The sequence below is a fragment of the Gastrolobium bilobum genome, unplaced genomic scaffold (genome assembly GCF_033153095.1).
Source record: "Gastrolobium bilobum isolate Gb01-03AN ecotype WA unplaced genomic scaffold, APGP_CSIRO_Gbil_v1 utg3593, whole genome shotgun sequence".
Classification (NCBI taxonomy): domain Eukaryota; kingdom Viridiplantae; phylum Streptophyta; class Magnoliopsida; order Fabales; family Fabaceae; genus Gastrolobium; species Gastrolobium bilobum.
In genome coordinates this window covers 192157-264245 of record NW_026897162.1, presented here as the reverse complement: position 1 = coordinate 264245, position 72089 = coordinate 192157, and the positions used below count along the sequence as shown (strand labels likewise).

Sequence of the window (72089 nt, the reverse complement as noted above, 5' to 3'; positions counted from 1 at the left end):
AAGAACAATTGTTCAATACTAGTACCAAAATCATTTTTCCATTACTCATTTTGATTTTCCACTAGAGTTGCTATAAGAAATGGTTATGTTATGACTCTTGTTCAGAAAATCTTCATTTGATGGCATCTTTTAACAACAAAATTTAGTAAAGGTTGTAAAATTAAATTTTTACTTATATTAAAATTTTGTTTACATTTTCACTTCTATATTTGTGTTCAAATATTAATTTTATTAAAAGGATTAAATTATGAAAATTTTATAATTTGTATAAAATATTTTATGAAAGTGTTATTATTTGATAAAATAATTTTTAATATATGGAATATTATAATTTTTTTTTTTAAATTATAATTTTGGTTGGCCTATGGCTGACTATAACATATAGAGTTTTTTTTCCGTATGAATCTTTATTATTGAGGGCTATTTGACCCTAAGGACTTTTTAGTGCTAACATGCACAAACTAGGATCTAATGGGAAAGGCTCGCCCATTTTAATAGCTTAAGTCCATTTTGATCGGGATCTTTGCCCCAAATAATTCTTTCTTCGTGAATCCATAGTTCATCTATTTCCCTCGAATATCAGCAAATTTCTCAAGCTCCAAATCACCAATGGGCCATTCTGTCTATTCTTTCATTTGGATAAGTGTAGTTTATTTGTTTCTTTGGGCCTTGGTCCTCTGCTAAAATAAACTATAATTCATGAAGCGGGCTTTTATTTTCTTTTATGGACTTTTCTTTTTCTTATTTAAAAAAATGAGTAATTTTAATTCTCAATTTTATCCTCATAAATCCTTTTTAAGACTTTAATGGGAACCGTATGAATCACTTAAAATAAGTTATGGTGGCATGAGTATGTTATACGGTAAACTACATGGAAATTTGTATAAAAAAAAAATTGAAAGAAAATTGATAAATTTTGTATAAGAATAATTTTCCGCTGAAAATAACTTTCCATTTCTGAAATGGAAAGAATTCAAATTTCTATACTTGAGGTTCTCCAGCTCTTTCCATGTCGTTTTTCTTTTGGAGATCAGCACCCAAATAAATATTTATAAGGTACTTATAATTCAATTAATCTTTTATTGGTCAATGGGAAGATTACACAATGAATTATATATATATATATATATATATATATATATATATATATATATATATGAGGAGAGATATTCTCACTACCAAATTTTTTACTTTACTACCTATCTAATCACCATTAGATTAACATTTTCTCTTTCTTCAAAAACTTTTTAACATTCTCTCTCTTTGATCCAATGGTGATGTGATGGGTAGTAAGTTAGTAGTAAAAAATTTTGGTAGTTAGAATATCCTCACTCTATATATATATATGAGGCAGGATCCTTTGACACCGGTGTCAAAAAAAAAGTTTGACACCTCGTCTTAGAGCCGTTAGATTAAAAAAAAATCAACGATTCTGATTTGTAAGCATGTGACACCATTGATTTTTTTTAATCTAACGGCTCTAAGATAAGGTGTCAAACTTTTTTTTTGACACCGGTGTCAAATGATCCTGCCTCTATATATATATATATATATAAACCTCAGCCTAATCATTCTTATTGAAAAAATTTAAGCCTAAAGAAATATTCAGAAAAAAAAGTACTCAGCTTTTGATTATTAATTTTTTTTTTCTTTCCTTGGGGGCACATCATAATATAATAAGACCTTTTAGGCCTTCACATAAGTCATTCCAGAAAAAAACAATTTCAAACATATGGTTTTCAAATGAACCTCACATGAATGGTGGGTCCTATTATGATTAAGATGTTGCTAATGATTTTCTTTCTTTCTATTATTTAAGTATTTAACTAAGCAAAATTTGAGTCAATTTTATTACTAACTATATAATCAAATTTCTGATTTGCTAAAACAGAAAGATTGATTATTCTAACCAGCCCTTGTCAAATTGAGAAGAAAAATTATAATGGATTTGCTGATGCAATGCAAATAAAAATAATAAAAATTGAATGACATATAAGCTATTCTTGTACACGTCAATGAGAAAGTAAGATCTTCTAATTAGTGGTGCAGATTCCGCCATGGATCAAATGACAAACTTTTTTTCGCCACTCATAAAATTAAAATGGTTAGCTCACAAGTTCAGGGTCTTTGGGGGCCAACTCTTCAGGGTTTGGAACCGTCAACCGTCCAAAATGATAATTAATTAATATTCTTTTCTACAGGTCTAATAATGACGATTATGAATTAGTTATATAAACTATATATTTATCTTAACCATATGATTAATTTGAAGTATTTGTTTTTTTATAATTATTTATTATTATCAACTTTGGTTTCCAAAAGGAAGGGGACAAAGTGGCTTCTCAAACAGCATAATTCTGCATTGACCTCCCTTATCATGCTCGTCACCCTCGTGTCATGTAACTTTCTCATTTATTCCCCACTTTCTAGGGTGGCAACAGCATGCGCCTACATATCATATATATTTTTCGTTTGGCTTCATCAATTGTTATGTCCTATCGTATCTCACCCCACCAAATATATACTATTAATAATCTCATTTTCTCTCTATAAACAATTTTATGTTCTGTAACGTTTTAAGACTGGTTAGTATTGTAGCAACCTATTATATCTGCATTGGGTTTTCGTTATATCTTGAAAAATGAGATAATGGCTTGAGTATATTATTTATTTATTTTTTTGGAATATTTCTCCTGGTTCATCAATTACCTGACCAATCTTGCTCGAGCATTGTCAGACCCCATTCTAGGAGACGACTCTTTGATTAAGAGAAACAAGCTCCTTACCATTTAAATCAATGACTGTTGGTTATATTAAAAAGTTTATGTAAAAAAGTTTAGGCTAAAATTTGTTTGAAAAGCTGGGATGAGATTATCACTTTATGAAATATTCAATTTTCAGATATGGAAAAAAACAATTCTGTAATTCATCTCACACTCAAGCCTATGAAAGATAAGTCTTTCGTGTTGAAGCATCCAATAACAAATAACTCAGTCTTGAACTATATTTTTATATAAAAACACCACGCATACATATGTTTGAACTTTGAACAATATGATATCTGTTCAATCTTCATATTTACAACTTGCCTTGTATATGTACTCCATTTAACAAACTTCTTAGAAAGAACAATTCTTAGAGGAGCACGTGCCTATTAGGTACAATTATAAAAAACTCAAGATAGTATTAAAATAACTTCAACAAAGCCTTTATTACATTTTTTTAATTATTATTTAATATATATTAAAGTTTTGGTTGGTTTTACCTGGTAGACACTGTGCTCATGCAAATTTAATTCTCATAGAAAGACCATATATAGTCGAAATTTCAGTCAAGCTATACCCCTTACATGTTATAAATATAAAAGGTTTAGGCTTTAGTACATCACGTTATTGGATAGATATTATTACTACCAATTAGAATTATTACCAACGTTACTATCATTTTATTTTACCATTAAATTGATTATATTGATCTAACGGTTATATTTATTTTCACCTTTATATGATTATGAATTATGATTCCCCATATTTAAGGAGAAAATATTAAATATGTGAAATCATAACCATACAAATGTGAAAATAAATATAAAGTATTAAATATATATGGAGAATCATAACCATATAGATGTGGAAATAAATATAATCATTGAATCAACATAATCAATCTAACGGTGAAATAAATTGATAATGACATTGATTTTTTTTTTGGAAAACCTGATAATGATATTGATAGTAATACTAATTTATAGTAACAATAATTATCTTCACGCTATTTACTAAATATAATTTGTAAGGAAAAAAAACCTTGCACAAATTAAAGATCATTTCACATTGGGTAAAGTATTAATTACAGTGTGCCATTCTGTGTGAGACGACTTTTCATACAAAATACTTGTCGTTTGTAAAAAAAATAAAGGGTTCACTTTTTTTAGTCAATGTAGATAAATTATCTATATTGAGCTCAAAATGATGTTATTTTGGAGCAAAAATCATATTATTTTTATAATTATAATTTATTTCATGATTATAATAGTCTTTCTTATTATAATTTTTTAATCTTTCAACCCAAAATGATATTATTTTGGGAGTGAATATAAATAATTTATCTACATTGATTGTTGAAATGTTAAAGCCAAAAAAAAAAAAAATTAAATCAAGTTGAGACCTTTGTAGTTGCTAGTTCACACGAGTGTGCAAGATAGCTTTTAGATAGCATAATAGCATATTATTGGATTAGAAATTAGATGTGGCGCAATAAAAGCATCATTCATTGCTGATAGACATTTAAACCCGAGCCCCCTATTCTGCTTTGGTAAAGTAATAGTCCCCCAATTAATAAGGTGATGCTTCCTTCTCCCTTCTTTATCCCCCTAAATGAAATTCCTCTAAATCCTCTCTATATCATTATACACAGACAAAGGCAAAGTAAGGAATAGAAGCCAAAACTGACTGAGCCAAAGTAATCCTTCCTGCCTGCGAAAGAGATTGTTGCTGCCAAGTATTTAATTTCTCTTTTAGTTTATCAACTATCCCTGCATAGAGATCCTTGGATGCTCTACCATGTTGCATCATGGAACCTAAATATCTACCCACCTTCTTAACATGCTTGAATCCACTTTTCTGAATAACTCTTGAAATAACATCTTCACTTGTATTTTTAGAGAAGTACACACTAGTTTTGTCTACACTAAGTTTCTGTCTTGAGGCTTCTTCAAACAGCTGGAGACACTTCAAAAGAAGATCAATTTGATCCTCCTTAGCTTCCATGAAGATCATCAAGTCATCCGCAAATGCAATATGAGATATCGAGGGACCATTTTTTCTAACCCGAATTGGTCTCCAAAGGCCACCACTCACAGCAGTGTTAATGATATGAGTTAATTTTTTCAAAGCAATAACAAAAAGATAAGGAGAAAGAGGATCACCTTGTCTAATACCTCTTGAAGGGTTAAACTCCTCAGTTTTTCCACCATTCCACATGACATTAGTCCTAGATGTTTTCACACACTGCATAATCAAATTAATGAAATGCATAGGCAGCTGAATTTCCTCCAAAGTATTTTGCAGAAAACTCCAAGAAATCCTATCATATGCCTTAACTACATCAATCTTCACAGCCATAAAAGCTCTTCTACCTCTCATTTTGTGCATTGAATGGATCAGCTCTTGGACAATCACAATATTATCTTGGATTTGTCTATGAGGAACAAAACTAACCTGACATGGAGATATAATCTTATCCATAACTGGTTTTAGTCTTTGAACAATCACCTTAGACAATAACTTATATAAAACTGAACAAAAGGAGATTGGCCTAAATTGAGAGATACATTTAGGACTTTTTGTTTTAGGAATCAGAACCAGAAGAGTGGTATTAATATCTTTGACCAGATTCGGATTGGTCCAAATGTTAAGAATAGCCTTAAACACTTGGCTCTTCACATTGCTCCACTATTTCTGGAAGAAAATGGCAGGGAATCCATCCACACTCGGTGCCTTAAAAGCACCCATACTCTGCAATAAATTTGTAATCTCATCCATATTAGGAGCTTTAATCATATCATTCTTGATCTCCTGCGACAGAGACATCCAGTTATTAGGAGAAGATAACCATCTGCGATCATAAACCTCCTCTTTGAACAAATTCTTGTAAAAATTACAGACAAGCTCCTTAAGATCAGCTGGATTATCTATCCATTGATTGGTATCATTTTTCAGCCTACTAATTTTATTGTTACTTCTTCTGATAACTGTCTTCAGATGGTAGAATATGGTATTTTTATCCCCATCAACAATCTAATTATGCCTTGACTTCTGAAACCATAACATTTCCTCCTCTTCCAGCACTAGATCTAAATTATTTTGCAAATTTATATCCAGCTCTTGAAGATAAGAGCAATCAGCAATGGATCTCTGCACCTGAACTTTGGCAATATCTCTGATTAAACTTTCCTTCCTTTTTTCTATACTTCCATACACCTCCTTATTCCATCTTTTTAAATGAGGGACAAAATCATTCAACATGTGGCTAACTTTAGCATCTTTATCCATCCTTTTAAGCATTAAATCATTAAAATTCGAGTGATCCAACCAAGAGGCAATGAACCTAAAAAGCCTGTCATGCCACTACTTTACATGAGTTGATAGATTCACAAGCAGAGGGTTATGATCTGAGTGATGTCTAGGCAACACTCTAACTTCAGTATCTTCAAAACAGATTCTCCAATTCAAATTTACAACAACTCTATCTAGCTTCTTATACACCCTTTGCAAATGATTCCATTTCGGACCTTGCCAGGTAAAATGGGAACCAAAACAACGAAGATCATCAACATGACAATCATTAAGGAACTCCAAAAACCTATCACATTTGGACCTATCCGGTTGAGATCCTTTAGTTTTCTCCCCAACACTCAACACTTTTAATATCAATAAAATCACCAGCTAGCAGCCATGGCTCATTAATATTAAGGCTAATTTGGTGCACTTCCTGCCACATACCATGCCTCTCATCTTCACGAGGACTACCATACACAGCCGTACATAAAAAACTATGACCCTCACCTATTTTCACACTCATATGGATGAACTGTTTTGACTTTAAAATCGATTGCACCTTCTCCCTTTTAGCATTAAACACAACCCAGACACCACCAAAAAAACCAACAGCTTCCTCAAAAATAGCATCATCAAACTTGAGCTTCTTCATTAGTCGACAACTATTCTCACTCCCAGTACGGGTTTCCATAAGGATTACCATACAAATATCCTGCTTATCCACAAACATCATAAGGGATCGACCAAGAGAAGGCTTGGCCGCACCTCTGCAATTCTGAAAAAGCAAAGACATTAAGAAACTCTATTGGATGTTACAGGATGAGATTGCACCTGTGACAAACGTCCAACCAAATTTCTTCCTACTCCACGATTAGTAGCATTAGTTTTAGGCTTACTAGGAATATCCCTAGTTAACCTATTCCTTGGATCAGGGGGTTTCACCAGTTGCACACTCCCTATGGCTTCCAGAGAACTTTTTTCACCCTGCTCCTTCATAACAGACGCACTTTCCTAGAAAAGACCTTTCTATTTGAATCCAACTGCCCTTGAATGGCATCATCCTTATTCTGAACAAAAGTTGGATTTTGTCTGACTTCAACTGCATTATGAATCCTTCTTATCAATCAAACCTAAATCTTCCTCCTTATCAATATTCATGATATCATCCTAAACTAGACTGAAAGCATTTTTTGTTTCCACTCAATGAATCCCATCATATGATCCTCTCCTCTTTCTTACACTTAACACCAGATTCTTTTCCCCCTCCCTCAAGCTATTTGAAACCTCCTTGACCGCAGTCTCCTTCAAACTACTTTCCTTTCTCTCTTCAACATTAGGCCTTGAAACATTCTCTTGGGTTGAAACTCTCTTATTGTCACCTCCTTTAATTTCTTTTCCTTTTCCACCATCTCTTCTCCCAACAAAATTCCTACCTTTTTTTGTCTCGTAACTACCATCCAAGGTCCGTAGCCTTCGAGATTTTCCTCCTCCATTGAAGACTCGCCCTTCTCATTACTTGCACCCTCATCAATAATCATTCCTCCTTCAACATTAACCAATTCATTTGACGAATTAATGTTATTACACATTTCAGACCTGTGACCATATTTGCCGCAAGAATAACAAATAAGATGAAGACCTTCATATTCCACTTTTTTATATCTTCCTTCAATCAGATATTCAGCTTTTAAAGGCTTACCAAGATCAACCTCCACACAAATCCTTGCAAATTTTCCTCTAGCAAGGTTGGTAGTAGCAGCATATAAACAGATAAACTTACCAATCCAATTACCAACACTTTTGATCAATGAAGTATTCATATACTCAATAGGAAAACCAGGAAGCCTCACCCAAGCAGTAATCTTATTAATGGAGGATTGATACGCATTAAAATTTGGTTCCCAAGATTTTATAGCCAGATAATGATCAAAAATAGTCCAAGGTCCACTAGCTAACACATGTTCCATATCAGACTTTTTTCAAACCGAACGAGGTAAAAGTCATTTTCGATATCTGTTACGAAAATGTTCCCATCTCTAGCCCACATATTTTCCAATCTCTTTCTCAAGAAGTTGATCGAAAGTTTTTTTCCAAGGAGTTTAACAATAATAGATTGTTTCCACGACTTCCATGCCTTCTCCTTGATCTGAGCCGATAATTTGAAATTTGTTTTGCCATCTTCTCTAGTCTCCAAAGTAGCTTCCTCTCGTATTTCAGTGTCTTCTTGCTTTCCTGGCTCCTTACCATCTAAGTGCATCTCATTCGCCTTGTTAGTGTTTAGATCTTCATCGTCATCGACATCCCATTCTCCATTATGTCTCATTAGGATTTCCTTGAAAATCGATTGTCCGTCCATCCATGCTTCCTCCCTCTTCGCAGGAGTTTGATCATTAGAGAATTGCCCCTAACCCTTGTATTTCTTTTTACTCCTCTGAATATTGTCGATCTCTTCAGTAGCTAAAGCACGCACGTTGGGTGAATGCATGGCGGGATTCCCTAGGAAACCCTAGCTGAAACCTAGCAAATAATATTTTTTTATAAATATTTTTTTAACTGATTATTTTTTTAACTAGTTAAAAGGGGTGTTCATAGTTTAGTTTTGTTTGGTTTTCTTTATCGAACTAAGCTAAACTGAAAAAATCACTTCAGTTCAGTGAACTAAACTAATTTTTTTTAACCAGTTTAGAATTGGTTATGAACTAATTTTGAATGTGTTTTAAAAATCAGTTCTAAACCCAAATGGAAATATAAAAACATTGCGAAAAAATATAAAAAAAATCAAAAATATAAATAATTCTAGAAATTAAAAAAAATAAACAATTAAAATAAATATAAAATAAAGTAAAGTAAAAATAAAGATAAAAAAGAAAAAATTTATAGGAAAAAGAAAATAAAAGTAAAAATAAAAAACTGAATAAATAAAGTAATAAAAATAAAGAAATAAAAATAAAGAATAAAAGAAGACTGAATAAAAAAATAAATGAGAGAGGAAAAAAGAGAAAGAACTGAAAAGAAGAAAAAAAGAAAAAAAAAACAATTCAATTCATGAATTGGTTGATTTTTCAAAAAATCAATTGAGTTCATGAACTGAATTTTGAAAGTTGCGTGTAGTTTAGATATTTTGATTCTTTTGCACACATTCAAAATCAGTTCTGAACTCAAATGAAATGTATTAAAAATTGATGAAAAAAATAAAAAATACTCATTTTTTTTAAAAAAATCAGTAATTAATTAAAAAGAAAAATACATAAAAAAATAAAGAAAACATAAATAAAAATAAAAAATTAAAGAAATAAATAAAAAATAAGGAAATAAATAAATAAAAAGAGAAAAATAAAAAATAAAAGAAACGAAGAGAAGAATAGAGAAAGAAAAAACTAATCCGGTTCGTAACTGATTTTTTAAACCAATTAGGTTGGTGAACTGATATTTTTAAAATCAATTCGTTCGGAAAAAATCAATTCAATTTATGAATTGATTTTTAAAAATCAATTCATTTATATTCTATTCAATTCACATTTCACTTTAGTACTATTTTTTTATTTTTTTTTTGGTTACACACTTTAGTACTATTTTGGACCCACATCTATGAATAGTCAATTTAAACAGTTTGATAGACTGACAGTCTTAACCAACCGGTCATATGAGAGATTAATGGGCAAACCTGACCCGTAGTACTGTGCAATAAAGTAGGGGTGTTTATGGTCTGGATTGGATTGATTTTAAAAGCAAAAATCATTTGATTCAATCCCTTTAGTTTGATCATGTAATCATCCATTCGGTTTGAATATTTTTTCAAATCCGATCCGATCCGATCCAATCTAATTTTTTTCGGATTGAATTAGATCCGTTTTCGGTTTTTTGAAAATCCTAAATTTTTTTTCATGATTATTGTGCAAATAACATTTTTTGTATATATTGACTTTGTAAAAAAAAATTAAAAATAAAAGCATCAGTAAACGATAATATAGTTTGTTTTTTTTTTTTGCAATAAGATATGAAGCTCTACACAGATGAAATTTTGTTGGTGAGATGTGACTAGACTTTTTCTTGGATTTAGTTGATGGGTTAATGGATCTTGGGTTTAGAAATTTAATTTTGGGCTATAATTGAGCAAGGGCCTAAGTTGGTAAAAGGAAATTAATATATTGGATCGGTTTGGATTGGATCGATTTTCATCAATCAATTCGAAAACTGATCCAATTCAATTAAAATTTGCGGTTTTTTTTCGATTTTTCGATTTTCGGTTTATACGGTTATCGGTTTTTCGATTTTCAGTTTATTCGGTTATCGATTTTTCGGTTCGATTACCACAGTTTGAATCGTTTGGATCGATTGATGAACACCCCTACAACAAAAGTCATTAAGTAATGGACAAATAGTTTCTTAATTAAATGTTATAACTCATTTAAAAAAAAAAGTTTTAGCTTGTCTGGGATATTTGCAACTGTTTCAAGGCCCATATGTTGGGCGTGTAATGTGGAGATGTATAATAGACATCAATCAATATATGTAACAAGACTATCTCTATCGATCTATCAGGTTTCCTAGTTTTTTTGTTTACTTGCGGATTGCAACATATGTCCCCATCACCCGTGTTTCAACCATAACTATCATATCCCTTCATGATTTTAATCTAACGGTCAACATGAAATCATAGAAATAAAAAAACTCGAATGACGACCTAGCTAGCAAATATTAATTAACTTGCGATCAAAACCAGCTCACCTATGAGGCTATGAGATCTTATCATTCCCAATCCCCTTAATTAATGTTTATTCCCCCCGTTGAACAATATATATATATTGCTACCCGAATTAAATGTAAAAGTATTAAAAACGAAAATCGAGGTAGCTAAGAAACTTATCTTTTTTTTTAACTATTCTTCCTCGTATTAAAAGTATAAGTGACACGAATTCAATCAAAATAATGAAAAAAATGCATGTCTACAAAGGGTACTTTTGATGAAATAACTAGATAATACTAATAGACTATAAGCTAACTGCCATGTGACCATAACGAGGTGAAAAACGAAAAAAATTCTACATTGATTCAAAATTTAAATATTTTGTTAAAATAATATTGTGAGACATATATGGGATGTGTGCATTTAGATCGCATGTAGAAAAGTACACAAGTGATGTGCATTATAAGTCATGCGTAATTTTGCACAAATTACATATCTTCAATATATGGGACTTGAACATGCACATACATCTCATTGCATTATTTTCACAAAATAATTAAATTTTGAATGAATAGGAAAAAATATTTCCCACAAAAGGCCATAAGGTAACTGGACCCACAGAGATAGGGGTGAGATGCAATCAAGTCAATAAATTAAGTCTCTATCTGGTGAATGAAACAGTGTAAAAACAACAGATGATGGTTGTTGTAAGTAGTGCAGGACCACCTCAAAAACAATTTCTGAATTAGCCCACCATATACAAAACAAAAGTCCTACAAATGATGATCATCTGAAGCACAAGCCTCCACACCCACCCTTTTATATTCTTCCCCTCTCCCAACACTATCATCACCTTGTCGGCACCTTTCGTCTCTCTCTCTCTCTCTCTCTCCTTGTTGGAAACTTGAATCACAATCTTTCTCTCCACACTCTCTCTTACAACTCCACCCTCATATCCCTCTCTTTCTCTCTTTTGTAGCTTCATTCTCATTTCCCAACACAGCATGAAACAACAAGAACAAAACCTCATCCTCCAAAGAAGTGCAAGCGCAAGCACAAGCACAAGAAGCAACAGAAGAATCATCCCTTCAAACCATCATGCGCTTTTATCCGATGATGTGTCGGAAAAACTCCTTTTAAGGCGAGGTTTGTCGCCATCTATCTCTTCCTTTCATCAACAAAACACGAAATCATTACAAGCAAATAAGATATCATCAATCATACGATCATTCCTCAACATCTTCACCTTTCCAACGATCATCCCAACATGCAAGTGGCTCACTATCCCTTCACACCTCTCCATAACCCCTTCCATCGGCCGCAAAGTCACCGGAACCCTCTTCGGCAACCGCCGCGGCCATATCTCCTTCGCCGTTCAGCTCGACCCTCGCACCGATCCCCTTATCCTCCTCGAGCTCGCCATATCCACCTCTTCCCTCGTTAAGGAGATGTCCTCCGGTCTTGTCCGCATCGCGCTTGAGTGCCAAAAGATTCCGGCCGCCGTGCACGGTGGAGGAAGGCAGAGGAGACTCTTCCAAGAGCCTGCTTGGACCATGTACTGCAATGGGAGGAAGTGTGGCTACGCCGTGTCCCGCACGTGCGGGGAGCAAGACTGGCACGTGCTGAATACTGTGCAGAGCGTGTCAGTCGGCGCTGGGGTGATCCCCGTGTTGGAGGACGGCGGAGATGGGAGGAAAGGAGGTGGCGGGTCAGAGGGCGAGTTGATGTACATGAGAGCAAGGTTTGAACGAGTCGTTGGGAGCCGTGACTCGGAAGCGTTTTATATGTTGAACCCTGATGGTAATGGAGGACCTGAACTTAGTATTTTTCTATTGAGAATATGATTAGATTGAAAATTGTAAGAAAAAAGAAAAAAGAAAAAAGAGAGTCATAAGTGATTACCATAGTTGTTTGAAATAGTTTTAAGAAAAAAAATAGGGCATTCTATAAGATTGATGTAATGTTTAGGGATGATCACTTGTTTGTTGTTTTTTTTATTTTATAATTTTGTCCATATATATATAAAGATGATAACATATATGTAATTTATTTTCAGATTGGTATATATACTTTTCTACTAATGTTTAAGGATGTTTTATGTTTATTATTTTTACTTGTATGGTAGTTAACTAAAATTATAAAGGAGGAGGATAAAATAGAAGTATTAACTTACCAGAAACATATTCCGCTTACTTTTAACTATACATGATAGAAAATATATTTATCATGTTGCATCAGACACAGTATATTTCATGCAATACACAAATAAGCAAGTGAGATCCATTAATCAAAAAGAAAAAATGAAAAAAGTGAATTATACTCATTTTTTTTTATATTGCATGAAACAATTTTGAATTGTCTCATGAAATTAAACAATTTGAATTGTCTCATGAAACATAATAAACATATTTTCCATTCATGATTTGGATCACTAAGCTTAGGTAATTGTGAGTGGCGTGTTTGACTGCGCTTGTGCTCGTGCAGCCAACACTTGCAGGCAAGTTATTTTGTGAATTAACTATTATATTATTTTGTTTGGCAATTCATTATATGAAATGGGTTCATTGGATCCTAATTTAATCAAGCTTACGCATGTGAGCATCGTGGACCGCAACTAACGGATTGAAATTTTCTTGGTAATACTAGTATTATTATTATTATCCAATACCTTGTCTTTGTTATCGAGATTGTTTATTTACCTGTTTTCACGTGGGACACTGTATGGCTTCAATTACAAAAGTAGCGTCTATTATAAATAACGCTTTTTGTAAAACACAAAATCTCAAATGAATCACGGCAAACCTATAAAGAGATTTTTCATTTATATTTAAAATTATTTTTAAAGTGCTCACCCAAAAAAAATATTAAAAGTAAATACACAAAAATTGCAACCTAAGTGATATTAGATGTCTTAAAAAATTGTCTACTTCGAAAGTCAAATCTTACTCAAACCACTTCTCTTGTTAAAAACAAAAGCAAAAAATTAGACGATTGTTTCAATTCCTAAGTTAAGTAGCACGTGCAATTTTTAAAAGTTTATAAACTAATACTTATAATTAGAAACAATAAATACTAATAAGATTCAAATTGAAGGTGGAACTATTGGAAGATTTTAGTTTTAAAGATATAGGATTTTGGTTGCTGAGTTATAATTTATTATGTTATCCATTATTAAATTTCTTTATTACTGAAGTCAAACTTAAATTAGTTATATTCAATTTTTTTTTTTTTGTATTTATACACTTATAATATTCACATTCTCAAACCTTTTATAAACTTGATATTTAGTTTGATGGGGAAGGAACATATAATATGTGAACAAAAATTGTTGTAGGTTCAAATTCTAATTAGTTATTTGAGTTAAGCCACGGATATTCCCTTATCATCTCCTAAGTTTTATTGTAGATATGTTATTTTTAACTAAATCGAGAGTAGCGGATTAGTTAAAACGCATCGCAAAATATCACCTTACAGGAAAAAAAAAAAAAAAAAAAACTGTTAATTGCAATCACATGAAGTCTGACTAATAAAACAACTGCACGGATAGTAAACAATGAAACGCAACTATGATGGAGATGCCAAGAAATCTTTGCAGAGAAAATATCAATTTCATTAACTCGCTGCTGTCCTCAATAGACAAGTTGACCATTACTCCCACTCATTCACTGCATCACTCAAAGTGCAAGTTGTTCAAAGTGCGAGCATATTGTGATTATGGAAAGATAAAATTTTCCAGCATATGTGGAAGAGTGTCACCTTTGTGGCACACAATGTATCAGATTTTGATAAGATTCCAAATATATATGTTACACTATATATGGAATACGATGTTATTGGAGGCAGCGCAAATATTTGTGTTGTGGGTTATGGTATAACACATAGAAAACACAAACGCATATAACAAAATCCAATCACAGGAAACTAAAATGCAATATGCATAGCAAAAAAATTGCAGAAAATTAAACTCAAGCCCAATATTGTGTATTGTGTCCTTAAGTTAATCTTACCCCTTTAACGATGCCTAAGGTTCAAGCAGGGGAGGACCTACATGGGGGGCTAGGGTGGGCCCATGTCCTCCTCTAAAATATGAAAATATGTTCTACTATATGATATGCAACATGGTCTAAAAAAGCAAAATTTTGAAAGTGCTTTTAAAAAGTGAAAGACAAGCAATGTTATTTATAAGAAAAGTGTTCCACTCATTCATTGCACCCAACTAGAGATAACTATTATTTACCAGATTCAACCTGCTAGTATATATGGTAGGTTTTGTTCTTGGTCTGCTACCCTCCCCAATCAATGTGGAAAGTTGGCTTTTCTGTTGTATACAAAGAATAGTTCAGTTAGTAATGCATATTCACTTTACCTGTCAAATTTGTCTAGAATTTGATTTTATATTGATTGATTATCTATTTTTTTTTTATAATCATTAAAAATTTATACATATTGTCATGTCAGAATTTAGGAGAAAAGTATTTAAGTTTTGACTTTGTTGGCAAAGAAAAAAGGTCAGTAATAGTTATCAATTATTAGTTGGGACCAAATGCTAAAAATAAATAACACATTAATTAATTTACTGTGTCTTCTGCTAAATAACAACTAAGGCATGAAGGTAAAAAATAAAAAATTGATCTTACAAACAAAATATAGGATCTTAAGACTAGTTCCTCATTGAAATAGGGGATACATTGGACCACTGTCACCGAAAACAAGAAATTAACATTCCAACCAAAAAATTGACAAAAAATTCTGTAATTTTATTAGGTTCTTCTTAATAGGTATTTTTATATTCTTAGCGTGATTATCCAACCAAAAATGGCATTACCTCTTCATAATAGTAATATAAATTTTTGCCCCCCGTCATATAATTTTCTGGGTCCGCCACTGGGTTCAAGGGCAAATGTCATCTAGGATACGAGTTTTCTCTGTTTCGACGATAACACAATCAAAAGAAACAACACTAGCGGACTCAACGCATGCTTGATCAATCACTAATCATCAGTATATATAGGAGATGAACGGTGTAACACCTCGTGTGCACCCGGTGTATTAAACATATAAATGATAATAAGTGCAACTCAATAAATACAGAAGCTAAAATTTCCAATTATGAACCTTATCATATTAACTCAGTGAATCTTTTTCAAAAATCGTCTGTATGTAAATTGCAATAAATAACTAAATTGAATAACCTCATAACATAAATAAGGTATCAAGTCATGGAACTACAACAGATATACCAAACATATCCTGATATAATAATACAACTCTAGTTTGAAATAAACACAACTTATTCAAATGTGGCATGGACAACCTCATACTCACCAAATATAGCAACATAATCAAATCTTGTCTCAAATACAAAGGCAGAAATCATAATAAAATGGCAAAGTGCATGCATCATCTAAACTCAACTCCGGCCTCCTGCCACTAAAGTTCTCAACCTCATAAGTACCTGTACTTGAAAATTTGCCCCACACAGGTGAGATCTCTAACAAGAAATCTCAGCAAGGCAATGGGTCCTCAAGGATCTCTCCACATCAAGTTCACTTACATGTGCAATATAAGTTCAAAAATGATAACAATAGTATAATGACAAGTATCTGTGTAATGCAGCATATGTCCATGTCATGTGTGTATGCATCTTACTGGCCAGAGAATAAAAGGTAGGGATTACGTACGTCTACAACCCACAGTACAAGGAGTCCACCATGTACTTCACACACGGGTTTACCATCTTGGATGTGGCCTGACATGCTCAGGGATTACTGTCTCTTGTGAATACCCCATATACATATAAATATGGCAAATGCACTAAAAACATAATCCAGCTCAACAACATATCCAATACTCATAACATAAAAAGATATTTTCCAGAAAAACACATCATGAGGTATGGTAGAACCATCAATGGGTAAAATCGAGGACACGAAAGCTTACCTGTCAAGGTAGCAATATCAAGCTAGAAGTCCACACAAAATTCCCGGGTCACCAAACAGCAAGGTCACAGTCTGTTTATACCAAAAATATCATTAATATTCATAGTCTAGAATTTCATTGCATAAGGACAACATTTCCTTTTTCGTTTAATGACTGCAGGCTTCTTCCAAAGACTTAATCATGGGTTATTTCACTTTTGTCACTTGAACACTTATGGGGCAAGCCCACACTGATTCATTAAGGTTCTACATATTATTTAAGACCTCCCAACTTGTTATAACTGATTTTAGGCTCAAACTGCAAAGAGTATTCGAATATTGCTCAAGAGTATTCGAATACTACTTGTTCCCAGAAAAGTATCACAATACTCCACAATAAGTATCTCAATACTTCACCAAAGTATTCGAATACCACACCAAGTATCCCAATACTCCTCGATAAGTATTCGAATACTTCACTAAAGTATTTGAATACTTCCATTCCCAGAAAGTATCCTAATACTTCACTAAAGTATTCGAATACCACACAAAGTATCTCAATACTCCTCGATAAGTATTAGAATACTTCCCTAAAGTATTCGAATACTTCCATTCACAGAAAGTATCCTAATACTTCACTAAGGTATTCGAATACCACACAAAGTATCCCAATACTTCACAATAAGTATTTGAATACTTTGCAGACAGAATGCAGAAACTCGAGTGGTTTCTGCATAAACTCAGTTTTATGGGTTCTCCAATTGTTCTAAGTCCAATTTCTCCACCAAGAGAAGTTTATGACCACTTATTATGCATAGATTAACAACCCTTAACTTTAATAATCAAAGTTCTTTTTTTCAAGGACTCAAACAAGCTATGTGTAACACCTCGTGTATACCCGGTTTGTTAACATGTCATCGTATTAAGCCATGCTTAATTAAAATTGCGGAATATCTTTTTCTTTTCAATTATGACGACATTATCCTTACCAAGTTGAATTACTTAATTCATTTCAAAACATTGCCTGTATGTAAATTGCAAATAGACAGCTAACTGAAATACCTCAATATATAAATAACATAAGTATGTCTCTAGTCATGGAACTACAACACGTAGACCGGACAAACCTAATAGTTTATACAACTCAAGCTAAAAGTACTAACATCAAAGCGGCATGGACGAACCTCATGCTCACCAAATAAGGCAACAAGCCCAACAAGAGTCTCAACTCAAATATCATAATAATGACAGAAAACATAAACATCATCCAATATCCAGTCATGTTAGCATACAGCCTAAAATAATCAAATAAGCTCCAGCCTCCTGCCGCCAGAGGCATCAGCCCCCAAGTTACCTGAACCTGAAATAAGTGTCCCCAAACGTGGGGTGAGATCTCTAAACAAGAAATCTCAGTAAGACAAGGGGTCTTCAAGGATCTTCCACCCCAAGCTCACTTACATGTGCAATATAAGTTCAAAAGTAGTTTAACAATATCATTTTCTAATCAGTGCAATACAGCAGATAATCATGTCATGTGTGTCAATACTATTCTACTGGCCAGAGAAGTGCAGGAATACGTCTATTACCCACATAGTACGCGCCCATGCCGTACCTACCCACAGGATTGCATCCCGTCTAGGTGAACACCACATACATATCATAAGCCATTGCACATATCAACTCAAAAGCATTTCAAATATAAAAGCATGTAAACACAGCATGCAGATAAACCATTCCTCCATGGGGTATGGTAGAACCACACAATGGCTAAACCGAGGACACAAAAGCTTACCTCCTAAGCAATCAATCTAAGCCAAGTCCACACAAGCTCATATGTCCAAACACAGCAGAATCACAATCTGTTTCGGACCAATAACAATATCAATATTCAAACTCAACAAGCATACGGTATAAAGACAATGTCTTTCCTTTGCGTTCCAAGTCTTAAGGCTTCTCACAAAGCCACAAGCCTTTAAATCCCTTGATTCTGACTTAGTTCAATTATTACAGAGGTTCAACTTAACTAATCCAAGGTCCACAAACCCCAAACATCATTCTGTATGAACAGTGCAGCTACTGTTCTTCGAAAACTCAGAATATTCAGATATTAGTCGGGGGCATATTCGGATATCAATATCCGGATATCTGACTGGCAATATCCGGATATCAATATCCGGATATCCATATCCGGGTCTCAATATCCGGATAGTTCTAACCCAATATCCGGATATTTCGCGGCAGAACTCAGATTTTGCATTTCGCGAGATATCAACCCAAAGGTTCCATTTTTACCGATTACATAAGCTTAAACATGCATTTCTAGGTGTGTTTAACCTTACCCAACCTTAAGTTATGATCTTTAGCTTGTTACATGCATCAAGGTTCCATTTTTTACTAAGAAAACTCAAGAACAAGAGTGGTGATCATACCACAAGCTCAAAACAGAGGTGGATGATGCTCTTGGAGCTCTTACAACAGCTCCACAGGTCAGACCTCCAATGAACACGAAAATGGTGATCAAGGTTGGTCCTTTCACCACCAAGATGGCTCCTTCAAGCCCAAAATGCTAAGACCAAAGCTCCCTCCAAGAGAACCAAGAACTCAGCCAACATAACCCCTCAAACTCAGAACTTAAACCCAGAAATGGAGTCTCGTAGTCACTCCCAAGGCAAGTCCTCACCCACTCAAGGTGTTTAGGAGAAGGGAAAGGTAGAAGAATGGCACCTTAGGCTCATAAAATGAAGAAGAATGCAATGAAACAGTGCACAAAGGCTGGTCAGCTCCCCCAAGGTTACGTAGCAAAAGGAAATGCCTAGGGTTTTGTGCAAAAGTTGTATTTATAGCCGGTTTAAGCTTAATCGCGTTGTATTAGCGCTAATTGCTACGCTTAGCATTTTAATCCCAAACTTAGGATTCTGAACCTACTCATTTTTCTAAGATTTATCATATTTTTATTTTATTTTTCGCAGCACCTTTCTGGTACGCGCTTTTCCATAGCCAGTATCAGTTCTGGCACCAGTTCTCATTATTTTAACTTGAAACTTGTTTTACAAGTTCTACATATTATTCTAGGAATATTTAGGCACTTATTATAATTTTTCGGGTTACTTCATCGGTACGCATTTATACCGAGTAGCAGAACCGGTATTTGCACTTTTCGTCAGAAAAGCGACTTTCAGCATTATTACTCACTTACTATATTTATTAAAGCCCCATAATAATTATTAGGGTCAATTATGAAATTATTTTCTAATTTCTCTTAATTAATTAATCAACTTCCTTAATTAACGGTGCGGGTTCTTACACTATGTTCATGAAATTTCAAAGGAAATGGTGATAGGTTACCTTAGGGCTTGTGAAAATAGAAAAATGAGGTGTCTTGAATCTTTCCTCACCACCCTAAAACTCTATCTCAACAAGACCACGAATTTGGTCTACAAACAAGGTTCTTTCATCCACAAAATGGCTTCTTGAAACATCAAAGTGAAAATAACTTTCACACCCCCAAACCAAGAAGTCAGCCACTTCATACCCCCAAATAGAACTCATAACCTCTCAAGAAGTTGTTTTTCTCCCTCACTAGGTTTGCTCTCAAGTATTTACAAGATTAGAGAGGAAAAATCAATAGGAAAAGTGGTGTCTTGGGTGGTTTCTTGGGGAAGAGAGCATGGTGTCAAGTAGAGAGTAATATGGCAGCCATGAAGGTCACGTAGGAGGTCTGAAAAATTGACCTAGGTTTATGTGCATTTTCTATTTATAGGTGCACTCACTTAAATTAACAATATTAGTTTAATTAGTTTCGCTCTTCGTTTAACTCTGAAATTTCATATTCTTAACCTAGACATTTTTTCAAGGAATTATCATATTTTTACATTAATTTTTTGAGACACTTTGTTGATATGCACTTTCTACTGTGAAATAGTCGGTATTAATTCTGACATCACTTCTTTTTATTATAATTTTTTGAAATACTTCACTAGTACGCATTTATACCGCGAAGCAAAACCAATATATGCACTTTTCATCAAAAAAGAGACTTAAGCATTATTCGACCTTCTAGATAATTATTTTACCATAATTATGCCTAACTGTATAGTGCATAATTAAGATAATATTATTGTTGTAGGTTCATAATTTATATAAGTCAATAAGCAAAAAAATATTCAAATATGACCATTATAATTTTTTTTTTAAAAAGAAAATTGAATTTTTTTTTTGGGACCGGGCCGGGTCACCGGTTAACCGACCGGGTCACCGATTTTCATGAAAACCGGTCAGGTCAGACCGGGTCGCACTGGTTCTGATGCATGACCGGTCCGTTTCTTCAACCGGACCGGTTATATGACCGGTCTACCGGTTCCCGGGTCGACCCGGTCGGGGTCGGTCCAGGTTTCTTAACACTGATGGGAATAACCTTGCTCCTTAGCTTTTTCTCACCACGATCAAGTATCTTGAGTGGTTTAACGGGAGTCTTTAAGTCCTCCAGGATTTCCACATCATCAGGTTGCATAATGTGCGAAGGATCAGCTATGTATCTCCGGAGCTGAAACGTGGAACATATCATGGATGTTGGCCAGGTTCGGGGGTAAGGCAAGCCGGTAGGCAACAGGCCACACTCTACCAAGTATCTGGTATGGCCTTATGAATCTCGGGCTAAGCTTCCTCACTCCAAGGGCACGACCAACACCGGTGATAGGTGAAAGTCTAACAAATATGTGTTCACCCTCATTGACCTCCAATGGTCTATGCTTGTTGTCATAGTAACTCTTCTGACGACTCAGTGCTTGCTTTAGCTTCTCTCTGATCATCTGGATCTGTTGGGTAGTTTCTTGGACAAAGTCCAAGCCAAATAACTCTCAAGCTCCAACCTCAGACCAACAGATAGGAGTCCTACACCTCCTACCATACATCGCCTCGTAGGGTGTCATGCCTAGGCTAGCATGAAAACTGTTGTTGTACAAAAACTCAATCAAAGGTAGATATCGATCCCATGCTGAGCCTTGCTCCAAGTGCAAGCCCTCAACATGTCCTCCAATGTCTGGATGGTCCGCTCAGTTTGTACATCAGTCTGAGAGTGATAGGTTGTACTCAATCTCAACTGAGTACCAAAAGCTCCCTTAAGCGCCTCCCAGAACTGATATGTGAACTTTGGGTCCCTATCACTAATGATGGTCTCGGGCACTCCATGAAGCCTCACAATCTCGCGAACATATAGCTTGGCTAACTGCTCTGTAGAGAAACTCATCTTCACTGGAAGGAAATAGGCAAACTTGCTTAATCTGTCCACAATGACCCAAATAGAGTCATAATCAGCCTGAGTCTTAGGCAAACCCACAACGAAGTCTATTGAAAAACTTTTCCACTTCTATTGTGGATTGTGGATATTCAATCTGAGATTCGCGATTGTGATTATGAAAAGAGATTAATCATCAGATCTGATGATTAGATTGATTAACCCCATGACCTTAAGTCAACCAGGCTAATACTCTGCAATTGTACGAGTAGAAGCACCGCATTTGACCAAACGCTAGGAGATCGCTTAGAGAGGATTCTTAATTGAATACAAGGATTCTGATTCAATTGAGGTCAATCACGATTTTGGTATCTTTTTATCGGTGGAAAGACGTCCTAGGAATCCTAGTCTTAGGTTGGTTATTTTAATTACAAATTTCAATTTCAATTTTTACATTCTATTTAATTTTAATTAAAGCGAACAAAAATCTCCCCTTTTTATTTTCTGTTTTTAATTTACGATTTAAACCCTTGAAATTTCCTTGAGAGACGACTCAGGTTTGCACTATATTACAAAAATTTTATAAACCTGATTTATTTTAATTTGCGCGAGTTCGACATCTCGTGTCAAATTTGGCGCCATTGCCGGGGAAATTGCATCGGTTTTTATCGTTTTTCTTAATTTTTCATTCTGAATATAAATTCCTTTTATTCTGACCATATTTTTCTTGAATTTTTACCCTTTTTTTGTTCTTTTTATTAATTTAGTTTATTAATAATTTTTACTTTAATTAGTTATTTTGCGATTTTGGGAGTTTTTGTGGTTGGGAAGATGACTGTCTTATCCAATTCGATCTCAAGAGTTCAATTCTCAAAGAAATTTGACCTTTTGATCATTTGTCACTCCCTAAAAGTCACTCCTTAATTTCACGAAATTCTACCGTTTACTAACTTTTACTAACTTTTTTTTGCTATTTCTTAGTCTTTTCAGGACGTATCAGATATTTCTGCATTTGTTCGACTTGCTCTAATCGCTCTAAAAATTGGTCAGCTAAAGGAGACGATCATCCTTATCAAAAATCGTGAGGTTATGCTTCACGTGTCAGGCCTTGGTTTAGCGAAATTCCTTAGTTTACTATTTTATTTTATTTTATGAATTTTTTTTTATTTCTGAGTTCCTAGGTAGGATTAGAATTTTCGTATGGTGGTTTCATTATTTTTAAAAATCGTTTGCTATTTTTTCTATATTTATTTTCATTATTTTTCATAAGTTTCGTGTGTTTTCGTATGTTCGGTAGTATTTTTGCTTTTTGTCTGCGCCTATGATGCATGACTAGGAGTAATACCAATGTTCATGATCTATTTTCATTTGATCATAAAATAGAAAGAACATTGCATGCTGCTTGAAGAGCTCGTTGGTTAACTTATAGCAGAATTGCTGAACTTGATCCTATTTCGGAGCATACTGAGCATACAGATTTTAATTATTCTAGTTCTTTTGATAGAGTAGATTTCACTTCTTCTAGTAATTCTGTAGTTAATTCTAAAATCATGGATAACAGAAGATTGAAACAATTGGCTGAACCTGATGTTGAAAACTATCAGCCATTATGTATTCGTTATCCTGATTTAGATGTTGCATTTGAATTAAAATTTCGTTTGATTCATTTGCTGCCAAAGTTCCATGGTCTTGCAGGTGAGGATCCTCATAACCATCTGAAGGAGTTCCATGTGGTGTGTAGTACAATGAGGTCAAAAGGAGTCAATGAGGAGCAAATAAAGCTAAGCTTTTCCTTTCTCTCTGGATGGTGGAGCTAAGGACTGGTTGTATTACTTACATCCATAATCTATTGGAAGCCGGAATGACATGGCCAAACTCTTTCTAGAGAAGTTCTTCCCTTCCTCAAGAGCCACTTCAATCAAAAAGGAGATAAGTGGCTTAAGGTAGACAAATGAGGAGAATTTGCATGAGTACTAGGAGCGATTCAAGAGGTTGTGTGCAAGCTGCCCGCACCATCAAATCCCAGATCAACGCTAATTGTGTACTTCTATGAAGGGTTGCTTCCTATAGACAAAAATCTTTTAGATGTAGCTAGTAGTGGAGTCCCGGTCAATAAAACACTTGTTACTACAAAAGAATTGATTGCAGAGATGACAGCCAATGCTCAGCAATTTGGCACTAGAGCGAATAGTTGTGTAGTGTTCCAAGTGCAAGCATCCCCAGTCCAATCTTCAGCAACTCTCGCAGTAGCATCAAGCATGGACAATCAAAGAATTGAAAATAGGCTTGATGAGTTAACTTCGCTGGTGAGACAATTGTCAGTAATACAGATAGTGCAACCTTCCACTCCACAGATGAGCAACCAGTTTGGCATCCCATGGATGCCTGCCCCTCGTTACATGATAACATCCCTCCAGTTGACTAGACAGTAGCTGCAACAAGAGTTTTTCCTGGAAAATCGCAGTATCAGCAGCAACAATGCAATCCTTTCACCAATACTTACAATCCTGGCTGGAATAATCGTCCCAACTTGAAGTGGAATCAGAACCTGAACCAGCAAAGCCTTCCTCCTTATCAGCAGAGGCAAAATTTTCAACAGGCTGCACCTCCACAACAATTACAACAGCAGCCACCAGCCCAACAATAAAACAATAGCGGTCTTTCACTAGAAGATTTGGTGAAACAGATGGCGACGAGTAACTTGCAATTCCAGCAACGGACCAAATCTACAATTCAGAACCTGCAAACACAAACTGGGCAGTTGGCAACATCAATGAGTCAGGTTCAACCTCAGAGTTCCAGCAGTTCTCTTCCTTCGCAAATAGTCCCAAATCCAAAAGGGAATGCAAATGTCAGAGCTATATCTCTGAGGTCAGGCAAGCAACTGAATAAGCCCTAGCAAGCTGTAGCTGAGGATGAACTAACACCGAAAAAAATAAGGCAGCGCAAGAGAAACATAAAGTTAACAATGAGCCTGAGATCTCCATTCCCCTTCCCTTCCCTCAAAAAGCCATCAATCCCAAGAAATTGGCAGAAATAGCACAAGAGAAGAAGATGCTAGACACATTCAGGAAGGTTGAAGTTAACATTCCTCTCTTAGATGATATCAAGCAGATTCTAAAATATGCCAAATTCCTAAAAGAATTATGCATCAATAAGAGGTGACTGAAGAAGGATGAGCTAGTTAGCGTAAGCCGCAATGTATCATCCTCCATCCAACTCATGCCTGAGAAATGCAAAGATCCAGGTACATTTACTATTCCTTACATTATTGGAAGTTCTATATTTGATGATTGTATGCTAGACTTAGGTGTTTCCATTAATGTCATGCCTGAGTCTATTTATAAGTCCCTTTATCTTGGTCCTTTGCGTGCTACTGGTGTTGTTATCCATTTAGCCAATAGGAGCAATGCCCACCCTTCTTGTTTAATTGAAAATGTTTTTGTCAGATTGAATAACCTGATATTCTCTGCTGACTTTTACATTTTAGATATGGAGGGTGAGTCCCCTAGTAGTAGGCCCCCGATCATACTTGGGAGGCTCTTTTTGAAAATTGCAAGTACCAAAATAGATGTGCATGTTGGGACTCTTTTCATAGGATTTAGTGACAGCATTGTACATTTTAGTATATTTGATTCCATGAAGCATTATAAGGTTCAGGTTGAGCATTCAGTTTCATGCATAAATGTGATTCATGATGTGGCTGATAAGATTGATTCTGAATTGATTAGTGCATTACCTCTGGATTCTGACTTTCCTATTAATGTTAATTCTGAATTTCTACTAAATGTGAAGTTAGGCAAGACTCCCCATTCTGATAATGGTTTTGATCCTAACCCTCATGGACCAAGACGAAATGGGTACCAAAAAGTCCTTCCTCTATTTTTAGTATGCAGAAAAGTATGCATAAGTTTGGAAGAATGGATCAAGAGAAAAATAAATACACACAAAAAAGAAAGCCCCCAAAGTTGTGTGATAAGCAAACGGGGAAGATAGCGACTGGCCATCACCACAAAGTTGTTCATGAGGGATCCCAGAAGCAACCTGTGGAGACAGAGGCTCTGCTCACTGATGTTGTTTATCCTCTTTAAGGAGGACAGAGAGTTCTTTTTCTCTATTTTCTTTACTTTCATTTTATTTGAATTCTTAATTTTAATTTTTAGGGTCAATAAGTAGATTATTATGTTCTTTCAGATACTTGTTGAATTATACATAGTTTGAATTGGACTTGATATTTGTGATGGATCACTCTAGTTAGGCCGAGTTCTTAACTCTTGGATTACTTGACTTGGTAATTGATTTTGTGATGCTGATATGCGATTGGTATATCCTTTGGTAAGATTTTGGGGCTATATGAATGGATCTTATCATCTGCCATTCTTTCTTTCTTGTATGCTTATGCTCTTGATTGTTGTTCTCTAGAACTTGCTCTGGTTCTTTTTGAAATTACATTTTTCATTTTCATGCATAGATATGATTGAGGCCTTCTTTATTTTATTTTTTTCCCTTTAGCTAGATAGTCATCCCTTGCATTATATTCCCTTTGGTTAGCCCCTTTGTGCCTTTATATCCCCTTTTTCTTAGCCATATCACTATCCGAAGTGAAAAACCAATTAATTCCACACCTTGGAAATTTACTGAACATTGGTTTCACTGTAGTTTTATGTTTAAATGTGGGGGTTTGCCCTAAACGTGCAACACTATAAGTGTGGGGTAGGAGCATTCATTTAATATGTTATTTTTACAAAAAGAGAAAAAGGAAAAGAAAAAGAAAATAAGCAAAGCAAAAAAAACATGAAAGAAACATGAAAAAGTGAAAAAGAAAAAAAAATATAGTTCTCATCTTTGTGTTGTGTTTTTCTTACTTTATTTTTCTGTTTTTATTTCAGTTATATTTCATTAGTGTAGTTTTTATTCAGCTAATGCTCTTTTAAATTTATGGGGGTTTAGCCTCTATTTTCTATACTCATACATACTTTCACTTCAGCCCCATTTTAACTTTTAATAAGGTCCTCTTGATTTATGCATGCATTTGTTTTTAGTAGTGGAGAAATATAACTTCAGCAAGTCTATGGTAGGACAATTTTCTTAAGTAGAATTAGAGTGATACACTTATTTAACCCACACACTTGAGAGATTGATTGAGAGCATCTAAGAGACCATTTTGCATTATCCGCTATATCATTTGAGATTACCAGGTTCTGTAATTTGAGATGAAAGAATTTATGTTTTGACTGGTTGATTTGTTGAAGTTATGTGATCTATTATCAAGTTCTGTAAAGGATAAGTTAATCTTTTAGTCATTGTTTTTGTTTGTTTTGAGTTTTGATTTTGCTCAGGAGTGCAAAAAAGATAAGTGTGTGGGAATTTGATAATGTATATTTTATTGCACTTATTTATCACTCTTGATTAGCATTTTAGAAGTATTTGGAATGAAAATAATGGTCTTTTTGGTTAAATTAAATTTTTAATTGTTTATTGGTTTTAATTTATTTTCGTCATTAATTTCCAACTTTACATTACTTTAGTATTTTGACCATATCTCACTCCAAATGTGTCTGATTGACTCTGTTCTTATTGCGTTTTAAAGATAACTCAAAGGTCTACAAATTCTATGCAAACAAGAAAGCCCAATTCGAACAGAAAAATGGCCTAAATTAGAGTCCAAGTCAGACATTAATTGGTGGAGATTTATTGATTTAAGTTTGTAATTAGAACCCAATGTGTGTAGGCCCAAGACCATTTGTTTTGTTTTAATTCTGTTTTTATTTTTATTATTATGGGCTGACATTAGTTGAACCCTAACCCGATTTGGATGTGTTTAAAAGGGTTCGTTTAGGAAATTTGTCGGCAGTCTTCGTTGGAGAGTTTGTACGATCGACAAATTTTCTCTAGAGATTAATCTACATTTTTCTCTTCTTCTTCTTAATTTTAAATTATGTTTATCTTAGTCATGCTAGGCTAAGCACCCTTCAATCAACCTAAGGGTAATGGATTCTATGGATTAGTCTAGAGGATATGCTTTTTCCTTTAATCGGATTTGTTTCTCTTCCAAACTCAGATTGATATCATGCGATTGTGGATATTCAATCTGAGATTCGCGATTGCGATTATGGAAAGAGATTAATCAGCAGATTTGATGATTAGATTGATTAACTCTATGACCTTAAGTCAACCGGGCTAATACTCTGCGATTGTATGAGTAGAAGCACCGTATTTGACCAAACTCTAGGCGATCGCTTAGAGAAGGTTCTTAATTGAATACAAGGATTTTGATTCAATTGAGGTCAATCCTGATTTTGGTATCTTTTTATCCGAGGAAAGATGTCCTAGGAATCCTAGCCTTATGTTGGTTATTTTAATTACAAATTTCAATTTCAATTTTTATATTCTGTTTAATTTTAATTAACGCGGACAAACCCCCCCCCTTTATTTTTTGTTTTTAAATTGCGATTTAAGCCCTTGAAATTTCCTTGAGAGATAACTCAAGTTTGCACTATATTACAAAAAATTTATAAACCTGATTTATTTTAATTTGCTCGAGTTCGACAGCTCGTGTTACTCCGGCATCGATAATGTTATTTAATTAATTATTTAGCAGTGCGGGTTCTTATAAACAGTCTCCGAAGACACATCAATTTTCAGGCGAACCTACGCTGGCGAAGATACACGACTGTTAGGAAACGAAGAGGCGCACTGGAACGTTGAAGGATTTCTACCGTTGAAGAAAAGTTTCCATTAATGGAATTTGCAACAACAACAAAAAAACAATGGCAATCAAGTGTGTGAAACCCTAGGCTTTATAAACCCTTAAGCTTCCTTATACTTGTCCAATATGGGACTACTTCCCATATACCCCTTCATATTTTATCTATTCCTTCAACTTATAACTTCTTATTCATAACCACTTATATAACGTACGACCCTATCCTTGTGAACATATATTAAACCAACACCTTTTATGCTTTTGTGTATGGTTAGTGAACTATTTGAGGGGAGAGGGAGTAGATGTTTCCCTGAAGGATGAAATGGATCAATGTAACAGTGACTCGAGAGACAGTAGCATTAACTACAAATAAGGAGGGTCACTGTTGAAAACTCATGCAAGCTAAGATAAAAGGGAAGGTGATTGAACTCAGTTATGGCTAGTGAATGGTAACTTCTATAGAGTTTCAGTATGCAGAGAAATAGTGAAGAATGTGCACTGCTAGAAAATGGGAAAATAGCGACGGAAAAAAGCAATTGCAACTAGCGATGGATATTGTGTCGATAAAGTTGCGCGATGGTATTGGGCCCATTTTCTTGTTGCGAAAAATCGTCACAGTGTCGTCGCAAAATTGCCGCAAATTGCGATGTCTTGTATTTTTGTTGCAAATATGAAAAATTCGCGATGAGTATTTGCGATGGATTGTTTTACGACGAGCGAATTTATCGCAAAACTGGGGACCGCATTTTACGGTGGTAATTCAATTTTATCCGCCGTAATTTGCGGTGGTATATGCAGTTATGCTTTGCGAGGGACTTTGTGAGGGTATATTGTTGCAAATTGCAACGGAAAATATTTGTTGTTGCAAATTTGAAATATAATTACATGTCTTTTATAGCAACCCTCACTATCAAATTAGGTCAAACAATGAAATCAAGCAAGTGTTCAATAGATCAAGTATGTGTTCAAGGAAATTATGACAAGTTAAGGCAAGTAATGATCAAATTATCATGAAATTAACATGATAAGAGAAAAAAGGATACAATTCATGCCTAACAAGTCAATTAAGACCTAAATAGAAGTATAAGTTATATTGAGAGACATAGATGTAAATTTGGTAAAACATAGACATTTGGTAATTTGACAAAATAGGTCTGAACTGAATTCTGCCAGTCTAGTTAAATTGTCTGGTGAATTTTATGAGATACAAGTATGCTTAATTTAGCTAGATAGTGTGTAGAAAGATTAAAAGAATTAAGTCAAATGTTAAGAAATTAACTAAGTGTTATTAAGTCAAAATAAGCTAAAACTTGATAAAACTATGTCTAAACTTGAATTGGATGGCATAATTAAATTGTGTAGTAAATTTTATGGGTTCAAAGTGGTCTTATATTAGTCTATTATGATTAGGTTAATTATTAAAATTAGGTCAAAATTGTAGTAAAAACAACCAATAAGAAGCCTTATAGGTCAAAGTGATAAAATGAGGACTAGGTAACAAAGTAAGCTTAATGGTTAAGTTACTTAGATATTTTCATGAAGTAAATCAGTTTTTCCTCTTCATTGCTACCAAATTCAAAATAACTAAATATGAACAAAAGTATGAACAATCACATCATTGCTATTACATCAACTAACTAAATAGAACTATTACATCATCATTGCTACCAAATTCAAAATATTACAATCCATAATCAAATGGCTTAGATACAAAAGTATGAACAACCCTAGACATGGTAAATGCAACATCATGCAAGATCAATGTTCATACCCTAAGTCAATGATACAAAATGAATACTACTATATGCATCAATCAAATATCTCCCAAAATGCCAATACATGTCATGCACTCAAAACATCCCATCCAATGGTCTAGGTGGGCCCCTTGCCAAGTGCTCCTCCTGCACGATCGGTAGTACCTGAAATGTGGATTCCCAAAATGCAGGGTGAATTTAACAATATCAGTAAACCAATGGTTCTGAAGGATCACTCCACCAACGCCTCACTCAAATGTGCATACAATGGTAATATTCATACAGTATACTATACAATCAAACAATCCAACTGGGCTCAAATCTGAGAACAACCACTCAGTGACCCCATTATATAACTCTTGAGACATTCCTAGAATGCTCCCAACAGATAATAACTCTAAGGCACAATGCCAACTAGAACTCCCTCAAGAGACATATCTAGTGGCAGTCCCCCCAATACAATTCTACTGGCCAGATAATACATAGAATAATTATCACACAACATGTTCAAATGCATGAGCATACTCTAGTAGAATTATCACAGTTCATAAATTTCAACCACTATCCTAATAGACATGGTGGATCACACAAGGAGATTAATCCTAGGATAAGAAGTTTACCTCAATATGGGTTCATCCAAGCCTAGCTTACAAAGCCAACAACCTTTACCCTTTCACAGAATGCCTACTCAAAAAGTAGCCATTCCAACATTTACAATTTGAATCACAATAACTCAAACAACTATCAATCATATACACATAATAAAGTAAGCTATTACTTACCAAAGTTCTTTAGGTCAAGGACCAAAAGCTATCCAATGAAGCTTCCAAAGCTCAATCCTCCAATATTGGGTCCTACCTACATGATCATATACACACATGATCAATGCCAAGCTTGGTAAAACAAGCAAAATAACAAAGCACCCTATTCCATGCCACAACAAGGCCATCGGCCATAAGGCCTTAAATTACCCACATTTGCTTCTAAATTGCAACTAACCATCCTTGTAACTTTATTAGTATTCCACAACACCATGACACACTACAAATATCCATCATTATAATTTGTCACCATTTTATCAAATTTTTTGCTACATAAGCCGTGGGGTATGAATCCATGGTATCAAGGGATGGTTTCATGATTTATTCACTCTAATAATTGTTTAATCTTACCAATTATACTACAAACACACCACCTCATCAATTCATCAAGCCACAACAAAATTCAACACTATTTTCTTCAAAAAAAAAAGAGTTATATTGGGATTCATTTCTCACCCCGTCGTGGGGCTGTAATTTAAATTACAGGTGCGTTAGCAGCAGGAGAACCCTCAAAGGGCAAAGGACCAGTTCAGTGAAGATAGAGGACTCAAAAGGAGTGGGCACTTAGCTATTTTGAATGTCCGTGTAGACATGTTTTGTTAGTGCATGAAGTATATCATCATGCATGTATATAGCTGATAATCATTTTGAGAGACATGTGTTTGCCTATGTGTGTATTAACAAGTCAAGTAGTTTGTTGTTCTATTGGCACAGAGCCATATTCAGTATATATATATTTTTTGTAGACTTTTCTGTATATCAGGAACAGGTTGAAACAATGTGATTTAATCCCTGGTATAGTCCGATTTATAGCTATTATGCTGTCCGTTAGACTCTATACGGAATGGTATAAATTATGATATCTGAATAGTGATTGGTCATTGATTATGGTCACTTGAAATTTAATTTGAAATTCTGTACATGAGATTGTAAGTTTATTGAAGTAAGAATTATAATATACATATAGCAAAGCATAAGATTTAATTAAAAAAAAATTACCGCAAAATTATATCGAGTAATTAAAAAATTTATTAAGTCTTGCGCTACTTTAATTTAGTTAGATGCGAATAAAATGACCATATGTAGTTAACAATCCAATTATTAAATTGGGGCGTTACATCTCACATGATAGAGGGGGGGGGGGGGGGGGGGGGGGGGGGGATATTATCAAGGAAGAATATATAGATAGAATACGATCTCTAACATGATTAGAACTGAAGGGCTTTTATACCCTAAAAATGGAGAGAATACAATGGCTTAAATATTTTTGCGCCTAGGTTTGTGAGAAGTTAATGGGAAGCGATCGACGCCTAATACTAGAATTTGATTAAAAAGAAAGCTAAATTCGTGTCTCGAAATTCAACAAGATACATAATATAGTTTAAAAAAAATTAATTTTAATCTTTTTGAATATGTTTGATATCATAACCTGAAAATAGAAAGGTCGTCTTTGAGAAGCATAAACAGCACAATCTCATACGTGCTTTGAGTGTGATATAAGTGGGCAAGAACAGTTGAATGGTGACAAGTTGCATTGTTGATGAGAGGTAGCATGATCACATGGAAAAGAAAATATTGGTCAAAGTTGTGGTGATGATTCAGACAATATATGAGCTGTGTTGAAGATCACAGCTAAGCAACGTGTAGATAGCCCAACATTCCCATTATAATTTGTCACATAAGAGGCAAATAGCCGAAAGTGATATAGATATTGCACATAAATCTGTTTTTCTCTTCAACCATCTTTCGTTGAGCGTAGATTCCTCAAACATATATATGTTTGTTTTTATTTAGTTTTTCAATTAAATATAATAAAGAGAAACCACGAGATCTAGAGCAACTTGTGGGACTATATACCTAACACATGGAACGTATATGTACCTTACAAATTAAAATTGAGACACTTTGAAATTAATAACTTGACATATTCTAACGAAGATTTTATGATCATGTACGTTAGTTAACATTTTCATATTCGAGTATCTCGAAGATCTCAAATAATAATAGAGAATAAGGATGAAGTTTTAATACTTTCAATTGTCTATTCTCATTCTTTATTAATTTTTTAATTTTTTTAAATTATCTTTAGTTAAATGTCAGTAGATAAATAATAATATATATTATTAATTAAGACTCGGGTGAATGGAAAATTATTTATACGATAAAGAATGTCATTAGTGAGGATTTATGTATGACCTTTGGTGTGAATTTTAACCATCATATGTAATGATGCATTGATGTGTAACTACTCTCCTTATTTTTTCTTGAAATCCAAGGGCATAATTTTTATGGAAAATAAAAAAAAATTGAATTTATGATATTCTTATGCTTTCTTTCGATTTTTTTTTTCTTATTTTCTTTCTTTGATTTCATAGCTATGTGAGGCCTTGACGTTAGTTATTTATTGTTTTTATTGATTTACGAGTAAATATATAACTTTGGGATGTTAACATTTCAGCAGACATTCTGCCAAAATTTCGTCGAAATTTTATTTGAACATACGGTTTATGGAACTAATATTAATGTTTTCTTTTGGTATTAGAATTTTATGCGATTAAAGACTTGCTAGATTATGCAAAGTTGTATTCCAAAAAAAAAAAAAAAAAGATTATGCAAAGTTATGTTTGTTTGACTTATGCACCAATCTGACCTGAGGTTTGTTGCATCATAGAAAAAATTAGTGTAGAAAGTGGATAGGAAATTATAATTTAAAAGTCCCAGACCATACTTACATATTTTTTTTATTTATTTTTTTAAATGAAACACAAAATATAGAATAGTTTAGATTGTTATAAAATTTCGGTGAGGTGACAAGGGAGATAAGTCATCAAGTGTCTCGATTATGGGGTGACAATGGTTCATTAAAAGGGTTTTACATAATGAACTGATCACGTGGATCAGTTCACCTGATACCAGCATAACAATTATATTGAAGATGTTATCAAAATGCCTTTTAAGTATATCCATGTTCTAACACCAGGGTTTTAACTCAACACATAAATTGATAAATAATACACCAAATTGCAAGGCAAAACCTAATGCTTCAACAAAATAGACTAAAAATATAAAGGGATTCTGAAACCGGTACTTAAGCAATTTGTCTGTCACAATGTTTTCTTGAGTAGTGAGTACAGTTCAACCTTTTTCTGTCTACTACTTGCGGAGAATCAATCAGTATGTACCATAGGCATTACATGCTTGTAACAAAAACTAATTGGAAGAAAATAATCAACAGAAATTAGCTTTTTCCTTCTTCTTTTTCTCCCACTTTGTCCGGGGGGGGGGGGGGGATTTGTTAATCAATAATCACCTTTCGTAATCATGCAGCAATATCTACATCAGTGAATTACAAATAATAAACCTTCGTAGATAAGAAGCTTGAAAAATCAATCCAATAAAGTTCAAACAATCTTTGATTTAGAATGCTAACCAACAATCAAGGCATATGAAAAAGACGAAATTCATTGATTTCACCAATATACAATATTGAATGTATTTTGCTAATATTCATATATATATATATATATATATATATATATATATATATATAGACTTATTGTTTCTCAAGCTGCTTGAGATAGTCTTATCTCCGATTACTAAATCAAAATCATATAAAGATGAATCAATGGTGATAAAAGAAGAGAGAGAGAAAGAGAATCATAACCATTCAAAGGTGAATCAATTAATATAAGAAAATAAATAAATAAAACGACGTAATTTTGAAGTAGCCGGAGATAAACTTATCTCAAGCTGCTTGAGAATTATTTTTTCTATATATATATTAAACAATAATTTGTTTTGCAGACCACGGATTAGGTAAAAAAAATCTTGCTTAACGTGAGATCAGGAATTAGTCGATGCTGACATATACATAAAAATAAATTAATGTATGATAGGTTACATTAATTTGACAGGAACTTATCAATTAGAATGTCGAAAAATAATAAATAGGAACCGTCATTTCAGCTTGGATGATGATATTATGGGTGACATTTCACTCAGTACATCGTCAACGAGATGTTCGTAGTTGAGACTTGCTAATTCAATTAGGAAAAATGAAACACTGAACAATCAAAAGTACAATAGTGACTGGTAGCTCTACATGTACAATCTATGAAGTTGCTGATTAGCTCAAGGAATAGTTGTCAAAATTGACAGCGCTATTCAGCTGGTAAATATAAAAAACAAAATTGAATCACAGAAATAGGGTATCACCCTGGAATGTTTTGAAGTACTTCTATTTATTCGCTTCAATGAATTCTCTGTATTCACTCTTCATTTTGACTCCTGAGACAGTCCTGCAAAAATCAGTGTACAACCATGAGTAGTAAAAGGCCAGCAAGAATATCCATGAAGCAACAATGACCTCTCAGTCTCTAATAATAAAGATGGAAATTAGCAGCTTTAGTCATTGAATGTTTGGATTAGCTTAATTTTTGTTTAAAAAAAAAAAAATAAGCTTTATGTTTTAGCAACTTGATGAGAGTGCTTTTGGGGTAAAAAAAACTTTCCCGAACATGTATGTACATTTATCAAAATATGTATCATATTAATGATAGCAAACTCAAGCCTGAATCACATATTTTAGTATAGATGATAGATAATAAGATGAGAGGAAAGATCAAATATTACTAACCCAAGCATCTCCTTGTTTTTAAAAAACTGCACACATGGAGTACCCATGATTCCAGCTGCTTCTGCTATTTCTTGATCTTCCTCTATATCAATTTCAATAAAATGTACGTTCTGATCAAATTCATCAATCACCTGCCATGGGACATGTTAGAAAAACATTAGAAAGATTATTTACTGTTCAATTTACAATTGAAAATATGTGACATTAAACGTGGAAGGGAAAATAGTTTCTTTTAGTTCCTATGTCATGCATCGGATCAGTATTAATGCACTCCCTTATTTTAACTATTGGCAGTATCTTACTCAAGCTATATAATCTGGCTACTCTAAGGTTGAGCACACAACAAGCTGACATTTAACACGGCATGCTTATACGTAAATGCATGTTAATATGCACTAATTTCAGCCAAGCACACAACATCTATGCAAGTGATATTGAGAACATTGAAGCATCTTCATAGAACTGTTCCAGACATTCCACAGAGAGAACAACTCCCCAAGCAGATGGACTGATGCTCGCTGAATTGTTTCATATTGACAAAATGCTCGCTGAATTGCTATCATTGCTAAGGTGCGATTTAGAATGATGGCTAGGAATAAACCATACTAAAAGCATCATATGGTGTAGTTTTGACAGAGGTTTGGATAGACCAATTCTACACACAAGACAAATTAAGTTACTCCATTTCAATGCATTGTCGGCCAACACATTATGCATTAAATTCTCTATGTAATTCAACTCAAAAAGTAGGAGATATAAACTTCAGTAGGGCATCTTGTTAAGGGTGTTTCAGTAGTACATATCAGCATATCCAATGAACCAGTTATAATTATTTATCCATATGGTTAAAATTCCATTAAATATGAGGAACGGATTTAGGGCCACAAGCAGTGGCTTTGGTCCCCCTTTTTAAAAGTATACGTAGGATTGGATTTTTTACATGTTAAGAAAAAAGAGCCCCTACTGCAGTTATTATTACTGGCTCATGTGATGGCTTGTGACTAAAACAAAGGGTTTTATTAGTGTTATGTAACATAATGTAAGTGTTGTTTCCAACTCTCACATCAAAAGGGAGAGAGAAAGTGAAATGATGAAAGAGAAAGAAAAACATGTGGACCCCACTTCTTTAATGTGTGTGTAGGAAAGTGAAGTTATATTATGTTAAATGATAAACATAAAACCCTAAAACAAATTTAAACGAGTAAACCTATGGGTTGGGCGGCTGGTCAAATAATGTGTTGCAAGTAACTAACATTTTTACACACTAGTATATGGAGTATTGTTTCACTGGCCTATTATTTACTTAAATATTTTGGTTCTTGGTATTTATAAATTTGGCCCCCTCATTAGTTGATTCCTGGATCTGTCCCTGAATCATTTCTTCTGTAGATTTACCATAATGGTAAGGCAATCCTCATCTTATGTACTCTGACCAATGTTGTCAAATAGTGGCCATGGCGCTATGGCATTGTGGAATTCAAGCAGAATGCCATCAGATGTCAATGGCATTGCGGCCTATGGCAACTGCTTTTGCCATGGTGGTTATGGCAGTTATGGAGGAGCAGTGTTTATATATATATATATACAGGGGCAGGATATTCTTACACCGGTGTAAGAGTTAGAATTCTTACACCGGTGTAAGAGTTAGAAGTCTTACACTCAATCTTGACCATTGATCCATTTGTATCCAATGGCTCACATTACTAAAAAATTTGAATCATTAGATATAAGTGGAATCGGCGAACAAGATTAAGAGTGTAACTTACACTGGTGTAAAATGATCCTAACCCATATATATATATATATATATATATATATATATATATATATATTTAGTAAATCATTTCTGCAGCCACTTTACGTACAGCAACGACAGGTGTATGGTTATGATTCCTCATATTTAATGCTTTCATCCTTTGTGTGGTTATGATTCCCTGCATTTAATGCTTTCAACTATATATATGGCAAGTACTTGATTGCTGCACGTACAGCAGCTATATATATATATATATATTTGAACTAAAGACCTCGACCATTTCGCATGTTTTAAACAAAAGGGGCTTAAACGACCTCCTCCATGTCTTATACTCTGCAAAACTGAATGATCTCCACTCCATACTTCTTCACAGTAAAACCAAATGAAGACGTTCACTATCTCCACCGCAAACAGGACTCGTCTCTGGCTAATGACCCATTTGATCTTCTTAAGTAACCTCTGAGTCTATGTTCTTTTGTTTCTCTCTTTCCTTTCCTCTGTTTCCTTTTCTCTTACTTATGTTCCCTCTCTGTTCTATCCGAGTCTCTGTTCTCTCTGCCATTATTTACTCTATGTTCCCCTCTGTTTGATGGCTTCCATTAATTCTCTCTCCTTTTGTTTGTTTGTTTTCTATGGTTTTCTGATAGGTACCAGTGAGGGAATTGGAAATAAAAGATAATCTAACAGGGGCAAACTTCTGATATTGATTAATGAGGAAACAGATCTACAGATTCTTGGAACATTGCAAGGAGAAGTGCTGAAATAATTGGGTAAAAGAAAATGGAAAGAAATACAGAAATTTAAAGAAAAGATATTCCTGAGCAATTCGAGAGGCTCAGGGATATCTCCCAATATCCCATAAAGTTTCCAATAATTCCCAAAGATACTCCCTCTGACAGTCCCAATTACTATTTATACCAGCTGCATAGTCTTCATGTTGCTCATGCTGTGTAGCACTACTTTCTTCCCCATTCTGTTAGTAATTATCACATATTACATTTCTGAATATTCCTTCCTAACTGCCTTGTTGCTGACTCATCCCAATTGCTTTCCTTAAATTGCCCTTGAGGGTGGTATCGTATCAATACTCCGCCCCTTTTAAGCACCTTGTCCTCAAGGTGTAGGTCAGTCCACAAAAACCCTCCTCCTGGATCCCAGTGTTTGAATTGTAGGATCCCACATATGCACCAAGCTTGGCGACTTCCAGTGGGATCCCATGCCTTGTAGGATCCCACATATGCACCAAGCTTGGCGACTTCCAGTGGGATCCCATGCCTTTTCTTCAAGCCTATCCCATTCATTTGTAACTTCTGCAAGATGATGCTTAGCAACTCTTAAATATTCTTTCACGCCCTCCAACCCAACAGCAACAGATTGTGTTTTGCAATAGCATTGCAACATTACATAATTTGTCTGTATGGAAACCCATACTTGGCATTTTAAAAAATATTGCAGTTTTTCTACTTCCAAATTGTATACTGTCTCTTAACTCAATTGAGTGCGTATATGCCTTGGAAAAGGGAAGTTTCCCAATGGAAACAGTAATTGTTGTCTCGGATCATCTTTGACCATATGCTCCCTTGAATGATAATAAGAAATAATGTATAACTCACGTTCTCGCTTAGCTTGTGCATGCTCAGTTTGTCTGGCAGAAATAATAGGTACCAGAGAGGGAATTGGAAATAAAAGATAATCTAACGGGCAAACTTCTGATGTTGATTAATGAGGAAACAAATCTACAGATTCTTGGAACAATGCAATGAAAAGTGCTGAAATAATTGGCAAAAGAAAATGGAAAGAAATACAGAAAGTTAAAAGAAAAGATATTCCTGAGCAATTTGAGAGGGCCAGGGATCTCTCCCAATATCCCAAAAGGTTCCCAATAATTCCCAAAGATACTCCCTCTGGCATTCCCAATTACTATTTATACCAGCCACATAGTCTTCACATTGCTCATGCTGTGTAGCACTACTTTCTTCCCCATTCTGTTAGTAATTATCTCATAAGACATTTCATGAATATTCCTTCCTAACTGCCTTGTTGCTGACTCAGCCCAATCGCTTTCCCTAAATTGCCCTTGAGGGTGGTATCGTATCATTCTCATATTGTTGTTTGTTCTCAGTGATTCAAATTATGGCTACTCAAGGTCAAGGATCACCGGAGACTTCAAGCACCAATAACAGGACTAAGGAAACAAGGAAGATGAGGAAGAGGGACTGAACATCACAGACTTCCTCTATTAGTTCTCTCTGAGGAATCAACAGGAGATGAGGAAGAGGCATATACCTCACTAGATGACAAGGAGAATGACTACATAGGAAGGAGGAATAGATTTTTAATTTATGTTTGTCTTATTTTGTGTCAATTTGTTATATATTATGGTCACCATGCTTCCACCATGTTTGTATGACACATTTTTTGGCTTGCTGCAATGAGCTTGCAATCCGCAATTAATAACACTGACTATGACATTTGTAAGCTTCTGTAGCAAATAGACAGGACTCAATGCGAATCAATATCAACATCAACATCAACAACACATTTATCCCAAATTAATTGGGGTCGGTGGTAGATGAACCCACATGAAAAATACAAAACGGTTGAAAAAAAGTAAAAAAAAATAAAAAATAAAAAATAAATAAATAAATAAATAAATAAAAATACACAAATAAAATAATAAAATAAAATAAAATGAAATAAAAATATATGTATATATAAATAAATAAAAGTAAAAAAGAAAGGGACAAGAAGAAGTGGGGGAAATGAAGGGGAAAAGGACTAAAAAAGGACCATCTGGAACATAGGAGTAACAGCGAGTCTAACCCTCCACCATACTTATAGCTTTTCTCCATTCCTTTCTAAGACATACTGTCCGCCAATCTATATCCCACTCCATTAAATCTTGTTTTACTACTTTCCCCCAAGTAAGCTTCGGCCTACCTCTGCCTCTTTTTGTGTTTAGCTCTTGGTAACAAACTTCTGTTCTTACAGGAGCATCCATGGGTCTTCTCATCACGTGCCCAAACCACCTCAATCTATGTTCTCTCATCTTCTCGGCTACCGGTACTACTCCGACCTTTCGTCGAATATCTTCATTTCTTATCTTATCCATCCTTGTGTACCCACACATCCACCTTAACATCCTCATCTCTGCTACTCCCATCTTATGCTCATGTTGCCTATGTGCTGGCCAGCATTCCGCTCCATATAGCATTGCCGGTCGTACTGCCGTTTTATAGAATTTTCCTTTTAACTTCAGGGGAATTTTGCGGTCACACAAAAATGCAGATGCACTACGCCATTTCATCCACCCTGCTCTGATTCTGTGATTTACATCCTCATCAATCTCTCCACCATTTTGTAAAATGGAGCCCAAGTATTTAAAAGCATTTTTTTTGGGTACCTCTTGACCATTTAGATGCACAGGTTCTTGGTCCTCATCTTGTACCAGAGAAAGGTAAAATAACCTCTGTATTAACTTTGAACAAATATTACAATAGCTTTCCCCAGTGTTTACAATCAAGTGTTTACAATCAAAACAACTACTGACAATAAAAAGTAAATGCTGAATTAAAGGAAAACATTAAGCAAGCTACAACCCAGAGCTTTTAGGAGAGGCTCTGGTTCCCTCCCAATTCCCAAGTGCGAAATTACTCAGATTCTAGAATGATTCCTCCTTCCTTCACTCTCCCCTAATAACAACCTCTTGCCTTGCATCTTGCGTGCCTCTCTCAACAGAATTTCCCTCCACTTCTTTTGCTAACTCTGCAAAGTTAGTTATGGGAAGTTAGTTATGGTTTGGAAGTTAGTTATGGTTTGGGATCCTCTACTTTTGTTCCCTTTCTTTCTTGCATACACCTGTCCATATTTATGACGTGGCAATGCCAGAACCGGAACCTCAGCCATTAATCTCTTCAGTTGATTAAACCCCAACTGTGCTTCATCCCCCCATTTAAACTTATCTTTCTTTCACAGTTCAGTAAGGGGTTTGGCAATCTTACCATAGTCCTTTACGAACTTCCGGTAATACCCGTGAGACCCAAAAATCCCTTAAGTTCCTTAAGTCGGGTTGGGGAAGGCCAATCCATCATAGCTTGGACTTTGGAAGGTTCTGCCATCACCCCATTTCTGAAAATAATGTGACCCAAATATTCTATTTGAGTATGGCCAAATTCACATTTCTTTCTATTCAGCACCAATTGGTTTTGTCTCATTATTTCTAAGACTCTCCTTAACTGCTTCACATGTTCCTCTTTATTTTTGCTGTACACATCATCAAGGAAAACTAACACAAATTTTATCAAAAATGGACGCAGCGCATCATTCATCAATGCTTGGAAGGTTGCTGGAGCATTGGTGAGGCCATGGTTGTCAAACTCGCGAGTAAACTCGCAAACTCAAACGAGTTTACGCTTTTGATCACCCTTATCATTCCCGTTTCACGCAAACTCGCTTTTGGCACTCAAATGGTAGAAGCGCTGTGTTTTTTGGCAAACTCAAATCTTACGAGTTTAACGATTTCATGGAAATGGAGAAAAACTCATGGACCCAAAAATTTGACCCGAAACCAATCATACAAATGGGTTTTTTTAACACAAAAAACCCTAATACCTGGTTTCAGCCGCCACCTCCTTGCTCAGTGAGAGACGACGTCACGCGACTCCTGCTCTACCTTCTTCTCCGACGTGCTTCGTTGTCGTCCTTCCGCTTCTCCGCTTTCTTCTCTTCCAATATCTCCATGGAGGGCTATGCGGAGGATTTGTGAGCCCCGGAGTCATGCGAGGTGGCTGATTTGGACGAGTCCATGAAGCGCTTGAACCTAATGTTCTCCTCCAACAAAGATTCTCAGCATCGCAAGCATGCTGATGATGCTCTACCACCACCTCAATCTCTTCTCCGCTTTGTTTCGTTTTTTTTTATTTTTGTGCCTCTGTTTCGTTTTTTTTTTTGAGACATTATGTGATTATGACTATTGTATGACACTATTTTGCTAGTTGGTTGAATTAAATTTGCTTATTATATTACTTTATATGCATATAAATATATATAAATATAATTTGTATCTTGTGTTACGATTCTACAATCCGTGTTACGATTCTGAGATTTACGATTTTAGTTCACTTCCGAGTTTGCGTAGACTCTCGAGTTTGACAACCTTAGGTGAGGCCAAACAGTAACACCAAATACTCGTAATGGCCTTCATGGGTTTTGAAGGCCGTCTTGGGCACATCCTCCTTTCTCATTCAAATCTGATGATACCCATATTTCAAATCTAACTTGGAAAAAATTACAAACCCACCCAATTCTACTAGCAGTTCATCAATTACAGGCAACGGGAACTTGTTGGGAACAGTGTATTTATTTAGTGCTCGACAATTGTAAAGAACCTTGGGATACACCACCCCAAAAGCTAGCTCAAAGAATGGGAGTGCCCAAGGCCTTATAAACCCCACATTAGTTGCACATACAACCAATGTGGGACTATATATCTCAACACGCCCCCTCACACGAGAGCCCATTGGGCTTGAACAGTGGAAGATATAACAGGCCCAACCTACCTGTGCTAAGAGATTCCACGAAAGAAAGTGGGAGACGGTGAGGCTCTGATACCATGTAAAGAACCTTGGGATAATTTGTCAATTCCAATGATCAACTTGCGGATGTATTCACTAAAGCTCTTAGAGGTCCCCGAATAGATCATATTTGTAACAAGCTCGGAGCTTTTGATATATACGCACCAGCTTGAGGGGGAGTGTTAGAAATAATATTAATTTATTATTATTAGAATAGTCTAGGAAGGGCCGGCTTGGCTCAGCGGTAAGCTTGCTTGCCGTGGTGTGTCAGGTCGCGGGTTCGAATCAGCCTCTCTGCAAAAAGCAGGGGAAAGACTGCCTAGAGTATTCCCTTCCCCAGACACTCACGAAGTGGGTATTTGAACTGGGTCGGCCCTTTATTATTAGAATAGTCTAGATTGTGGGCTTGGCCCATTAGGTCATCCCATTAGGTCTTTTAGTCTCTATAAATAGAGAGCCTCCTTGTACAGACTTACACACTTGAATATACAATATATTTCAGATTCAATTTGGTATCAGAGCTCTCGATCTGAGGGCTCTGCTTCCGCATATATATCTTTTCCTTTCTTTTTACTGTCGTGCATCATACCGGCAACCATCCTTTCACACCTAACCCTTATTTAGTCACAAATTTCTTGACCTCAACCTCGTATCATCAGGAAAAAGATCGTCAGCCTCCGTTCATCGCCGGAAACCGCCACAAAACCACCGTTCCAGGCCGGACCACCACCATCTTGCTCGCCTCCTCACCCTCTTTCCAGATCTGGTCTCCGTTCGTTGTGGGTCCCATCCGTTTGAAAGATATCAGTGAAAAACCCGTTGTTTGGACACTTTTGTGCAACGTTTTAGCGCGATTTCTTGCTTTCTTGTAGTTCTTTGCTATTTTCTGGTCATCTCCTTTTATTTTGTGATGGAGGGCTCAAATAATGCGTCCAAAAACACGACTGGCATCATCTCCAGTACTACCCCATCTCCATTCTTTTCTCGGGCCAGTGATTCCAATTGGAACAGTGGACGCGGTCGCAGACGTGGCCGCAGACAGAGGCCTCGTTGCAATTATTGCCAGAATCGTGGGCATTTTAAAGAACGCTGCTATAGGAAGTACCCTCATTTGAAGCCACCATCTGCCAAATTTGCTCAAACTGATGTTACGCCACCTTCAACTGGATTAGTAACTCTTTCAAGTGTCGACTATGAGGCACTTCTCAGCATCCTACTCAAGACACTGGTAATCATGTTGCTTGTTTTTATCAATCATCTCTTGGACCCTGGATAATAGACTCAGGTGCTACTCATCATCTTTGTGGTAATAAAGATCTCTTCACTTCACTTTCTTATTCTAATAACCTGCCCCCTGTCACTCTTGCTGATGGCACTAAGGCTCCTGCTCGTGGAATTGGGGACGCCAACCCAACTCCCCTTTTAACTTTGAGTTCTGTTTATTATATACCTGACATTCCTTTTAATTTAATCTCTGTTAGCCAGTTGATTCATTCTCTTTCATGTACTATTACCTTCTCTAAACAATCCTTTTCTATGCAGGATTCGGGTACGGGGAAGACGATTGGAGCAGGCGTTGAGTCACGAAGTCTCTACTATCTGATTGCACCACCTTCTCCAGTAGCCTGTTCTCTCACAGAGTCTCCTGAGCTAATTCACAGCCGTCTGGGTCATCCAAACCTCTCCAAGCTTCAGCATATGGTTCCCTTTTTATCCAATCTTAAGTCTTTAAACTGTCATTCTTGTCAGCAAGGAAAACACACTCGCTCCTCCTTTGCTAGTAGAGTCAATAAAAGAGCTGATGCTCCTTTTTCTATTGTTCATTCTGATATTTGGGGTCCGAGTCGAACAACCTCTGTTTTGGGTTTTCAGTATTTTGTCACCTTTATTGATGATTTCTCCCGTTGCACTTGGGTTTATTTAATGAAAAATCGTTCTAAGTTATTTTCAATTTATCAAAAGTTATGTGCAGAAATAAAAACTCAATTTGGTGCTTCTATTCAAATCTTGCCCAGTGATAATGCAAAAGAGTATGTGTCTCTTGAATTTTCTAAATTTCTGGATACACAAGGGACGATACACCAGACTACCTGTCCCCACACTCCACAACAAAATGGAGTCGCTGAACGTAAAAATAGACATCTAGTTGAAACTGCACGTACCCTTCTCATTCATATGAACGTCCCACTCCGTTTTTGGGCAGATGCTATTATCACCTCATGTTTCCTTATCAACCGCATGCCCTCTTCTGTGCTAAATAATGATGTTCCCCACAGTATTTTGTTTTCCGGAGCACCTTATCCTCTGCCTTTACATATTTTTGGCTGTACTTGTTTTGTTCATGATCTCACTCCAGGTAAGGACAAGTTGACATCCAAGGCCTTCAAATGTATTTTCCTTGGGTATACACGTTTTCAAAAAGGGTATCGTTGCTATTCTCCTGATCTCAAGCGTTATATCGTTTCTGCTGATGTCACTTTCCTTGATCAGCAGCCTTTTCACTCTACTCCGTCTCCAGTGTCCCAAGTTGATCAGGTCCTTCCTGTTCCTTTTCTTGACTTGTCTTTACCAGCTGCAGGTGACCCTATTCCAGAGGAGCAACCAATTACCTCCATACCTGCAGATCGTCCTCTCCTCACATACCAGCGTCGTCAGCCTGCACCTCCTCCGACTTTGCCTCTTGATGACTCATCGCCCTTTCCCGTCGGCTCTTCTCCTCCGGATCCTCCATCAGAGACTCCTCCCATTGCCCTTCGGAAAGGTATTCGATCCACTCGAAATCCTCATCCCCTTTATTCTTTCTTGAGTTATTACAGACTTTCTTCACAACATTTTACTTTTGTTTCTAGTCTCTCTTCTGTTTCCATCCTTAAAACCACAGGTGAAGCACTATCTCATCCAGGGTGGCGCCAGGCGATGCTTGATGAAATGCAGGCATTTCACTCCAATGGCACTTGGGATCTTGTTCGTGCTCCTCCCGGGAAGTCTGTTGTTGGTTGTCGATGGGTGTTCACAGTTAAAGTTGGTCCTGATGGCACTGTTGATCGCCTTAAAGCTCGCTTAGTGGCCAAGGGATACACACAGATCTTTGGTCTTGATTATGGGGATACCTTTTCTCCTGTTGCTAAGATGGCTTCTGTTCGCCTGTTTCTTGCCCTTGCCGCCATTCATCACTGGCCCCTTCTCCAACTTGATATTAAGAATGCTTTTCTACATGGTGACTTGCAGGAGGAAGTTTATATGGAGCAACCACCAGGTTTTGTTGCTCAGGGGGAGAGTTCTAGAATGATATGTAAACTTCGGAAATCTTTATATGGCCTGAAGCAATCTCCTCGGGCCTGGTTTAGCCGCTTTAGTTCAGTTGTTGAATCCTTTGGATTAATCAGAAGCAAAGCCGATCATTCTGTCTTTTACCGGCATAGCTCTTCTGGCCAGTGCGTTTATCTCCTGGTCTATGTTGATGACATTATCATTACAGGCAGTGATCAGACCGGGATTGATCAGTTGAAAGAGCATTTATTCAATCAATTTCATACCAAAGATCTTGGCAGACTTCGATATTTCTTGGGGATCGAAGTTGCACAGTCTAGGCGGGTATTTCCATCTGTCAGAGGAAGTATGCACTGGATATCCTAGATGAGACTGGCATGTTAGGCTGTAAACCCATTGATACACCTATGGACCCCAATGTTAAGTTATTACCAGGACAGGGGGAGCCACTGCCAGATCCTAGTCGCTACCGCCGACTAGTTGGAAAATTGAATTATCTTACTGTGACAAGGCCAGATATCTCCTTCGCAGTGAGTGTTGCAAGTCAATTTCTTGATTCTCCCTGTGACTCCCATTGGGATGCAGTTACTAGAATTCTCCGATATATTAAAAAGGCGCCAGGAAGAGGTTTATTATATACAAATAAAGGGAGTTCAGAGATCTCTAGTTATTCAGATGCTGACTGGGCAGGTTCTCCTTCAGATAGACGATCCACCTCAGGGTATTGTGTTCTCTTCGGAGGAAATTTGATCTCTTGGAAGAGTAAGAAGCAAATTGTGGTCGCCAGATCCAGTGCGGAGGCAGAATATCGGGCAATGGCAAATGCAACCTGTGAGCTCATCTGGCTGAGTCAATTGCTGAAGGAACTCCATCTCTGTGAACAAAGGCCTATGAAGTTCATTTGTGACAACCAAGCCGCTTTGCATATATCCTCTAACCCAGTCTTTCATGAGAGGACCAAGCATATAGAAATTGACTGTCATTTTGTTAGAGAAAAGACCCAGTCAAGGGAGATCGAGACAGCATTTGTCAATTCCAATGATCAACTTGCGGATGTATTCACTAAAGCTCTTAGAGGTCCCCGAATAGATCATATTTGTAACAAGCTGGGAGCTGTTGATATATACGCATCAGCTTGAGGGGGAGTGTTAGAAATAATATTAATTTATTATTATTAGAATAGTCTAGAATAGTCTAGATTGTGGGCTTGGCCCATTAGGTCTTTTAGTCTCTATAAATAGAGAGCCTCCTTGTACAGACTTACACACTTAAATATACAATATATTTCAGATTCAATTACAATCTATACACACCCTCCAACTCCCATCTTTTTTTTTTACAAGAATTACCGGACTGGCATAAGGACTGATGCTAGCCTAATCATGCCCTGACTCAACAATTCACCTACCAACTTCTCTATTTCAGTCTTTTGATAGAAAAGGTACCTGTATGGTCGATTATTTGGAATTTCTCTACCTGGTTTGAGTGTAATAGCGTGGTCACAGCTCCTTTTTGGTGGCAGTCCCATTGGCACTTGGAAGAGATCCTCAAATTCCTCTAGTAATATCTCCAACTCCTTCCACCCTTGAATCTGGCCCGCCTGCTGTGTTCTTCTTGGTGCCACTAAAAATCCCTAACCTTGTTGCTGACCTTCACTATTGTTTTGTATGATACCATCGTTTTGGATAAGGACGCATCTCCAGAAATGACGAACTCCCTTCATTCCTAGTCATATTTCAATGTCATCTACTTGAAGTTTGCCCTAACTTCACCTAACCCTCTGAGCCATGTCAACCTCAGTATTAGATCTACTCCACTCAAATCGAACAGATGAAGATCTTGACAGATTTCTTGCCTTTGAATGTCAACAACTACCTCCGGGCGAATCCCTTGACAAGATACTTGATGTTCGTCTCCGACTTGTACGAGGTACTTAGGTGTCTCTTTCATCTTCAGTTTCAAGCGGTTGGCTACCTCCCTTCCGATAAAATTGTAAGAGGCGCCGCAATCGATCAACATGGTCAGCTTCTCCTCGTTTACCCTTCCCCACACGCATATCGCTTGACTGGAAAAGAGACCCATTAAGCTCTGCATGGACAGTTGCACTGCCACGGTTGGTTATCCATAGTCAACCTCCTCTTCTACAGTTACTGGATCTGCGACCTGCTTCTCTTCGGGTTCATCTTCATCGTCGACGATAATCAACCGAAGCTGTTAGACTTGACAACGATGTTTAGGGTCCCACCTTCGTTGCATTTGAAGCAGAGGCCCAAACGAGAACGCTCTTGCAACTCTGCTTGGGGCAAACGACGGTCGTCACCGCCTCCAACCACACTCGCCAAACTCTCTGCGTTTAGGTTTTTAGGTACGTTCTGTGAATTTGGGAAATTAGGGTTAATTTGTCCACTGGTATGTGGTTTGGCCCCTTCACCCGTATTAGGCTTTTGGGTTATTAGTCAGACCCGAACCCGCTTGGGTTATTCTATTTCCCATTGAATTTGTATTAACGAACCGGTGATCATGGCCCCAAATAGAAGCAGTTGCACTTGAGCCCAACCCCATTCCAGTCTTCTTCATCCCCTCCGTCGTCCACGCTTGGTTGCGCCATTCAATCTTCATCGCCATTTTCATCATCTCACTCAACCGAATCGTGGGATGCATCAGCAGCTCTTCTCACACGCTGTCACACAGCCCGTTAAGCCACACTCCTCTCAGTAACTCCTCGTCCTAATAGCGCAAGGGGCTAACTACCCTTTCAAATTTCCTTCGGAATTCCGTTACTTTTCCGGTTTGTCTCAGAGTGAGCAGCGATCGTAGTGGGTTGTCCACTACTTCCGGTTGTAAACGGCTGAGAAGCTCCAACCAAAAGAACTCCCAAGTGGTGTTAACAGTGTTGATCTCCCACCATTGGAACCAATTGAGTGCCTCGCCTTCTAAGACCACCAAAACCGCCGCCACCTTCTAATCGTCCCTTACTCCATTGATTAGGAAATAACACTCAACCTTGTTCAACCAACCATACGCATCCCCCCATCAAAGATGGGTAGGTCCAATCGACGCCCAAATAGTTCCCCCCATCGATGTCGTCTCGGATTTCCATCCACTTCACCATTAGACCCCTGTAAACCCCTACCGCAAGTTCCTCTAGTTCTTCTTCGACCTTCCTCATCGGTGTTTTCGTTTTGATTATTGGGTAAAACTTCATCCAACCTCCTGAGAATCTCCAAATGATTTCTCATCTGATTTTCTTTTGTCCTCCTCACTCTTTCAATTAGTTCTTCATATCGAGCCTCCATATTGTAAACACCATCCACAGAGCTCCCAAATCAGAGCTTTGATACCAATTGTAAAAAAAAAACAAGACTCAAGGCGAATAAAAGGTAAAATAACCTCTGCATTAACTTTGGACAGATATTACACTAGCTTTCCCCAGTGTTTACAATCGAAACAACTACTGAAAATAAAAAGTAAATGCTGAATTAAAGGAAAACATTAAGCAAGCTACAACCCAAAGCTTTTAGGAGAGGCTCTGGTTCCCTCCCAATTTCCCAAGTCCCAAATTACTCAGATTCTAGAATGATTCCTCCTTCTTTCACTCTCCCCTAATAACAACCTCTTGCCTTGCATCTTGCGTGCCTCTCTCAATAGAATTTCCCTCCACTTCTTTTGCTGACTCAGCAAAGTTAGTTATGGTTTGGAAGTTAGTTATGGTTATGGATCCTCTACTTTTGTTCCCTTTCTTTCTTGCATACACTTGTCCATATTTATGATGTGGCAAGTTGGTGACAGCTTCATATATGCACATATAAATCTGATGTCCACCTTCAACTTAAAGGTTATAAAGCTATCTTCTTAGCTTCGCTTTGGTGATTAGCTAATGTCTATGTTAGAGTTGTTTTCATCATTTGGCACAGAGACCGGTAGATTTCTCAGTTGATGTGTATTTCACCTTCCTTTTTTCTTTTTTTTTTGGTTTTTGTGTTCCTTAACATCCTTAAAGGATATCTTATTTTCTTCTCTTAGTAGTTCTTCTTTCTCTTCTATCGCAGTGTTTGAAAAGAGCAGCCTGGTGATATAAGGCTCCCACTATGTGACATCAAGGTCACATGGGGACAACACCAACAATTCTACCGGAGGTCCTATTTTAGTGTTTATAAAATTAAAAATAATGTCAATGTGATGTGCATAAATATCAATGCATCATGCAACGTGGTCAATTTTTTCTTTTTTGAAAAACAAAAATTCTATGTCATACCAACATATATCGAAAGGCAAAAATGTGTATTCATTCCTAGTAAGTGCTTATGTAGCATGTCACACGCTGACAACAATACTCGTGACGTGAGTATTATGATATCTAACTTCAGGATCATGACATAACTTTAAATCCCCCTTTTCTCACATACCTTGCTAAGGATTGGCTTCAGCGTCCTACATGGACCGCACGTTGGTGATGTATATAATACACATATAAGCCTTGGACTTTCATGGTACAATTTTCGTAGAGCATACTGTGAAGAGGAAATCCCACAGGGGAAGAAAAATTATTATAATACAAACCAAAAAATTAAATAAAAAGGGAACTAAATGGACATAACAGATGCTAAGACTAAATCCCATTAGCTTAAGCACTAAGGAAGTACATACCTGTCCCTTATGCTTTGTAAGTGTAATGTCAAAGCCCTCTTGAACATCCCTGTCCGTTAGTTCCTTCTTAACCTCTTCAGTTTTGGGCTGTTACAAATAATTAAATTGGAAGACTGAGATTTATATTGGAATATACTGCATGAATCACTGATTTAATATGAAGTCAGTTCGCCATTATTAGTATATTACTATTTACTAGCAACAGCTTTATTTCAGCTATAAAAAACTTTTGACCAAACGATAACGTTTGCATATCACTAGATTAAGTATAATAGTTTTGAATATCATTTATTCGTAATTGCTCCAAGTTATGTCCTTCCTTTGGAAAAATCCTGAAGAGGATAACAAGTTACTCGTTAAAAGCCTATTCATAAAACTAAAGAATAGTAGATAATGGCTTCCTTAAACAATTAACAACAATCAAAGCCTTTTCCCAATAGGTAAAATAACCAACAGTTCCTCCTCAGATCATTTATATAAGGTGCACAAGGCTTTTTGACTTTGTAAGAGTAGGTAAATTGTACGCAATCTTACTCTTGCACTTTTACAAAAATGTTGTAGTTGAAAAAAGAGATGGTCTAATTGATAAAATTGTGTATTACATCTGTACAATTGCTCTCTATTTAAAGAGACTAAATAACCTAATAGGCTAAGCCCAAAGAAGATTCTAGAATGAAAATAAATAAACAAATACGTAAGCTCTTGAAACCTTTCTGAGGGAAGTCCCTTTGTTAGAATATCAGCTAATTGACGTCCAGAAGGTGGGATGTCAAGCTTCTCTTTGATAAAATGGCGGTCGACCTCAATGTGCTTAGTCCGATCATGTTGAACTGGATTATGAGCTATACAAATGGCGGACTTATTATCACAAAATAACTTCATAGGTCCTTCACATCTTATTTTAAGATCACCAAGTATAATTCTCAACCACAATAGTTCACAAACGCCTTGAGCCATAGCTCGAAATTCAGCCTCAGCACTCGATCTGGCAACCACGTCCTGCTTCTTACTCCTCCATGTCACTAGGTTACCACAAAGAAACATACAATAACCAGTTGTAGATCGACGATCAGTTACGGATCCAGCATAATCAGCATCAGTATAAACTTCTAAAGAGAGATTGCCATTACGCCAGAACAACAGTCCTTTACCAGGAGTGCCTTTAAGATATTGAAGAATTCTCTCCACTGCCTGCATGTGTTTTTCTTTTGGATTATGCATGAACTGACTTACAATACTGACAGCATAAGCAAGATCTGGTCTAGTATAAGCCAAATATATCAGTCTCCCAACTAACCGCTGATATTGTCCTTTATCAACTGGAGGACTCTCCTCTTCATAACCTATCTTGTGATTCTGCTCAATAGGAGTACTAGAGGGTTTACACCCAAGTTTTCCCGCTTCTTTAAGAAGATCAAGGACATATTTCCTCTGGCTAATAAAAATTCCTTCCTTTGAATGAGCTACCTCTATCCCTAGGAAATATTTCAATCTCCCAGGATCTTTAATTTCAAACTCAGAGGCTAGTCGTGCTTGTAGAAAATGTTTCTCAGCAATATCATCACCTGTTATAATAATATCATCAACATATACAAGGAGTATATTTAGCTTCCCATTTTGGGAGTGCTTGAAGAATAGTGTGTGATCTCTTTGACTCTGTTTATATCCTAAGGTCAGCATAACCTTAGTAAATCTCCCAAACCAGGCACGAGGAGACTGTTTCAAACCATACAAAGCCTTTTTTAACCTGCAAACTTTATTTCCTCCATCCATAGAGCCAAAGCCAGGTGGGATTTCCATGTAGACTTCTTCTTCTAACTCACCATTAAGGAAAGCATTCTTCACATCAAATTGATTCATATCCCAGTTGTAATGGGCAGCAAGGGACAACAAAGCTCTCACAGTATTCATCTTTGCAACTGGGGCAAAAGTTTCTTCATAATCAATGCCATAGGTCTGAGTGTAAGGCAACTAACCGAGCCTTATATCTCTCAAGAATACCATCAGAATTATATTTCAAGGCATAAACCCATCTGCACCCTACTGCTTTATTTCTATCAGGTCTATCAGCAACCTCCCATGTTTTATTTTTCTCCAAGGCATTCATCTCATCTTGCATGGCTCGAGCCCAATTCTCATCTTTTAATGCTTCATGTACTGATTTTGGGATTGAGATAGAATCTAGTGCTGAAATAAAGCTTTTGTGCTGCACAGAAAGGTTAGTAGAAGAGACAAAATGAGAGATAGGGTGTTGGGTACAAGATCTTTTTCCTTTTCTTAAGGCAATAGGTAAGTCGTCAGAGGTACTGGGTAAGCTATCAGAAGCAACGGGCAAGTCATTAGATGCAACAATATTAGGTTCAGAAACAGGAGAAGTAATAATATTAGAATCAGAAACAAGAGATTCAGGATTTACCAGTGGTTCAGACGATTGAGGTTGCTAGTGAAGTAGTGTGGGCTGCTTTCTCCTTTGATATACCAACTCAGGTGTCACAATCCTCCGTATTTTCGATGTATCAGATGGGTCAGACACAAAAGAATCAGAAACAGGAGGAAGAGGTGTAGGAGAAGGCATGGAAGGTCCAGACTCAAAGATAGAAGGTGATGAATCTACTGAAGAACTACTCTCCCCGTGAAGATGAGGACTTGGGAAAAAGGACTCAGATTCATGAAATGTGACATCCATTGAGACAAAGAATTTTCGACTAGTAGGATGATAACACTTGTAGCCTTTCTTACCAGAGGCATAACCAAGGAAGATACATTTGAGAGCCCTAGGATCCAACTTACTGTGAAGATGTTTATGAACGTGGACAAAGACAACACACCCAAACACTCGTGGCTGAAGACTCTGCATAGAGGGAACAGAGGGAAAGAATGAAGTCATTGAGTGAATAGGACTTACATTGTCAAGGACCCGAGAGGGCAAGCGGTTGATTAAGAAAGCTGCAGTAAGAATGGCATCTCCCCAGTAGCATTTGGGTACATGATTCTGAAAAAGTAAGGCGCGAGCAACTTCAAGAAGATGACGATTCTTTCTCTTAGCAACTCCATTTTGTTGAGGGGTGTCCACACAAGTAAGTTCATGAATCATGCCCTGATCTTGGATGAATTTGGAAAGACACTGATTGACATATTTGGTACCATTGTCAGACCTTAGTCTTTTAATTCTTTTTCCAAATTAGGTCTCAATCATTTTAGAAAGAATATCTGTGGTACCTCAGATTTTTCATGCATTAAATAAACCCAGGTTACACGAGTGCAATCATCAATGAAAGAAACAAACTATTTCTTACCAGAAACATGAGGAACTTTAGAAGGACCCCAAACATCAGAATGAACAAGATCAAAAGGCTCAACACTTTTAATGGTACTAGAAGGAAAAGAGACACGATGGTGTTTAGCAAACTCATAAACATCACAATGAAAACACTCAACAGACTTAGGCAAAAATAATGATGGAAATAAAGACTTAAGCAAACGAAATGGAGGATGCCCCAAGCGTTTATGATGGAGCCAAATCAAAGAGTCGGCAGTAGACTGAGACTCAGTCAACAAGGTGTGATCTTTAACATACTTTGCAGAAGATTCTGGTACCAGATAGTACAGCCCACCTTGCTCTTTAGCACCCCTAATCGTCTTCCCCGTGGCGAGATCCTGAAAAACGCAGTGAGTAGGGAAGAAAGTTACAGTGCAATTCAAATCTTTGGTAATTTTATGGATAGAAAGAAGATTAGTGGAGAGTTTGAGAACATAAAGAACATCTTGGAGATGTAAGGAAGGCTGTAAATATATGTTACCGGAACCCGCAACTGATGTGTGTGAGCCATCAGCTACAGCTATTGTATGGGTGCCAATAGTAGGGTTATAAGAAAGAAATGAGTCAACACAACAAGCCATATAATCAGTAGCACCAGAATCAATAACCCAAGAATGTTTAAAATCAGTACAAGAAGAAAGAAAAGAATGAGTAGTGGATCTCATACCAGTCATAGCCAAAGCACTAGTATTAGATGGCTTACTCAGAGAATTAGTACGAATCTGCTCCAACTCATCTCGGCGAATAGAAATAAATTCTGATGATGCACCATTTGAACACGCCATAATATTGAGGTGAAAATCACACAAACGCAAATCCAAATGATGTCTGACTGAAGAGAAAAACACAGATCCGGAAAGAGGATACAAAACCAAGCAGAAAAGTTTGCGTGAACAGTAACCGATGAACAGTGCGCGGTGAACAGTGCGTGATGAACAGTACCTCCGTGAACAGTACGTGAACAGTTTTTTTTTTTTTTTTGAGCTGTTCCGGTCGTCTGATGAAAAAGAAATCTCCGTAGAATGATAGATCTGAGAAAACGGAGTGAAACAGGGGTCCCCGGAAAAAAATTTCTGGCGGCGGCTTTGTGGCGACGAGAGGCAAATAGGGTTTGATTTTTAAAGGCGGTGATTTGCGGAAGCAAAGCTCTCAGAATCGAGAGCTCTGATACCAAGTTAAAAAAAGAGATGGTCTTATTGATAAAATTGTGTATTACATCTGTACAATTGCTCTCTATTTAAAGAGACTAAATAACCTAATGGGTTGGGGCTTAGCCCCTCTTTATTTACAAAAAAAAAAAATAACCTAATGGGCTAAGCCCAAAGAAGATTCTAGAATGAAAATAAATAAACAAATACTATTGTTTACAACAGTTGTTTTCCATACTCAAACCAGCTACTTTCCAGTCACAAAAGAGCAGTCTTACCGTTGCTCCAAGGCTTGCCTTCTCCTCCTTAGACCATATTCAGGTAAAATAGTTTACAATAAATTATTCTTACATAGCTTTTTTAAATGTCAGTGGTCTGTGTAATAATCAAAAAAGAGAATGGGTGATGCACATTTAAATTTCCATGCTCCTCTGCATAACTTTTCCAATGCAATACAGCGCCCATTTGGCACCTCACTAAGTCATTAAATAGGAGTTCATTGCATGATGACGAAATGAGAGAAGCCTGTAAGATTGCTCATAGACAATAATCCCATTTAGTTGAGCTCCAAAGTCAACTGAGAACTACTTAGAGCATGTTTGTTTGAGATTTTGGCTGCTCTAAACGCACGATTGTGCTAAGAAAACTCCAGTTTAACTGCAGCAAGTGTTTGGTTAGTTTTCTCAGTTGATGTTCATCTTACCAGCAAGAAAAACCATATGAATTCACAGCAAATATTTTGAGCTTTTGCTGAAATCGTAAAACCATTCCAACAACTTTAATATTTTTTTACTGTTTTCCTTCATCTCTACATGAAAAGTCATGGCAAAGTGCAACTTTTTCTAAAATTGTATTATCACTAATAGTGATTTAACTTTATCCTACCCAAACAAAGACAAATCTTTTAGACTAACTTTTAAACCAAACAGAAAGTAGGTCTTTTAACAGTGATTCTGTTATGATCCTACTCTAAGGTATGGGACTTGGAGTCCCACATTGGTTAGATGGGTGACTAATATAGGGTTTATATAGACTTTGGGCTCTCTTACCTCTTGAGCTAGCTTTTGAAGTGAGGTTCTCCCCCAGGTTCGTATCAACTGGTATAAGAGTCTTCCACTATGTCTCCCAGTTGCAATCGAGCGACGCGGGTGGTGACGCTGGCATTGCAGTGTTTGCCCACGGCTAGTAAAAAACTAGCGCAAAGCCAGCCCGCATAGGCGTCGGGGCTGCAGAGCGTGGTGGAATGTTACGATCCTACTCCAAGGTATGGGACTTGGAGTCCCACATTGGTTAAATGGGTGACTAATGTAGGGTTTATATGGACTTTGGGCTCTCCTACCTCTTGAGCTAGCTTTTGGGGTGAGGTTATCTCAAGGTTCGTATCAAATTCTTTCAAAATCATATCTATCAAAATCTAAACAAAACGAACCCTTAATCAACATATTCCACCCAAAAACTTTTACGGAACTCAGTAAAGTAGATTATATGATTAACTTGGTTATCAAATAACAATTAAATACACTATATTTCTAAGCTTTTGCAAATTTATCCAATTTATAGAACATTAAAGTTTTACAAACAAATCTTGCTAATATTGCATCTGTTTCTAGGGTTGGCTCGTAACCCGTCAAAAATAAGTCGGCTTGAGTTGGCAAAAATGAGCTGCCAACCCGACCCAAGGCAGCTCGGGAAAAACGAGTCAACCTGCGGGTCAAACGAGCTAGTTCGCGGGTTGAGTTTTTTTTTTTTTTTTAAATACAAAATATAATATACAAAAATGGACAAAACCCACACACATTGTCATCGTCTTTCTTCCTTCTCTAAACCTAAATCCTAATCTTCTCATATTGCTGCCATTTTTATATTGTTAGGTTGTGTTGGCTTTGCTTGATTCAAATATCTTACCCACTCAGTAGCAAGTGATTTTGATTGTTTCTCGATGTTGGTGCAAATTTGTTGGGAATAAAATTCAAAATTAGAACATTTTGCTTTTACTTTTCATTCTGTAACCCTTTTCTATTTTGCTTTTTCTATAAACTATTTTGTAAGACAATTGTATTGTTTAAGCTAATGGAAGCCACATAGCTGGTGCATTAATACTACAGGTTCATTTAAGTAGGCTGAAAACGAGCCAACTTGCGAGCCATTTTTTCAAGCCATCCCACGAGCCATATTTTCGAGTCAACCCTAACCCAGCTAGGGTCGGGTTTTTTGGCTCATTTTTTTTTTTCGAGCCAACCCTAACCCGGCTCGTTTTTTTTTGGGTTGCACGCTGGTTGGGTCAGATTGGCCCGTTTTGCCAACCCTATCTGTTTCTATAAAATGTATAAGAATTAAGAACATGAATAATAAAGATGTAGTAAATTGACAATGTGATATGTAGTTTTATGAACAACTCATTCTACAGTCTTATATACCCAAAGGACAATAAGTGCACATAAAATTGGAGTTCTTCTAAATCAAATACCTGATGGAACTCTATAAGAAGATCTGTGCTCACAAGATATCTCTCCACTGATAAAGCAGCAACACATCCTGATCCAGCAGCAGTTATGGCTTGCCTCCATTCATGGTCCTAAGAAAATTAGAAGAAATAACCTTTATAAAGGTGCCGACATCAATTACTACTTTTTTCATATAAAAGTTAACATCAAATCACAAGATAAATTCAGGCAATAAACTTCCTGCTAAATTTGCATAGTTCATAATCAAATCTATACTCAGTGTACATATGTACACAGCATAATTAATTTAAGGATGGAAAAGGGTCAAAATTCTGCCCCCCCTAAATTGGCATTTGAAGAAGTTTAAATGAAGAAGAGGATATAAACAAATTATAAAACCAAGCCTTAACTTTCTAGGTGGATCAGCCATATAGATCAAATGACACCAAGAAAATGGCATAATATATATTAAGTTGGTCAAATAGTGTCCTCCTCTTGCAGCTATTCCTTAAAACAATTCTGCTTTGTTTTACACTATTGTAGACAATGTAGCATTGATTTAAATCTGCAGGAACATCAACTTAATAAGCAGAAGGCACTCAATAGGTTACCTGCACATCTCCAGCAGCAAATACACCTTCAACTGAGGTTTTTGCAGTACCCTCCTCAACTAGTACGTAGCCAGAGAGGTCAAGTTCAACTTGGCCTTTCAATAGTTGGGTATTTGGTGAATGGCCTATGCCATAAAATAGTCCTTTTGCTTCAAGCACAGATTCCTCCCCAGTATCAACCTTTCGAACTAAAATGCCAGACATCTGTCCTTTTGTATTGCTCACAATGTCCACAGCCTCTGTATTGAAGTGCACAGTCACATTGGGATTGTCAAACACTCTGAAACATTCGTGATAATCAACCTGTTAAACAAACATTCAGGGAGTTGAAAACTCACATACAAAATGTTTATTATTAGATAACTCACCATCATAAAGAAATCAAAATAGAAAACTCCGCCTAAGCACAGACTAACAAGGAAGACAACAAACGAAGATCCACAATACAAACTCCTCTTTTTTTCACTTTCTAATACAAAATTTAACAGAGTTAAGCAACTTGTTGAGACCTGGAGTCTAGAAAATGCTCAGAAATGCCCAAAAGAAGTTTCTCTTTAATTTCTCTTTTAAGACAAGCTTTAACTTTTCAACCAATTAAAAATTTATTTTTATTAGAATATTTCCACCATGCAATATCTTCTGTGTTCAGCATGGAAAAATTGACTGATGTCATAGACTAAGCAGAAAACTTTCATCATGTATAACATAAAAATAAACACAGTTTGCTCATTAAATATATTATATTAGAATCCAGATATATAATCCCATAGCATGGGTTCATAACCCACTACGGAATGATAATCTAGACAAGAAATCCAAAATGCTTCTAGTATTTAGCCAGTAATGTAAAACTTCATGTCCCAAACAATTTGCTTCCACTTTCCTGCATTAAAATGGTACTATAACATGATACGATTATATTCCAAGTCTATATAAAAAGTAGACACTACCAACATAATGACAAAGACAAACATCAGCAATTGAGAATACCACACTTGTTATTCGATACATCATTTTGCAAGCACGTGCTTGTGGTCGTGTTATACATCTTCGTGCATATCTTTTGGCGGATATGGGAAGAGAGTGAGCATGGTTTCTCATAAGTGATAAGAGAATTGTGATCAAACACGTTTAGTTCTTAGGATATATATAGCTTTCATCCATACTAAAAACCAAAGCACAAGCAAACCTTAACCTAGGAAATATTTTCCAAGTTAATTATAGCCAAAAGAAACTTAGCTTGTTCACCATAAGGCCTAGAAACTATTGTTGACATCCAATACAAATTCTTGACATAAAAAAATGCCAAAGAAATTCAAAATTCCCTTAATAGTAAAAAAATACTGATCATAGAAAAGGAAAAAAGAAATAGTAAGAAATCTATACTAAACAATGAAGCAAAAACAAAAGGAAACAAAAACTAATTTATGAGTTGTATAACGCCAACTAAACATAAGGTGGAAAATGAAAGGACTTATTATGCCTAATGATAAAAATATGATGGTTCAAAGATCGAGAATCTGGCCAGGGTCGATGAGTTTAGAAAACTGATCGAATAAGGTTTGTCTCAAACTCTATCTTTCCCCAGGAACAACAAATATGTGTGTTTGTCTGCATGAGACATAGGAAGAGACAGAGAGAGTTGAGAAACTAAAAGGGATACATTATGAAGTGCATAGGAGCTCATAATTATATAACAAATTTCAATTTATAGATTGTAATTGATAGGATCAGAGCATTCACATGCAAGATCACTACAATTTTTATTTTATTTTTTTAATTTAACATACATTGCAGGTTAGCTATTCCTTAACAACTTACAAGTTACAATTAAGAGTAAAGAAATATCACTCAGACACACCTATCTTGCATAGCTCTGGAAGCCCTTAGTTGGTCCCGACGTACAAGTAAATGAACATGACGAGCATATTTTGTCAAGTATAATGCTTCCTCTGTAGCTGTATCCCCTCCTCCAACGACAGCAAGAATTTGACCCTTAAAGAGAGGCGATGCTCCATCACAAATTGCACAAGCACTAATTCCTCGGCTCCAAAATTCATCTTCTCGAGGTAGCCTAAGTCGTTTCGCAGTAGCTCCAGTAGCAAAAATGACAGTGTGGCACTTAACCTGAATTATAATATAATCAAGAAAACCTGATGTAACTACAGCAACTACTTTTCTTCCAAAGAAACACAACTAGAAAGATATTATAATTAAACAACAAATTGATGTCAGAACTCAGAATGTTATTAAATCAATATATAAAATAATGGCCATAATGTCAGCAGATATTCTGTAATTTCAATAACTTCCAGGATTCACATTATGAGCAAAATACTCAATAGATTATTTATAAATAAAAGAAATTACCACATATGTACAACAATTTGCATCAATTTAACTTCAAAAAAGAAGAAAATCACAAAGCAGATTCAAAGAACTAATCAAATTAAAAGATATTATAAAAAACCAATTCAACCTAAAAGCTAAAGCTATTAGGCGAAGGCTATATTAATGGTTTTATATTATATTTCTTTAACATGGCCCCTCACACAAGAGCTCATTGAGCTTGAAATGTGGACAATGCACAGGCCTGTCTACCTATGCTAAGAAACTGCATAATATAATTATTTATAAATAGAATGAGGGGTGATGGGAATCAAACTCATGATCATTTGGCCACATAAATTCTGATACCATGTAAAGAACTAATTCACTTAAAAGTTTAAACTGTGAGGCGAAGGCTACATTAATAGCTTTATATTATATTTTTCTAACAGATATATTCTTGAAATTTTAGGGATACCAATATCTATGCAATCATGAAATTGTAAATCGGCTTGCTGCTACTGAAAATATCACCTTACGTTCACTACTTTGGACCGTAAAAGGACTATTTTTCACATCAATAGCTTCAACATCTTCTTGATACAATTCTGCTCCCCAACGTTCAGCTTGCCGTCGCATCCTAGATAAGTAGAAAATGTGTGAACTCCAAGGTTTACATGAGTAATACCAAGCTTTTACTTCTGTTTTTAATACCTGTCCATCAGATCAGGTCCACTTATCCCATCTGGAAAACCTGGAAAATTCTCCACTTCTGTTGTAGTCATCAACTGCCCCCCAGGAACACCACCCACTTGGTACCCCTCAAACACTACAGGTTTCAAATTGGCACGCGCTGCGTATATAGCTGCTGTGTATCCTGCAGGGCCTGAACCTATAATTACCACATTCTCAACTCCTTTTCCTGAGAGAAGAAAAAAGATGCCACTGTCAACTTTCCTTGTCTATCTAAAGTAAAAGAAAGACTAATAACATGAATTACTTCAGCATACAATAAATAACATGAATTACTTCAACATACAATAAGAAAGAAGACAGAACCGCCAAGTCAATAATTTTAATTCTCATTCACTAGACTTAGCATCTGTGTTTTGATCAGCAGGGAACAAAAAACCTCTGTATTGGGTCATTAAAACAACATCTGCTAGAAGTAACCCTAGGTTTCAGCTAAGAAAACTGGACTAACCAAATAACCAAAAACACATGAATTATACAGCTGCCCTTATTAACTGGCCTAAATGTCTAACTGAGATTGCAATCAATCCCCACAAAGAGAAGCCAAGACATGAATTAAAGAATCACATAAGTCAACCTTATAACAATGAAAATCCATAATATCTAACAAACTCCAAGTGTTTGATACTTCTATCTAAACCACCCATTCTCAACGACGAAGTACAACTTATCAATCTTCACCGCTTCTACCCAAGCATCTACAAATCCTTCAAAAACTACCCACCACTGATTTCCAATTACCCAATTCCTACCACCACTTTCCCTTACCTTAAACTCAATTCAACATCAAATGTTACTAATTAAATCCACATCACCGTAATCTCCCAAACCAGGACATTATTATCTTTCTGGCTCACCAATCCAACACATCAATTAATCAACAGATAAATTTCCACACAGCCACAGTTAATATTAGTTTCATCCTTCAATAACATCAACACGAATCCTCCATAAGAACAGACCAACAAAAACGCATCTCCAACCTCATTTTCTCCGAAACTTGACAACATAGCTTATTATAAAAATAAAAATAAAAATAAAAACGCACACAACCATCGAATTCACCGCCGTCACATGCCGCAAATTATAGTCACATTCATTGAATAGCATTCAAGAGCGCAGAGAAAGAGTAGTTGTTGCGAGTGACCTGGTGAGGCTGCGGAGGAGGCTTGGACTCTGAGGGAGAAAGGACGAGTTCGGAGGGGCCGTCGCGTGTTGATGAAGATGAGGCGGTGCGGCGGCGGAGGAAATGCGGTGGGGGAAAGTGTGGTGACGGTGGTGACTCGGTGAGTCGGGACGGTTCCGACTCCGAGTGCTATCTTCGCAGTAGCCATTGGTTTCTTTCAGACCATACAATGTCAAGAGCGAGGGAGAACAGTTAAAGCGTCATCTTATGTTTTTGGCTATTGGTGTGGTACGGAACACGCGCTCCGATTTACTGCTTTTTCTTTTTTCTTTTTTGAGTAAATACCCTTTTTAGTCCTCATCGAATTTTACGATACCAATTTTAGTCCCTAGCAAATAAAAAGGTCCATCGTGGTCCCTAAGAAATTTAAAATGGACCCATTTAGTTAAATCGTGGTCCCTCACAAATTCAAAAAAGACCCATATTAGTCCCTAAAAAGACTAAAATGGGTCCATTTTGAATTATTTAGGGACCACGACGAGTCTTTTTATTTGCTAGGGACTAAAGCGGGTATCGTGAAATTTGCTGAGGACCAAAAATGATATTTACTCTTTTTTTTTTTTTCGAATCGTAAATTTTTATGTGCTGTTCCCAGCATGAAATTGTAGTTTATTATTTAATCATTTAAGGTGTATTACTTTTGTTGATAATAATATTCAGTACTTAATATATTTCTTTCTATTTGTGGGGCTTAATATATTTCTTTATTAAAAGCAGAATGTGAACTCGTGTTGCGTTATTTTTTAATTCTTTGAAATTTTGATCCTTTCTTCTTTATTGGTCGACGCAAAAAGAAATGATAGGGTAGACTACTGTATCATACTTTTATCGATTGTATATGAATTAATACGATAAGTTTATGGGTTTAATATCTTTTAGTATGAGATAAAATTATTTTTTTTTGTATATATATAAAATTATCTCTTGGTACTGGGATTTGATTCTCTTGTGCAGTGTTATTAAACCCGACCCGGACATTGACCCGGTCGAGGTATTGGGTTACTGGGTCACTGGTCGGACCGGCAAGTCACTGGTCGGACCGGTTGACCCGAATATATATACATATATAAAAAAATATATAGATATGAACATATAAAGTCAAGAATATTTTTCATATCTAAAATGAATTAAACAAGGTTCACTAAATAAGCTAAAAAACATGAAGCATAAATAAATAAAAATGCACGTTATTACTATGTCAATTTAAATTGTAACTCAGAATCCCCATAAACATACCTCTTAATTACGTTGAACTCATATTTTTCAAATTCAACTACATTAAAATAACATATGTCACATTCTCTTAATTTATTATTCTGCAAACTGCTTCAATATTAAAAATTGAAATTTGAGGTCATTGTAGAAGAGTATACTAGCAAATAAAATTATAAAAACAATTTCTAATGAGTTCTTCATTTTTTTTTGATAAGATGAAACAATTTTAATTTTTTAGTTTTTTTTTTTTTAAATACATGACCCGACCGGGTCAACGGGTCACCGGGTCATCGGTTTTGACTGGGTTTGGCCAGGTCGATTCATGACCGGTCCAATGCTTGACCCAGACCGGTCCAATGATCGGGTCGCCGGGTTCCGGGTTGACCCGGCCGGGTCGGGCCAGGTTTTACAACAATGCTTTTGTGTGGTCCACCATGCTTGTTGAGGATAGTGGTTAGAGATGTATGTTAGTGATGTAGTATAACATGTTCATGCATTATTGTATGTTAGTGGTACATAGAATGTACCGAGTCTCTGGCCAGTAGACAGTTTGCCTTCAGGCGTTACGGACTTTCACTAGATAGGTCTTCATGAGAGAGTTCCAGTTGACTTGAGGTCGTTGATACAATACAAGTAATGTATCTGAATGACAACGAGTAACCAATTTCTTATTTCTCAATGAATGCTGTCAATTACACATTGGTATCTATTTATACCTCTTGCATGCTTGCCACGTATTCCTTTATCTACAGCATTGTTACATGTGTGTGCCACCTATACAACTCCACTAACTCTATGTATCTTATACAATTCACTATATATCACTAATACTCCTCTACTGAATGTAATCCTTCACCCAACTAGGACATCCTCTCAATCTAGTTCCACGTTTATGAACTCCCTGCTCAGCTCCTTGCTCTCCATTCGTATCAACAGCCTCCCCTGCAACAGTAACCTTGTCCTCTAGGTTTAAGTCAGGATACACTTGATGTAACTCTCTCCTCGCCACCCAAGAAGCATCCTCAGACAGCGGAAGACCATTGAACCAAATACTCGGTGGTGAGCTTTCCTCTGACCTTTGTCTGTCGTGTGGCTAAAACAGCTATCGGTTGTTGGATGGGCCTGTTGTCCATACGCGAAATAGGTAAAGGCTCATAACTCACATCAGTCTTACCATAAAATGGTTTCAACAAGGATACATGGAAGGTGGGATGAATCATGCTTCCTGCTGGTAGAGTTAAGCGGTAAACCACAGGACTGATAACCTTTTTGATTTGGAATGGTCCAAAATATCGTTTGGCCAATTTATGATTTGCTCTCTTCGAACTACAGACAACTGCCTGTAAGGCTGCAGCCTTAATAAAACCTTGTCTCCAACTTGAAATGTTCGCTCTTGTCTCTTCCTATCTGCATTAGTCTTCATACGCAATTGTGCTTGTGCTAACTGAATTTTTAATTGATTCAACACTTGTTGACGTGGTTGCAGCATCATATCAACAACCTCAACCTTGACATCTCCCTTCTGGTATGGAGGTACTAATGTAGGTGCTTTCCCATATAAAGCTTGAAAAGGGGACATGTGAATTGAGGAATGGACAGAAGTATTGTAGTGCAGCTCAGCCCAGCATAACAAATTAGACCACCTATGGTTCTGTTCTGAGCAGAATGCCCGGAGATATTGCTCAACATACCGATTTGTCACCTCACTTTGGCCATCGGATTGAGGGTGATAAGCTGACGTAGCTTGCAATGTAGTACCACTCAATGAGAACAACTGCCACCAAAACTTACTCATGAATATTAGATCTCTGTCGAATACCATAGATTTTGGGAAGCCATGTAATTTCACTACCATATTACAAAAAAGATGAGCAACTGTGGCAGCTGTATAAGAAGAAGGTAAAGCTCCAAAGTGACCATATTTTGATAATCTCTCAACTACAACTAAAATGGTGGTATAGCCATTGGAACAGGGCAGAGAAGTGATGAAATCTAAAGTGAGATCATCAAACATAGCATCTGGTATACTTAGTGGTTGCAACAAACCAAAAGGTAATTGGGTTGAACTTTTAACTTGTTGACAAACCACACATTCTTTCACAAATTGCTTAACATCTCGTCTCATATTTCTCCATGTGAAAGAAGTGGACAGACGTAAAAAGGTACGTTGCACACCTGCATGTCCTCCCAATTGTAAACAATGAGCTTCCATCAATAAGGTCTCCTTTAATGCTGACTTGGACCCGAGCATGCATTTATCATTCTGAAAAATTATCCCATCTTTGCTGCACAAGGCCTTGTCTTTATCAGTACTATATCCCCAGCACAAGGGTTGAACATCTCTTATTAATGACTTAACATGCTATTTATCAAACACTAAGATTTCAAAGAACCAAGAGTTGTATAGAAGCTGAAAGTCTGAAACAGGTAGCATTAAAGTAGAATCAAGAATTAATATCAAACTTAATATGTAATGGAGAGAAGAACGTGAATAAATATTGTATCACACGGAAACTTAGATGCAAGTCCCCTAACATTACAAGCAAGAAACAAACAACAACAGTCTAGAGATAATTTATCGTACAATAAGGTGCAACATTTGGACTCAACTACTTCTCAATCCGAACTATGAAAGAAACATTATAAGACAAGTCTTTGCAAACTAAATGGGGACTAACATTAATTAAATACAGACACACAGATAATATAGAACAATAATCTTCTCTTCAAGCAAGCGATCAACGGCAAGTGAATCTTCTCTGTCCTTGTAGTGGTACGCCAACTGAAGCAGAAATTGAAGGAAGAAGAAGGACACAAAGAGACGAAGGGAAGCTTCTGTACTGAAAAGTCTAACTTTACTTCCATTCCATGTGATTCTACTAGTATAAACAAATAAACAAGAACTGAATCAAGCTTTTGCTTGAAGAAGAAGGAAGAAGAAAGGGTTTAATAAACTATGAATTTAATATCCTTCATGAATTAAGAACAAATAAATCTCTGAATATCTCCACAAACTACTAACCATTGATTATGAAGAACAGCTGAAATACGAGACTTAACATCAGTTTTTAGGCCATTTTATAACATATAGGAATCCAAAATTCCCAACTATATTTGTGCACGAACCACAAAAAAATCCCTATATTTGGTATCATGTTAGACACAAGGGTATGGGACATTTTTGTATAACTCACCAAAATATCTTATGCAATCTCATTGTTTATAAATTTGTGTAATTTAATGCTCCCTTAAGCGAAGTTGAAAAATGTGTATCATACTTGGGAATAATTCCTCATATTCACAACCCATGTCATTAATAGGTGAATCGATGAATAATATCAAAAAATAAAATAAAAAAATCCAAGTTCTAAGTGAAGGATTGTTATAAGCAACATAACAAATATCTATGCACTAAACTTGTGCATATTCTTGACGTCACCCTCAATACTTGAACTTATTTATATTGCTTGAGAATCTAATAAGTATTCTGTTAAATAGAGTATCATCAATATTCTTCGAAAACTGACCCAATCAAAGTTGTTAATGCAAACATGCACAACATGATCAATCACGTCAGTAATAACAAGCTGCTGCCTTTATTCGTCTTGAACTGAAATTTAAATTTCTTATGGATATCCATGTTTGTATTTCTATAAAGTTTCAACAACCTTTCACTTAACGCAATGCTGAATTCGAATTAAAAAACTGATTTGATTATGAGTTAAAATATATGAATAAGATAAAACAGAGGAAGTGTTAAAATAATAGTTCCAAAAATTCTTGAATTTACAAAAAAATTAATAGCAAACTTGAAACAATAAACCTTCAAGAGGTATACCATTTTGTAATTTTTCAGAAAAAAAGAATATTTAAGACATATCTCATCAAAATGACAGTCAGGAAAGTAAAGTTTCCAATAATGGCATAGTAATCAAAATTATCCTAATGATCTATAAAATCGCCAGAGGTTATTTGATACATCATTGAAAATAATTCACTCCAACAAACTTCAAGGTATTATAAACTCGAATCCGTTTTGTAATTTTTTTCTTCTTTAGAAACTGTCGGCTGATGTGAAAAGTGAAAAAAAAATACAATTTTAATATTATAATTATATATTTCTTGAAATGCATAATTAAAAGGGAGCGAAAGGACATAATTTAAATACTTTAAAAAAACAAAACATTTTCCTATCAAGATATATCGATAGTCTTATAATTGAATCCAAAAGTGCTAACAATTTGAAACCAAAAAACCATTAAGAAATATAAGAAGCATATCCCTCCCAATTAAACCACAACTAACCAGAATACAGGTGAGAGCAATTTTTGTATGCAATCTCAGTATTAGATATTTGCAAAAATACTACTTCTCGTGTTAGAATAGCTTTACCACTACTCCAAAAATTTAAATAATATATTATGTAAACAAAATTGCTTACAACAATTGACCTCTCGTCCGTACCCTGATTTGTCGGGGTCTAATACGGACACTGGTTTTTAATATGTAAACACTAAAATCATTATGTCGCCAAAAAAAGAAAAAAAATAATCATTTCCTCCTAAATCATCTAAAGCAATAAACCACAATAAGGGAATATTAATACCTTCAACTTTTGACCATGTTGTACGAGAATTCCTCTGCCTATTCTGGTTCACCAATGTATATTCTTTTGATGTGTGATATTTTGGGCCAATTCTCTCCAACTTCTGGCTGGTATCTTCTACATAATTCCGGACAATATTCAATACGTAAGTATTCAAGGTTGGTGGAAACAAGCATGTCATCGGGGAGTGAAAGCAACTTTGGACAATAGAGAATAATAAGTGTTTTGAGACAAACAAGAGTTGGCAGCCACTCGGGAAGCTCCTTAATATTGTCACACCCTTCAATGTTCAAGGAATGTAATGTATTCGCATATCTTTGAATCCATGGAGGCAAAGTCACCAGCTGCGGCAAATCACAAAGATGTGGATACTTTAACCTTAACTCAATGATTTGGTTATCAAGGCACTTCGACATTTCCAACTTACTGCACCCGCCAATAACCAAACTCTCTAGATTTGGAGTAGCATGAAATGGCAAAGACTTTAGACTACCACAAGAATCAATAGTCAACCATCTAAGGGTAGGAAGTTGCACCCCTTGGAACAATGACTCCATATTGTCACAATAAGATAAAGTTAAAATTTCTAGAGAAGTCAATTTTGCAACTTCTTTGTCTGGGAAAACAGATTGCTTTGTGCTTACACTCAACTCTCGAAGGCTAATCAAGTTTCCAATTCCTCTGGGCAAAGTTTTTAACTTAGTGCATCCACCGAAGTACAAAGCTTGTAGATTTTGGAGCTTGCATACTGAAGTAGGGAGTCTCTTAAGTTTTTCATTAGAGTCAAGAGATAGAAATCTCAAATGTTTCAACTTCCCAATGGAGCAGGGCAAACTCTCATATTCAGATCCACTTAAATTTAAAAACCGCAAGTATTTGCACCTTGATACTAATGTATTCAAGAAAGCTTCATTATTGGCTCCCGCAGGCAAAATTATCGTTCTCAAACCACTTGGAATGGAAGTTTGACCAAGCAAATCATTTTTGGTGAAAAACAAATGCCGGGCATTCTCAGATATTTTCTGACTGCAAGAATTTAAGCGATGAAACTCGTCTTTTGCAACATACATTGTAAGATCATGCACCAAATCGTGTAATTTAAACTGAACAAAAGTACCATGGTCAATAAAATCTTGAAGAAAAGATCTTGATTGTAGCTCACGCAAAATTTGGATGCCAACATCTGCCAATGTTTTGTTTTTGTTTGGTGACGGAAGAAAACCAAGTGACTCCCAAAGCCCAGTAACCTCATAATCAGTGAAAAAATAATCCTTGGGACAAAGGGAGAAGCAAGCAAAACATGGTTTTAAATATGATGGTAGTTGATCATAACTTAATTTTAAAGCAGGTAAAATGTCACCTTCTTTTGATGGTAAATTCCAAATCTCATTGTCTCTGACAGAAACCCACTCTTCTTTATCAACTTTTAAGAATAGTGAACTCCCTAATGTTCTCACTGCCAAAGGAAGGCCTCCACATTTTTCCACAATTTCTTTCGCAATCTCCAACAATTCTGGATATTTTGTCTCTTCTCCTTCTTTAAAAGCCCATTTGACAAATAGGGACAATGAATCATCTTCAGAAAGACCTTGTAAACCGTAAGATGAATTAGTGCCCATCATGTTAGCAATTGATTGGCTACGTGTAGTCACCAAGACTTTACTTCCTTCAGCACCTCCTTGTAGTAAATCCTTCAACTTCAGCCATTTAACACGATCCTCATTCCACACGTCATCCAGGACAAGCAAGAACTTTTTTCCGGCAAGTTTACTTGTTAGAAGATGTTGGAGTTGCTCCATTTCACAGTTTTTAAAGCTCTCTTGGCGAGTTAGGGTAGAAGAAGGCGTACTACTATCCTTAGCAGATTTGAGGATTTTACGAAGCATATCCTCAAGTTCAAAATCGTCAGAGACACAGACCCACATCTTCAACGGAAAAGACTCATCTACAATCTTATCATTGAAGACCAACTTTGCAAGTGTAGTCTTTCCCAAGCCACCAATTCCCACAATGGGGATAATAGAGAGACTTCTAGCTTCAGTACCATCTTGCAACAAAAGCTCTATAATTTTTTCTTTATCATGTTCCCTTCCTATCACATCTGAAGCAACTACATGGGAATGAGTCATTTCCCTCCTATGCACAACACGTGTGTCAATATCTTTGATCTGAAGACCAAACTTATCCCTGTCAGCAGCAACCTTGTCTAACCTCTTTTTAATATCTTTGATATGATGTGCCATTCTAAAACGATAAACAAGAGGATTAGATGTTGAGAAAAACCGGCGCACCTTCCTTGTGTAGCTACCGTAAGTGTTGACCACATGCTTACGTAAAGTTTCACACTCAAAATCATCTATTATGTCTTCAGCATCAGAGAAAACACGCTTAATCTGTCTCAGCCACGCACGCAGCTCATTGCTCTTCTGCGGCTTTTGCTCTGCATCCAACAGGACAGCTTTGATGAATGACACAGTTTCTTTGAGCCCTTGCACATCGTCGTACACACAGAGCACCTCGGAAGCTTTTTGAACAGCAGTAGAAGCAAGCTTCCCAACGAGTGATTCTGCGACACTGAAGAGGAGAGATTCGGCCATGATTTTGGGGGAGAGATGAAAGAGCAGGGACAGGGATGCAATGCACTCTTGAGAATAGGTGTTACTGTTTGTGCTGAAAGAGCCAAGAGGAATACTAATTATGCAACGTCAATCCAATGGCAAGTCACTTTATTTAAACTAGAAGGAAATTTTCAAAAGTCTAGTCATCAATTTTTGTGAATGGGATAACTTCTTCGGTAGTGTATGGCGAACAAAAGTATAAATCAATCAAAGTCAGAAGAAAGCCACATTGCAAATTCTATTTTAGAAAAAAGAAGAAGAGAGAGAGAGAGAGAGAGATCTTCTAGCTATTGACGCAAAGCACTTGGAATAGAATGTCTAACTTCAATGTTAGAAAAAAGAATCAAACAGAAGAGACGGAACATTCTTGGACAAAAAGGTCTAACTTTACTTCCATTACATGTGATTCTACAAGTAGTATAAAGTATAAACAAATACACAAGAAAAGAATCAAGCTTTTACTTGAGAAAGAAAGAAAGGTTAATTTAAATAAGATTAAAACCCATTTTTGGGTCCTCTTACAAAAAAAAAAAATTAGTCGCCTCATCTCTATGAAATTAAAAGTAGACTCATTTTAGTCCTTTTGAAAGATTAATATGAGTTTTTTTTTGAATTTGTGAAAAACCACAATTTTAACTAAATGGATCCACTTTGAATTTCTTAGGGATCTTGAGACTAATTTTTGTTGTAAGGGACTAAAGTGAGAGATTGTATTTTTTGTTAGGGATCCAAAAAAGATTTTAATCTTTAAATAAACTATCAATTTTATTTCCTTATTGAAGTGAGCACCTATATATCTTC

General features: G+C 36.2%; 3 protein-coding genes across 3 annotated transcripts; 1 reads left to right on the top strand and 2 right to left on the bottom strand.

Moving 5' to 3' along the window:
• Positions 1-11750: 11750 nt before the first annotated feature.
• Positions 11751-12590, top strand: LOC133304613 (protein MIZU-KUSSEI 1). Its single transcript, XM_061504658.1, has one exon. It carries the CDS (start codon positions 11751-11753, stop codon positions 12588-12590), a length of 840 nt encoding a protein of 279 aa, XP_061360642.1.
• A 22542-nt stretch (positions 12591-35132) lies between these two features.
• On the bottom strand, positions 35133-63024 carry LOC133304606 (NADPH-dependent thioredoxin reductase 3-like). The gene is made up of 10 exons (XM_061504651.1): positions 62811-63024; positions 61625-61832; positions 61445-61550; positions 60444-60709; positions 58583-58862; positions 57995-58102; positions 51061-51147; positions 50820-50924; positions 35815-35945; positions 35133-35476 (listed from the first exon to the last, which is right to left on the bottom strand). Exons 1-10 carry the CDS (start codon positions 62995-62997, stop codon positions 35416-35418), a joined length of 1539 nt encoding a protein of 512 aa, XP_061360635.1. The 5' UTR covers positions 62998-63024; the 3' UTR covers positions 35133-35415.
• Positions 63025-68708: 5684 nt separating this feature from the next.
• Positions 68709-71267, bottom strand: LOC133304611 (putative disease resistance protein RGA1). The gene has a single exon (XM_061504655.1). The coding sequence runs from the start codon at positions 71265-71267 to the stop codon at positions 68709-68711; it is 2559 nt and encodes an 852-aa protein (XP_061360639.1).
• Positions 71268-72089: the final 822 nt, after the last annotated feature.

Bases quoted from the DNA above. Each gene is read 5' to 3' on its own strand.
- LOC133304613 (XM_061504658.1), top strand. From the start codon at position 11,751: ATGAAACAACAAGAACAAAACCTCATCCTCCAAAGAAGTGCAAGCGCA.
- LOC133304606 (XM_061504651.1), bottom strand. From the start codon at position 62,997: ATGGCTACTGCGAAGATAGCACTCGGAGTCGGAACCGTCCCGACTCAC. The intron at 60,710-61,444 runs GTGATATTTTCA...ATTATAATTCAG, and splicing joins TCCAAAGTAGTGAACGTAAG to GTTAAGTGCCACACTGTCAT. The intron at 50,925-51,060 runs GTATGTACTTCC...TCCTCTTCACAG, and splicing joins TTACAAAGCATAAGGGACAG to TATGCTCTACGAAAATTGTA.
- LOC133304611 (XM_061504655.1), bottom strand. From the start codon at position 71,267: ATGGCCGAATCTCTCCTCTTCAGTGTCGCAGAATCACTCGTTGGGAAG.